This window comes from Cygnus olor, chromosome 3, assembly GCF_009769625.2.
Source record: "Cygnus olor isolate bCygOlo1 chromosome 3, bCygOlo1.pri.v2, whole genome shotgun sequence".
NCBI classification, from domain to species: domain Eukaryota; kingdom Metazoa; phylum Chordata; class Aves; order Anseriformes; family Anatidae; genus Cygnus; species Cygnus olor.
In genome coordinates this window covers 41,929,989-42,002,077 of record NC_049171.1, presented here as the reverse complement: position 1 = coordinate 42,002,077, position 72,089 = coordinate 41,929,989, and the positions used below count along the sequence as shown (strand labels likewise).

General features: G+C 38.4%; 1 protein-coding gene across 2 annotated transcripts; it reads right to left on the bottom strand.

Annotated features, from left to right (window-relative positions):
* Window positions 1-21,316: 21,316 nt before the first annotated feature.
* MANEA (mannosidase endo-alpha) lies at window positions 21,317-36,963 on the bottom strand. Of its 2 annotated transcripts, none has more exons than XM_040552562.1 (5): window positions 36,843-36,963; window positions 29,590-30,182; window positions 25,915-26,024; window positions 23,368-23,444; window positions 21,317-22,677 (listed from the first exon to the last, which is right to left on the bottom strand). In XM_040552562.1, the coding sequence occupies exons 2-5, from the start codon at window positions 30,137-30,139 to the stop codon at window positions 22,041-22,043; spliced, it is 1,374 nt and encodes a 457-aa protein (XP_040408496.1). In that variant the 5' UTR covers window positions 30,140-30,182; window positions 36,843-36,963; the 3' UTR covers window positions 21,317-22,040. The 2 variants fall into 2 exon arrangements, with proteins under 2 accessions (XP_040408496.1, XP_040408497.1); XM_040552563.1 differs by lacking the exon at window positions 36,843-36,963 and adding an exon at window positions 36,704-36,777.
* Between the last annotated feature and the right edge of the window lie 35,126 nt (window positions 36,964-72,089).

Genomic DNA, 72,089 nt, shown 5'->3' with positions numbered 1-72,089 from the left:
TTAAAAGTGGTACAAAACTGCAGCTGCTCTGTGCATGCTCAGCAGACTTATGTAAGATGGAAGGAGCTGTGCCATACAGCTCTCTGCTTTGTCAGAATAGGTGGTGATAAGCCTATTAATGGTTCTGAAATGATAAATTGCAGAGATTTCACTCTTGTTTTATTCCTACCCTAAAATATCATGATTACTAATAATGATAAATAGCAATGAGTTGGCAGTAACAACTTCAACACTTTACTTGCAATATGAACCACAGCTCCAGACTAAGCTTCATCTGGACTCAGTCACAAAACCAACAGAGCTTGTAAAAACATAAGAATTATTTAAACACATCTAAAACATGAAAAAGTAAACTGAAGCACTTGGCTATAACTAGAAGCTGTAAAAGATACACAGGCTGTAAAAGCTGCAAAGAATTAAATGTCTCTCTGTATTATATAAAAAGCATAGGCAAAATAGCATCTGTGCATGCATAAAGTTACATTATACTTATATCTTAAAAAATCATTTGTTTAACAGCTTATTAAGCAAAATTGGTTATAGCTAACATATACAATGAATTGTTGTCTTCTTACAGTATGTAAGAGAGAGTAACATAATAAAGACATTTAAAGAAAAAGTACACTGCAACCAAATAATTCAGTTCATCATAACCTACTCTTAAGAAGGAGGAAATGTACTTGGAAATACCAAAAAATGTTCACTATTTCATAAAAACTGCCCCTGTTCTTGTGTAATAGTTCTGATACTAACAAGCAGTCTACAGTAAAACCATCCACTTAGCAATCTGAGCAAAGAAGGTGCAAAGGAAATGGAAGTAGCCACATGAAACTGTCCTTGCTTTCTGAACTCTGTCAACTGCAAACTTTTAAAGAGGTTTTCCCAGTTTTTCTCATGCTCAGTCTAACCCCCAAATTCAATTCTCTTTTATTTTCAAATACCATCTTGGTTTGTGATTGCTGCTTCTCTCTCCATGACACAAGCCTCAGCTGAACCCAGCTAACTCTGAGCACCTGAGTGTGTGCATTCAATAATTTGCCAGAGCATTGCTATTTTCACGAAGAGAACACTGGCTAGAGTGCAGCAGTACTTCTCACAGTACTTACTGCTCTTTTATTTTTCTGACAGTTCCTGAATCGACCTTATCCCATTCCTTTTAATCTGCTTCCTTAGATCCTCCCCACCCATGCTCTCTCTGACTGAGCTTCTGAATTTCACTGCACAATTGCTTGCCCATAATGTATTTATCTGGTTTGAGATCTTGTGAGCTAGTCTAGTTCATGCATCAAATGCTGTCTGAGGATGTGGGAAGGATATCCGTGTTCAGAATTTTGCTCTGACTGGTAGGCTAATATCTAACCAGGAATTTTCAGAAAGCAAAGAACCGCACTTTGGCTTTAAGCCATTGGCAGTTCAGGGTCATTTTAATCGTGTACTTGAAATTGGATTTGTCATGCCAGCAAAAACTCTTGTGCTGTGGCACAGCCCCTTACTTTATGCACTGCACCCACAGGATTTACTTGGGCAGTTATGGGCTAATTCTTGTGCGTAACTGTCCTGGTTTCAGTTAGGACAGAGTGAATTTTCCTCCTAGTAGCTGGCAGGGTGCTATGTTTTGGATTAGAATGAGAAGAGCGCTGATAACATGCTGATGTTTTAATTGTTGTAGAGCAGTGCTTACACCAAGCCAAGGACTTTTCAGCCTCTCTCTGTCCTGCTAGCGAGCAGGCTAGGGATGCAGCAGAAGCTGGGAGGGGACAGACCCAGGACAGCTGACCCAAACTGGCCAAAGGGGTATTCCATACCATCTGACGTCATGCTGAACAATATATAGGGGTGGCTAGCCAGGGTGGAGGGGTGGCCGGCTGCTCGGGGATAGGCTGGGCATTGGTCAACGGGTGGTGAGCAATTGCATTGTGCATCACTTATTTCATACACATTATTACTATTAATACTATTATTATTATTATTATTGTTGTTATTCTTCTCCCTGTCTTAATAAACTGTCTTTATCTCAACTCACAGGCTTCACTTTCCCGTTTCTCTCCCCCATCCCGGAGAGGGAGGGGGGAGGGTGAGCGAACGGCTGTGTGGTGTTTGACTGCCAGCCGGGCTAAACCACAACAGCCCATTTGGCGCCCAACGTGGGGCTCGAAGGGTTGAGATATCGACAGATTTGACAGAGTGTGTTAAACTAAAATTGGTATAAGTATTCGACCTGCTTAATAGTTGCTAGTCACAATGTTGATTGCCTTAATCTCAAGTCTGCTGTGCCTGTTTCCCAAATTGAGTTTTATAGCAAGTTACTTTCTGTATGTGCTCCCTGTCGTGCTGTTTACCCTTCCGGGCCCTGGTTTAAGATTGTTATGGTACTGTGTGGTGTAACGATGGCTTATGAAATGATGAAGTATCTGGTCATGACTCTAACCTGGTATTTGTACTCAGCACTGTCGTCGACTCTATACTTCGGAAACCATATCTCAGAAACTATTAGCAATTACACCTATTGCCTTTTTTCATCAGGGAGTCAGTCTCTGGAGGGGACAGGGGAAGATATTTTTTCCTACCTGTTCACTCTCCCTTCCTCCTTCACCACCCTCTTATCCCCCGAGCTAGTTACGGTAGCTCTCCAAGATGTTGAATATCCTTGGGATACTCAGACCAGCATGTTCTTGTTGTTATGTCTCCTGAATGCGCTTCAGGTTTTGTTTAAGGTTAAACAACTACTTAGGAATCTCATCCGGAGATCTGTCTTGAGGCGGGATATTTGCGAGTGGCAGGGAGTGTGGGAGGATATGGGCAGGTTTCTAGGGCAGTGGGCACCTCCAGTGTTTTGGACATTCACCCCTGAACAACTGCAAAATCCTAAAAAACTGGTAGAATGCTTGAAAAAAAGGTGTCATGACTCTGGCAGTTCCAAAGTGACACAAATCACTGTGGCGTGCTGGGGTCTGGCTTGTGCCTATCGAGCTGCAATTGATGCTACTATCAACCTAGTGACAGACCCTGCGGCCGTTCCAGTCCCGGCTCCCGCAGCCACTCCGGCTCCAGCTCCCGCAGCCGTTCCGGCTCCAGCTCCCGCAGCTGTCCCGGCTCCAGCTCCCGCAGCCGTACCAGCTCCCGCAGCCGTTCCGGCTCCAGCTCCCGCAGCCGTTCCAGCTCCAGCTCCCGCAGCTGTCCCGGCTCCAGCTCCCGCAGCCATTCCAGCTCCCGCAGCCGTTCCAGCTCCCGCAGCCGTTCCAGCTCCCGCAGCCGTCCCGGCTCCAGCTCCCGCAGCCATTCCCACTCCTGTGGCTGGGTCAGAGAAACGAACTGTAGCAGTGCAAGTTGCCCCTGCAGAGGGTACTCCAACCCCTGTGGCAGACCCTGTGGCTGGGTCAGAGAAACGAACTGTAGCAGTGCAAGTTGCCCCTGCAGAGGGTACTCCAACCCCTGTGGCAGACCCTGTGGCTGGGTCGGAGAAACGAACTGTAGCAGTGCAAGTTGACCCTGCAGAGGGTATTCCAATCCCTGTGCAGACCCTGTGGCTGGGTCGGAGAGGCGAGCTGTAGCAGTGCAAGTTGCCCCTGTAGAAAAGGTGAAAAAATGGTATAGAGACGCAGGTCGTTTAGAACGCAAAAAGTCTTCTGCTAAGTCTGGGTGTGGAGAAGACGAGGCTGGGCCATCAAGTGTGCAGGAGGATGAAGATGAGGATGAGGATGTCAGTAAGTCAACAGTAACTACCCGAACCCTATACCAGCGTGAGCTACGAGATGTGCGAAAAGATTTTGGTCGCTGTATAGGTGAACAGCTTGTCACCTGGCTGCTCCGGTGCTGGGACACTGGAGCCAATGGTGTGAAATTAGAGGGCAGGGAAGCCAAGCGGTTGGGATCCCTTGCTAGAGATGCAAGCATTGACAAAGCAATTGGAGATGGAGCACGATCTCACAGCCTCTGGAGGCGTCTCCTGTTAGCTGTGAAGGGAAGGTATCCCTACAAGGAAGAACTTGTATGTGTACCAGTCAAGTGGACCACCATGGAGAAGGGAATTCAGTACCTGAGGGAATTAGCCGTACGGGAAGTAATTTATAAGGACTTAGACGATGCACAAACATCCACAGATCCAGATGAAGTCCAGTGTACTCGACCCATATGGCGGAAGTTTGTACGGAATGCACCATCAACATGGGCCAGCACATGGCAATAATAACCTGGAAAAACGGTGAAGATCCCACAGTGGGTGACATGGCTAAACAACTCCGGGAGTACGAAGGAAATCTCTCCTCTTCCCTACAGGCCTGCGTCTCGGCTGTGGAGAAACTCTCTGAAGAGTTCCACCAACTTAAGAGGATTTATCTTCCCCCCCACCTGAACAAACCAGTGGCCACCAACTAAAAGAGAATACTTTGGAGAAACTTATTGAAGAGGTCCACCAACTTAAAGAGAATTTATGTTCCCCCCCCCCCCTGAACGAACCAGTGGCCACCAACTAAAAGAGAATACTTTGGAGAAACTTATTGAAGAGGTCCAGCAACTTAAAGAGAGTGTATTTTCTTCCCCACCTGTACAAACCAGCGTCTCGGCTATTAGGGGTAAACGTGCATCCATGCAAAGAAGACAATATGGTGGGTACACACCCCGCACCACCCTGTGGTTTTACCTACGTGACCATGGAGAGGACATGAGAAAATGGGATGGAAAATCTACTGAGACCCTAGAGGCACGGGTACGTGAGTTGCAAAAGAAAACAATTGGGAGAAAGGGGTTCTCTGAAAAGTTTGCTGCTCCAACTTCTAGCAGGCAGTCTTTTAAACACAGAAGTGAAGATTCTGACCAGGACTAGAGGGGCCCTGCCTCCAGCCAGGGGGAGGAAAGGGACAACCGAGTTTATTGGACTGTGTGGATTCGATGGCCTGGCACGTCTGACGCACAGAAGTATAAGGCTCTAGTAGACACCGGTGCACAATGTACTCTAATGCCATCAAGCTGTAAAGGGCCAGAGCCCATCTGTATTTATGGCGTGACAGGGGGATCCCAGCAGTTAACTGTATTGGAAGCTGAAGTGAGTCTAACCGGAAATGAGTGGCAAAAGCACCGTATTGTGACTGGCCCGGATGCTCCGTGCATCCTTGGCATAGACTATCTTAGAAGAGGATATTTCAAGGACCCAAAAGGGTTCCGCTGGGCTTTTGGCATAGCTGCCTTAGAGACAGAGGACATTAAACAGTTGTCTACCTTGCCCAGTCTCTCAGAGGACCCTTCTGTTGTGGGGTTGCTGAGGGTTGAAGAACAGCAAGTGCCAATCGCTACCACAACTGTGCACCGGCGGCAATATCGCACCAACCGAGACTCCCTGATTCCCATCCACGAGCTAATTCGTCAACTGGAGAGCCAAGGAGTGATCAGCAAGACCCATTCACCTTTTAATAGTCCCATATGGCCAGTGCGAAAGTCTAATGGTGAGTGGAGACTAACAGTGGACTATCGTGGCCTGAACGAAGTCACGCCACCACTGAGTGCTGCAGTGCCGGACATGCTAGAACTCCAGTACGAACTGGAATCAAAGGCAGCCAAGTGGTATGCCACAATTGATATTGCTAATGCATTTTTCTCCATCCCTCTAGCAGCAGAGTGCAGGCCACAGTTTGCTTTCACTTGGAGGGGAGTCCAATATACTTGGAATCGGCTGCCCCAGGGGTGGAAACATAGCCCTACCATTTGCCATGGTCTGATCCAGTCTGCGCTGGAGCAGGGGGAGGCTCCTGAACACCTGCAGTACATCGATGACATCATTGTGTGGGGTGACACTGCAGAGGAAGTTTTCGAGAAAGGGAAGAAAATAGTCCAAATCCTTCTGAAGGCCGGTTTTGCCATAAAACAAAATAAAGTTAAAGGACCTGCACGAGAGATCCAGTTTTTAGGAATAAAATGGCAAGATGGACGTCGTCAAATCCCAATGGATGTGATCAACAAAATAACAGCTATGTCTCCACCAACTAGCAAGAAGGAAACACAAACTTTCCTAGGTGTCGTGGGGTTTTGGAGAATGCATATTCCAAATTACAGTCTGATTGTAAACCCGCTCTACCAAGTAACTCGTAAGAAGAATGCTTTTGAATGGGGCCCTGAGCAACGACAAGCCTTTGAACAAATTAAACAGGAAATAGTTCATGCAGTAGCCCTTGGGCCAGTCCGAACAGGACCAGATGTAAAGAATGTGCTCTACACCGCAGCCGGGGAGAATGGCCCCACCTGGAGCCTCTGGCAGAAAGAACCTGGGGAAACTCGAGGTCGACCCCTGGGGTTTTGGAGTTGGGGATACCGAGGATCTGAGGCCCGCTATACTCCAACCGAAAAGGAGATATTGGCAGCATATGAGGGAGTTCGATCTGCTTCGGAAGTGGTCGGTACTGAAGCGCAGCTCCTCCTGGCACCCCGACTGCCGGTACTGGGTTGGATGTTCAGAGGAAGGGTCCCCTCTACACATCATGCAACTGATGCTACATGGAGCAAGTGGGTTGCACTGATTACTCAGCGGGCTCGAATAGGAAACCCCAGTCGCCCAGGAATCCTGGAAGTGATTATGGACTGGCCAGAAGGCAAGTACTTTGGGATATCGTCAGAGGAGGAGGTGGTCCGTGCTGAAGAAGCCCCACTGTACAACAAGCTACCAGAAAATGAGAAGAAATATGCCCTGTTCACTGATGGGTCCTGTCGTGTTGTGGGAAAGCATCGGAGATGGAAAGCTGCTGTATGGAGTCCTACACGACGAGTTGCAGAAGCTGCTGAGGGAGAAGGTGAATCGAGTCAGTTTGCAGAAGTGAAAGCCGTTCAGCTGGCCTTAGATATTGCTGAACGAGAAAAGTGGCCAGTTCTCTATCTCTATACTGATTCATGGATGGTAGCAAATGCCCTGTGGGGGTGGCTACAACAATGGAAGCAGAACAACTGGGAACGCCGGGGCAAACCCATCTGGGCTGCTGCATTGTGGCAAGATATTGCTGCCCGGGTAGAGAACCTGGTTGTAAAGGTACGCCATGTAGATGCTCATGTGCCCAAGAATCGGGCTACTGAAGAACATCAAAACAACCAGCAGGTGGATCAGGCTGCTAAGATTGAAGTGGCTCAGGTGGACCTGGACTGGCAACATAAAGGTGAATTATTTATAGCCCGATGGGCCCATGACACCTCAGGCCATCAAGGTAGAGATGCAACATACAGATGGGCTCGTGACCGAGGGGTGGACCTGACCATGGACACTATAGCACAGGTTATTCATGATTGTGAAACATGTGCTGCAATTAAACAAGCCAAACGGTCAAAGCCTCTCTGGTATGGAGGACGATGGCTGAAATACAAATATGGAGAGGCCTGGCAGATTGATTACATCACACTCCCCCAAACCCGCAACGGCAAGCGCCACGTACTTACAATGGTGGAAGCAACCACCGGATGGCTGGAAACATATCCTGTGCCCCATGCCACCGCCCGGAACACTATCCTGGGCCTTGAAAAGCAAGTCCTATGGCGACATGGCACCCCAGAAAGAATTGAGTCAGACAATGGGACTCATTTCCGAAACAACCTTATAGACACTTGGGCCAAAGAACATGGTATTGAGTGGGTGTATCACATCCCTTATCATGCACCAGCCTCCGGGAAAGTTGAACGATACAATGGACTGTTGAAGACTACACTGAAAGCAATGGGTGCTGGGACATTCAAAAATTGGGAAACACACCTGGCAAAGGCCACCTGGTTAGTCAATACTAGAGGATCTGCCAACCGAGCTGGACCTGCCCAATCAAACCTGTTACGCACTGTAGAAGGGGATAAAGTTCCTGTAGTGCACGTAAGAAACATGCTGGGTAAGACAGTCTGGGCTACTCCCGCCTCAGGAAAAGGCAAGCCCATTCGTGGGATTGCTTTTGCTCGGGGACCTGGATGCACTTGGTGGGTAATGCAAGAGAATGGGGAGGTCCGGTGTGTACCTCAAGGGGACCTAATACTGGGTGAGAATAGCCCATGAGTTGAATTATAATATGTTAATTATCATATAACACTGTATGTCATCGCTACCATGGTTGCTATATATCATAGATGAAAATGGTGATTAATTAGAAGGTATTGGAAAGAGTGTAACCTGAGCATGACATAAATGGTATGGAATAAGGGGTGGATATCTGTCCTGGTTTCAGTTAGGACAGAGTGAATTTTCCTCCTAGTAGCTGGCAGGGTGCTATGTTTTGGATTAGAACGAGAAGAGCGCTGATAACATGCTGATGTTTTAATTGTTGTAGAGCAGTGCTTACACCAAGCCAAGGACTTTTCAGCCTCTCTCTGTCCTGCTAGCGAGCAGGCTAGGGATGCAGCAGAAGCTGGGAGGGGACAGACCCAGGACAGCTGACCCAAACTGGCCAAAGGGGTATTCCATACCATCTGACGTCATGCTGAACAATATATAGGGGTGGCTAGCCGGGGTGGAGGGGTGGCCGGCTGCTCGGGGATAGGCTGGGCATTGGTCAACGGGTGGTGAGCAATTGCATTGTGCATCACTTATTTCATACACATTATTACTATTAATACTATTATTATTATTATTATTGTTGTTATTCTTTTCCCTGTCTTAATAAACTGTCTTTATCTCAACTCACAGGCTTCACTTTCCCATTTCTCTCCCCCATCCCGGAGAGGGAGGGGGGAGGGTGAGCGAACGGCTGTGTGGTGTTTGACTGCCAGCCGGGCTAAACCACGTTACAGTTCCATGCTGAGGTCACCTTTCACACCCACAGGCCACGTCTCAGTTTACATGTTGCCAAATGCTCCTTTTCTGTCTGTGAAAAGGGAAAGCTGTTATTTTGAGTTTATCTCGAAGACCGACCCTTCCACCCCAGCAGTCCCTCCTGCCTCTTCTTAGTAATCTTAGCTACTAGAATACTTAGGAAATGGGGTAACTGCAAAGTGAGAAAGAGATGGAAAGAGCGGGAGGTGATATGGAGCAGCAAGATACAGAAAGAAGATCAGCAGAAAGGTGAGGTGTTGTGAGCCCTCTCCCTGTAGACCTAGGGAACAGGGCATGAAACAGAAAAGCAAAAAACAGGGAAGTTCTTTTGTCACATCCAGTGGCGGCTGCAACTCTGTGAGAAGTGATTTTTTGTTGTAAGACAACCTTTTCCTCGTATGATCAGTGAGTGCAATTTGAAGTATTTCCCAAGGCTCTCTGTGCCCCTCATTTCTCTCTGGGCTAAGAAAACTGCACTGTTTACTTCTTACCTACCTCAGGAGCTTGTTCTGCTGGAGATTTTTGGCTTATGAAGATGCCTTATGTTTTAGCAGTATCTAGATAAGCATGTGACAGTGACAGGGTACCCATTCTGCTCTGTAGAAAAATCATCACAAGCAACAGTCTTTGCCTGAAAAAATGCTTTTGACAACTGAATAAATCAGATGGCCAAATCATAATCGATAAGGACTATTACTTCAGTTTTACACATGCGGGACTTAGGCAATTGCCTAAGGCCAGCAACTTTCTGTGACATAGCTGGGGACTAAATCTTTTATCTGGAATCCTATTGCAATATCCAAATAAAAAAAAATAAATCACCCTTCCTCTAAGAATCTCACCAAGAGACATTACATAATTATTTTTCTACATCTGTGGTACTATAAAATATGTAAATATAAAAATGGAGAGAGAGCTGGGTGGTCTTATGGGAAACATTTATGAATAGCATACTATCTCTATAATTTCATGAATTCAGATTAATAATGAGAAAACAAACAAAAACAAAACAAACAAAAAACAGCATTTCAGAATTAAGCTCAGAATTTTACACATATCTCACCCTAAAGCATCTATGGTAGGAGTAGATTCACACTACATATTGATATTAGACTTAATCCTTGTCGATCCTGGAAGAGAGGGCAGAGCCTCCGCTTCTATTTCCCTCTATCAATTGTTTCTGATCCCATCTGCTCTACAGATCAATCAACTCAAAATTGGCTGCTCTCCCCTCCTTGCTAACAGAGTTTTCCCAGTTCCCTCTGGAGGAGCATCTCTGCCCCACCTTGGCTGTTTTCCGTATGACAAATTTCACGTGGGCATGTCTTGGCTTTCAGAGTATGCACCCCTAAAAATGTTCGATTTTTCCTCCTGTTTCTTCTGGAAGTGAGCTACAAGTTGATGATTTACCATTATTGTTCCTCACAGGCTACATGCTTCCATCCAATACTCTACAGCTTCCTCAGGAAATTAGATATAGGAGAAAGGGCCTGCTTTGGTTTTTGTAGTCTTAACGCTTGCGGTATGATGATGATGTTTGCATTGTGTTCTGTTGTTTTATAAATTTGATTTGAAAATACTGTATTTACTATATGCTGTGTCTAATGTGGATGTCATTTCCTATTGATGCTGGTGTTATAGTGATGCTGGCTAAGGTAAGGCAGATATATTGTTGCTCTGTCATGTGGATCTGTGGGCTGAACATCTTTGAACCTGTTATTTTTGCTAGGTCTGTCTTCATTTATACTTTCTCAGGGCCTTGCATAATACCGTGTCATCAGCAAGCAGTAAATGGATAAAAGCTGAGCATGCTAACATTACACAGAAGTGGGGCTTATAAATTGAGATTTCAGGATTTCAGACTTTACTGCAGTTTAAAAACACATGAACATTGCATCTAGTCACCTCTAGCTTATTCTCACTAGAAAGTAATGGCATTAAAAATATGGTTTAAGGAAGCAAAATAAGCATTTATTTATTTTCTCTTTATCTATTCTGATTTAAAATGCTTTTGGGCTGTTGCTGCCATGCTTTTATGTACATAGCATGTTAAGTATTAAACAGGTCAGCTTTCCTGCTTTTTTAGTAAAATTTAGAAAACCTGTTTAGGACCTAAAGCAAAGCACAGAATCACAATTAGATCCTAGTATTCTAATGCACTGTATAAGCTACAAGTTAACATTTTATAATATCTCAACTAAAGGAGTGATTGTGGGCTGTAAGCTTAAGCATACAAGCTCTTTATCATATGTCAGCCTTATTTTGTACATTTCAAGCACTGGCAGAAAAACAAGGGCACAAAAATACCTGCATTCTGCATTCACTGCTCATTTCCTTTCTTGTCAGAGCTTTCTTAACTAAAGGTTGAATACCAGTGGAGAAAAAAGCTTTTGTAATCATACTAAGTACAAACATTTTGCAAGCTAGTTCTGAGTGTTTTTATGTATTTCAATTAGTCTCACCATTTAAAGTTCTTATCTATTTTTGAATCAATATGAACTTGGTAGATAAAAGTATTTATATTTGAATTACAAAACAGAGATCTAAGTACCTGTGGACATGTATTTTATCACTTGGCAAAGAATGCAGAGGACAATATGAAAATCATTGGAAAAGCACATTTCATCAGTATCACAGGTTTTTACATGTTTACTGAATAGATTTGGTTGTACCATATTTAGCAGCATATTGTTGCATTGAAAATTTTGCTATGCATCATGTTTTCATGTTTTCAGAAGGAGAAAGGTACAAATTGATTTGTTCAATGATGACCCCAACCCTACATACGCACATAGACTTTATAACACATATTCAAGCTGCATGCATTGGATGTACAATCCCCCTCTCCTTCCTGATGCAAATAAAATGAAACCAATACAGATCGTTATAATGAACAAACAAGTACTTACACTCAGGGGAGTATATTTGGGCTGAGAAGAATGAGCTGTGTACATAAAACTAAGGATATAGATATTTTCTGCATGAATCAGGCTCAAATGAAAAAGGAGAGAGTAAGAACAAAAGCAATAATTAATTCTCTATAGGAAAGCTTTATAGATCAGCTGTAGTAAAAAAAATAACAATACTGCTTTATAAACTCTTAATAAGCACATGGTTCTGTTACAGATTGCTTGTAACAATTTATTTCAGTAATTTCTGAAAATGCCACTCATTACTACCCTCACAATTTCTGAAATTTAGGAAGAGATGTTTGCATAAATAATCTCATTGTTTACTTTGTAACCTGAAATTTTCTTTGTTAAACTTCAACGTTTTCCCTATTAATAATTAGTTTACGTGTTTTACATGCTAATTATGGCACTGTCATTCATATAACTAGCCAACTGTTCATTAATTTCCTATTTTCAGCTTTATAAATATGAAAATTATTTCCAAATCTGAGAATCGATAAGGTTGCAAGCCTAATCATTCGGAAAGCCTCTGAATGAATCAGAAAGGTGTCTGAAAAAAAATCTCACATTTACAAAGAATTTTCTACTTCGCATCATAAAAGTGAAGTCTCACATTGCTCCTGTAAAGTTATGTTCAAAGACCTATCATGTTTCCACCCCCACTGAATTAATTTAATCCAGTTTCTCACCTCAGATGTAGCTGAAGATGGTATAAGCCATATGCTTTATTTTACAGTAAAATATCCTAAAATTGATCTCACACTCCCTTATCAAGCTTTGTCAGAAGTGATAAGTAGCAGTCATCAGTTCAAAGATTCCTGAAGTTAATTATCTGACCATGATAACTAGAGGTTTTTTTTTTTTTTTTTTTTTTTTTTTTTTATCATGGAGTAGTATTAGTCACAGGTAAATTTGCAGAACTGCACAAAATGACTTCATGAGACTTAGCTAGGAAATAAAATTGCAGATGGAATTGAACAGAGAAACATAAACGGATATAGAAGGGCAAAAAAATAACTGTAAAACTTTAAAAAGTCGGCTGTTACTGACCTTTCCTATTGCTAATCAGAAAAGAAATTTGGGGGTTTACAAACTGAATTACATTCTGACCATAAAAAATTACAATTTGTAGGCTGGATCCCCTGAAAGTCTTATGATTAATGCACCACTTGTCCCCTTCTTTACCTTTATAATCTTTACTCAAAAGGCCCCTAACTCCACAGAGTCTCTTTGCGAAGCTCAGAGAAAAAACTTGCTGTGGTCAAATTGGTCATATAGAGCACCAGACCGAAAAGCTAGATTGTGATAGGTTACATTCTCCTGCAACACGTGGGGTCTATGTCCATCCTCTCCGGTCCTTATGCAGTTCTCATAATAGACAAGCTGCAACACCATAATCTTTGAACGTCTTCAAGAATATATGGCTCTGATACAGCACAGAATGCTTGATATCCCTGTGAGGTTTCATAGCTTCAAGATGGCAACAGTGAACCCCACACTTAAAAAGAAAACACAACCAAACAAAACCAAACCAACAATCACATTAATTAGTTGCTACCACTGAATCATTGTTTTTTGCCTCCTTTCTTTTCTACTTCCAGGTTGAATATCACTCAATTTCAGAAAAAGCTTAAGATTTATTTTTTTTCTTTCGATAAAGAAATCAATGCAATGACTGTCACAAAATGCCCATTGCAGTATAGGAACTAGAATTTATATATTGCCTTCCACACATACCTTTGCTTGCCTTCTGTCAGTTAGCTCTTTAAAGACTTTTTTAGCCAGAAGCGTTAAAAAATCAAAACCTGATCAATGCTATGTGAATTTGCACATACTATATTTTTTTTTGTAGCAAAGACTTCAATAATTTAACTGAATTGAACAAAAACTATTTCTTTTTGTTGTTTAAACATGCTATCTGAAAATTTAACTAGATGTCCATCTTTTGTTATAAGAAAATTGTTCTCTATTCGTAGAATGGTTCAAGTTGGAAAGGACCTTAAATAACATCCAGTTCCAACCCCCCTGCCATGGGCAGAGGGACACTTCCCACCAGACCAGGTTGCGCAAAGCCCCATTGAACCTGGCCTTGAACAACTCCAGAGATGGGGCAGCCACAGTTTCTCTTGGTAGCCTGTGCCAGTGCCTCACTACCCTCAAGAGTAAAGAATTTCTTCCTTATATCAAATTTCAGTTTTCATATCCCAGGTAAACAAGTCTCCCACTTCCTTCTAGAGAGGGCCCACGGTTTATGTAGTTTCCATTTTATCTCCTACAAGAAGCCTTTCTTGTTGCCCTCGATGTCCCTGGCCCTGATTTAATTCTATCTTTATCTTTCCTAACCTGATCCCTGTCTGCTCAAGCAATTTCTCTGTGTTCCTCGTTAGGAGACTACCTGTCCTTGCTTCCACTCTCTCTAGGCTTCCTTTTTGTGTTTGAATGTGTCCTGGAGCAAATACCACACTTATCTGATTTCATTCATAAGACTACCACTGACTTAAAAACAAAACAAAACTAGAAAATGATTACACAATATTTTTAACAGATTAACAATTTCATATTTGAGTTTCCTAAGAACACAAAAGTCAGTCTTATTGGGATTTGTTAATTTTGCCTGCTGATTTTAACAATCCATTCAAAAATCACTTGTGAGATGTTTGAGTTTGGGCTATTTTTTCAGATCAGTCACCAATGAGGAACAGATCTATCATGGAAAACTTAAAATCTTCTGCAATAAAGAGATACAAAACACTCAACTTGGACAGAATCTTCTCTGAAATACCTTTTATTTGTTTTCTTTATTCTACTGTTTAACCACCTCAATTTCTAGTCCTCTTAAAAATCTTTGTTGATTGGTGTAGTAATCCGAACACACTAATGCTATATTGCCTGCATTTAACCTCCAGATAGTTTAGCATTTCAACAATGCATTTAACTGTTTTCCTCAGCTTTATGGAGCTTACCTTTTCAGTGTCATGTTACTGCTATGGATTTTTATTTTTATTTTTAATTTTGCTTTGTGTTCGTTTTCAAGTTGTTTCATTAAAAAACAAAAGAAAATGTATAAATCAATGTAAAAACTTCCAAATGCTAGCAGTGGATGAGGAAGCTTGCCAAATGCTGGACTTATGTAGGAGAGCAGATGTATCCTTACTGTCCTGACAGCAGGTCTACTGCTGATTTCCATTTATGCTTTCAAATTGCATTCTTTAAAGTAAACCCTTCACTCATTTATCTGAGATAAAGTTTGTGTAATAACCAAGAAGAGCATGGGAGTCAATATAAAGACTGCTGAGCTTCTCACAGACTAAATTGCTGACTATTTCCTACCGCCCTAAAAATTGCCAGAATAATTCAGCTTGATTTCTGAGGTTATTGAATTGAGACAATGTGTTTCTCTTCTTTTACATGTAAGCATTCAATGTTATCAATTATTTTTATTAGTGGTAGTGACATTATGAGATACTGCATCATTGAAATATATCTAGTTAAAGTTTGATAGGTATGAATTTATGTATTATAATGTATATATCTGGTATTAATGGCTAATGAATCTTAATGACTAATGATGAAAGTATTTTCCATCAAAATATGAGACTTTTCCAAGAAGTTTCTGCTAAAAATCATAGATTGCCCATCTGTTTTTTCACTAGTGTTCTAAAAACAACTGGAGTTCTGGTCTGTTCTTTATTTGTTGAATTGCACTGCAGCTTGAGAAAATCAGTCTTGAGACATCATGCTGTGTTTCCATAGCAATAACTTTATGTTACAAAACCAACTTTGAAGGCCAGGTTCATTTCAATGTATAAAAAAATTAAAAAAAATCCACATCTGTTGAAGTGTTATCTCTATGCAGAACTAGTAAAAATTCTCCTCAAATTTTAAATCACCTATTCAAAATTAAAAAAAAACAACAACAGTAAAAACACACACACACACACAATTTATATGTTCTAAGTAGAGATGAGAATATATTTTTAAAAAATTTCCAGAAGTGGTAGGTCATCTCTGAGTGCAATAGCAGAGATCAACATTTTAAAAACATAGCAGGTTTAGTTTTTCTCTAACATGAATTTTCAGGCAACCATCCTACACTATTGTTACATTAAAGATCTACGTTGAATTCATTTCCATTTAATCATTATTATTAAAACTAATTATGAAAAATTCAGTAAAACTATATGTTTCGATAAAAGATGGTTGGGAACCACCGGCTTCTATTTATCCACATTCCTTAACTGCTAGGGTCAAAAGAGAGACTTTCTGGATCAATCCATGAACACTTGACAGGCAAAGATCTGGGAACAGCTGAAAATTGCACCAGATCTTCTCTACCATACAAGGATAGTTATATTTTTCATGCATAAATGGAAAAGAATCAATTTTGTGTGTGCATAAACTTACCTATGTATATCCTAAGCTCAGAATTCATTTGAAATGTTACCATTTTGAATATGCTTTGAAGAGTAGCAACAGTGGAATAGAGTTCCCACCATTTACACTAAGAAAATCATACTGTACAATAATATAAATGCCTTCTTTCTTGACTCCAGCTTAACAGAATGTATCCTTTCATTTGTAAAATACTAACACAATTATAATTGTCCTGAGATATTTTTCTCCAAATCTATCAGTAATGCGGATCAAGGAATTGATTTTTCAAATTTTATTGTTAAATTTCTGGATATTCTATTATTCTCACAGTATTTTTTACTTAAATGGAATTAAACTGAAGTTTAAGAAATGAAAGCTATAGGTGACTTTTTACTATATCACTGTACTCTACCTAACCCAGCTAAGGAAAGAAAAATACATGAAGATAGTCTTTCTTATCTTTTACACACACACAAAAAATGAACTTGCAATTCTGTATACTGTATAGAAAGTGATCAAATTAGATAAACAAAAAGGCAATAAAATCCATATGTTATTTCTAATTCTTCTTACTACTAAATTCACATGAAGTGATATAAAATACCCTATGAGATATTTTATCTACTTAAAACGCACAAGTACTTCACAGTCCCCTGAGCTACAGTGTCAATTACGGGTCATACGGAAGGTCAAATTTCCAGTATGCTTTATGCCGATTATTTCTTGCATTTCCTGAGACACAAAATTTTCAGGAAATCATTTCTATTGTGGAGTAAAATCATCTATTTTTACTGCAGCCAAGAAACACTTACACTGTGATAGACAAAGGAAACATGAAACTATTCAACACTTTAAAATACTTTTATTCACATATAGAAACATTCAGTACTGAGTGAATATGTGAATTAGCTTTAATTCCTTTATCACCGATGCGGTTAGTTTGCTGGGAATAACAAAACATATTTTTCAAATACTGAGGTTTCCCATTTCTGTTGCTAACAGTCAGATGGCAACCATTACCTTCTTGATCGTATTTACACCCAAACAGTACAATTTACCTTAAGAAAACAACAACTTTTTAGACCCCGTTCTAGTATTCTCTTGTAAGCCATTCTTTTGTGAGATTAATTAGTGTGCCCATCCATCTTAAACTTCTGTTTAAACCACAAACTTTGGTTTTACTTTGTTGAAATATAGTACTACCTCAGGACTCAAAGATACCTGCACATTATCCCCACACAGGTGAATTCACTTGGCCTCCGAAGATGTCATCCAAATAGGCCTAAAAACTTCAGGATGGATGATTGTCTGTTAAAAAACACTGTAATAAGCCTGTTGTTTTCAGCCTCAGTTCTACACCCATATTGTGATAGAAAAGTAAAAATAAAATAATAATAAAAAATCTTTCCAAACTCACACTATTCAAAAAATGCTATCAAACATTCCATTTAAACCACCCTTTTTGGGCATATGTTTATTATTCACAATAGTATTCATACATAAGCAACTTTATTTTTTTGTAAACATCATAGGGAATTAAAAACATTGCTTGCATAAAAGTAGCCAAATCTAATCTATAATTTAATACAATGATATAGTACTTTACAAATAATGACTTCAGTTATATGCATACATATATATGTATGTATGTATAATATATATAGACACACATTTGTTTTTGTTGCATGTAAGCAAATGCATCTCTGCCACAGACAGGTAGTGTATTAAAGGAAACAAATGTATTTTATTTATCCATATTCAATACACAACTGAGACACACCATCCATTCACAAAAAAAATCATAACTATACAATATGAAATACATACCAGGTTCTTCTGCAGTGCTAATGTTTTTGTAGATTCTCTTAATGAATATTACAAAGTCTGAGAAATAGAATCACTTCAGAAGTTTATGCAATATTTAACAAAGTGGTCAAAAGTAACAGATAAAAAAGGAATGAAATATTGACACTATTTTAAGCAAGTAGAAGGATAAGGATTGACACTTGTAAAGTACCTTAAGACAGGCAGAAATTTTCAACTTATGTTAAATGGCAATTATTTTGTAAATAGTTTATATCTCCTCTTCGGTATTTAGGTACATGAGATTTACCACCACCACCACCACCAACAAACATACACCAGCATGGCCCTGTCCATGTACACAGAGATATATTCTACTAGCATCACTGTGCTGAAAACACTCACTTCTGTAAAACGTTTTCCATAGAACCCAAGAGTCCTGTGTGCAATGTTAAATTCCAATTATATACAGCATATATATATAGAAAGTCTCATAATAAAAATAAAGACCCTTCTGTTTCAACAACCTGTTAAGAGACAAATCATTGGCACCTCAAAAGAAAGGCTCTAGACACACATGATGTACCCCAGTACAGAAACTACTTTCACAATAATTTACAGCTTACCACTGAAATAGTAACAGCATATGCACATGCTCTTTCCCTTAAATTAAAATTCTGTTATAGTTTATAGATCTATGCAAGATTTAATATAAATCCTGACTTCAGAGAAGATGTATTGGGCTTCACTTCTGAGACAGCTCATAGAACTGAAACAATTTACTTGATCACAACTGACAGAAACAGAAACGAACCTAGAGAGTTTCCTTTGAATGTAAGCTCTCTCACCACAAAGACTTGCTACTTGTCTCAGAGATCATTTCCCCTCCAGTGATACTCAAGTCAGTAGTATGCAATCAATACAGATATTTCTGTAGGTGCAGATGCATAGCATAGCATGATCTCTATTTAGTATTCCCATAGTATTTCTTCCCTACATTGTATAAACTTAGTATATCACTTCATCTAAGTACTATAACATACTAGAAGATGAATCAAATGAAATTCATCAGTCTAAAAATGCTGAGTAATCATTAGATTTTTTTTTCAATTAGGCAAAAAAATAGGGGTGTAAGACAGAAGTGAGATGGGATTTAGATATTCCTTAAATTTCATTTAAGATCTGAAACTAAGAATAGCCATCTCTCCCTCCCAATTTTGATTGCACATTCAATCATTCAATTTTTTTTTAAATGCAACTGTGAAGCTTGGAGCAATCATCTTCTATATATATTCACCCCAGAAAATGTGCACTTATAACAGAGAATCTTGTTTCTTTGCATTTTGTACTAATCTTTTCCCATAGACATACTTTAACCACTTTGAAAAAAAAAACACAAAAAACTATTATGATTGCAGCAGCAATTCATCCACAGAAGTCTCTTTTTTTCCTCTAATACTTGCATTAATATTTGCTCCAAGTATATAGAAAGTACTGGGAAGGCAGACATGGTAGTCCTAGCAGCTGCTACTCCATCAGATCTCCTCAAATTAAATTCTAATCTATGATTATATTTTTTTCACGTTGCATATTTAGCCTTTAAAACACATTAAGCACAAAAATACAGTAAGTGCTCAGAGGTGATGAGAACTAGGTAACTTTTTTATTTATTTTTCCAGAAATTCTGTACATTCTTCTAAAGATCCCATTGACACACCTGTGTGTCACAGCCCAAATCACTTCACAGCAAGGGCTAAATGATACCTTTACAGCAATTACAGTCTTTCTAAGAATGGAGACCCATTATGTTGTTACCATAAATTATATTTTAAACCAAGATCATCTCAGTTGTACAACACTACACAAAAATTTTAAACTTTTAAACATCAACAACAGAAGCAACTTTTACAGTCACAGAGAAAATATAAACTGCTACCGGGAGAAAGTAAGAAGCTGAAAGCTGAGTGCACAGTTGTCAAGACTAGTAAAGAGTTCAGACAACTACTGCGAGAGAAGAGTGGATGACAAAAGTTTAAGCAGGGAAAGAGATTTGTCCTTTAAATGGTTTGAATCCAGAATAATTTTTAATAATATATTTTAATAATATATGCAATATAGATATGCAAATAAGTTAATCATTCTTTTACATTTAAAATAAATATATGGGCTCTTTGGACTGTAAAAAACATGTACCAAATTATGAAAACAAATTACACATAGCTATTCAAGGGAGTTATAGTAAAAATGTATAAATCATTTTTCCTTAATAAATGGCAAAGTGGTTAATTTTTAAGTGGTAAAAGTCTAACAAGTGCTTCATGTGTCTCAAACACAATTTTGTGACTGTGGTAATACCTATATCTTTCTTCAGTTTATCCCCTTGAGTGCACGTAAAATAAGCTCTAGTGAACATTTCTGTTAGAAGAACTTTCGAGTTTGCAGAGACACAGTATGAACATGAAAAAAATTAACAAATACAAGTAAGACTGCAATAACTCTAGAGGCACACTTTAACATGTCAGATTATACATCTGTAACCCAATTTCTGCATTTTTTCAAGCAGCTGATGGCATTGCGTGACATTTTTTTAATAATTGCAAAGAAGTGACAAGAGAATTAAATTGCAAATAAGTGGAAGATAGATAAGCCTTCTTCATACCAGCAGCAGGACTCTAGAACATATTGTTTTCTTTTTTGGTTTGTCTTCTTTTTTAGCCAGAAGTCCCCACATGCACTTTACAATTTCATGGACAGAGCACTGTGAGTAACTGAGTAAAAAGTGTGAGTAATTACAGTGGGTAGTGCTGAAATTATAGGATTCTAGTGGTCGCAACAGTTCCAGCATACTAACTACAACACAGGATCAGCACCTTGTATAAATTTTTTTTTTTTGAAAAAGTCACTTTGCTACAGATTAAACACTTGCTGCAAATAAACAAAATACTGCAGTGTCTACTATTCCAATGTCTACTGTTTTCATATAAAGTATGAAAATGTCTTGCCTCATCCCCCCCACAAAAAAAGGGATCCTGAGGAGACATGCCCATGTGACTTGAACTTTTCAAGATTCAGTAAGAAAACCAGTTAATAATCACTCACTACATCTGAAAGGTGAGACTCCTAGGTCTAAAAAGTATTTATTTCCAGGCACACCGTATAGTTAAAGGTAATATTGGTGGGGAACTTATTTGAACAATTAGAAGACTTTAGTATCTACTATCCTGGAACTACCCGATGAACTCTATGAAAAATTGATATCACACATTTCAAACAAAAGTAATGTGTGCTTGCTGTCACTGCTACCACACTACACCGCTCCTAAATTACAAATGAAAAAGTGTAACCTAAAATTGTATTTATTGTAGGACTAGTAATATATTAGCTTTAGAATCTTTAAATATTTCTAAAAAGAAACTAAAACTGTGTCTTCAGTCAATCAATTGAAAATGAATTTTTTTTAAAAAAAAAAAATTAGGAGTTTTCCCCCACAAAAAATATTTTCTTTTTTTTTTTTTTAATTCAGACATAGAAAAACAATGTAATTGGTCAGTATCCAGTATCCAAAAGTCTGCACCATGTATTGAACAGAACAAATAGAGTAAACTATAAATCTTTCAGCAGTTCTTTAGAACTCAATCTTTGAAAAAGCTTTTTTCTTAAAAAAAAAAAAAAACACCATTGTTGCATCACACATACATCTTCAGTGTTTTTACCACAAATTAATCTTATAATCAAGAAATAACAATGTGCAAAGCATAAAAACAGTAGATGCAGATTACTCCGCACACTACAGACGTGCATCCTGCAAGGATCTACCAAGATAAAATTCAGCTTAAAGCATCACTTTGATTAGGAATACAACTACATGAATAAGTACGTAAATATAACTGCCAAATTTTTGTTCTACTTCAGTCATGTAGTTATCCCATGCAGACGTTCTTGAAGTTCAGCATGCAAATTACTATTAAAAAAAGCTTTCTTGAACTACACTATCCAATGTTAGAGATGCCAATTGTTGTAATCATTTTTTTACTCTTTGAAATTCACATTCAGTAGTAGTGCATATACATTCATGTGATATAACAATTTGGACATATTTATAATAAAGACATTTTATAACAGATTTTTCAGCTCTCCATTTCTTTCTCATTGCATTCAGTATGTTAAGAAACAATGGCAGCAGCAATAGCTCATATAAGCCACTGCTCTTTTTCTTTTCTGTACTTCTCAGACCACTTCTGAGTCAGCTCCAGGTAAACATTTGGTTTATGGGGCTTATAATCAAGGTAAACTATCTGTCCAGTCCGTTTGGGGACAGCTTTTTCAATCTGTGTACCTTCATGCCATTCATTAAAAGATGTAATGGAAATAATTTCTGGTCGCACCAAAAGGGCTGCATTAAAGGCAGTCTCATAGTATTTTCCATTGACACGATTACGGGTGTTGTGGTTGTTCCATGGTCGAATACTGGTGTCAATATAGCCTGGTCCCACGCTTGGAATAAACATTAAGTTGTTACTATCACAAAAGGCTTTTAAACTTGCCCAGTTATGATGAGATGAGCCATAAGAGAAGCCATTGGTGGCAAAGTATGTATACATTCCATCAAAGCCACTTCTGTGAATATCATGCTTATGTCTTTCTTCTACAAGAAGAGCAATGAATAATGCATCATATGGAGTATTTCGAATAGTCTGTGATCCAGATACAGTTAACAGATTTGCCCATATTTCAGGAATTGTTACATAAGAATCATAAACATAAAACATGGGAAGAAATCTGCCTGTGCTGGTCTTATGCCTGTAAAAGGCTGGATGGGCTCCATATCTATAAAGCAAAGAAGTATCATTAAAACAAGATTTGCCATTTGAAAAACACTGATTTACAACCTGAAGATTTTTATCTCTAAAAATCATTTTAAAGACAGTACAGGTGCTTCAAAACGCAGCAATCCATATCCATTTTCAATCCAGTGCCTGCTGAAGTATTGAATAATGAATCTCCAAAGATCCTTTAAACTATTGCTAATCAATAATTTAGTGTAGAACTGCACTATAGGTATTACGTTTCTCTGAAAGGCAATTCTCTAATTCGGTAAGGAACAAGACAGTGATGGTAGCACTGATGAACAAAACAACCAGTAGCTGTACAAAATTTGACAAGCAGAATTAAAATCATTACAGGTCAATACGTTATAGCTCACCACTCATTTGTCACTATAAAAACATATGTCTGATTTATATATCATATACTTAATACTTTAATTGATTTCATGAATGTTGAAAGCAATGTACATTTGAATAACTACACAAAGTAGTTGTTAAAGTAGTTCATACTTCAGTATTTAGAAAACAGAATGAGTTTCAGTATTACTGGAAATATGAACCAAGTGTCTTAAAATTTTATTAAGTCTCAATACACATTCTTAATATATTCTTTCAAGGTGTAGATAACATACTGAAGTTCTGTAAATCAACATGTAACAAAACTAAAAAGAAACATTCTGAGAGCACTCACTTGTCAATGATGTATTTGACATTGTGGTACATACTGCGGTCATCTCTATCTTTGTAGGGCTCAATATGAAAAGTGACCTGAAAAATGAAAATGCAGTAAAGCAACAGAAACCTAAAATATTATTAAATACTTGGCATTGTCTGTTATATGAAGCAAGTACCAGTCGCATTAAAAATATTTCCTCCTTACAGAGCATCACAGTTTTTGTTAGTAATTTGAGAATAGTCCAAACCTAATTGAACTCTTAAAGATGAGTAGCTTGAGATTCAAGAACATTCAGTAATAAATATTTTTCATTAACACAAAACACTCCTTTTGTTTTTCCTAGGCTACAGTGAGTAGTAAGCATGCTTCAGAAAATTTAAAAACTACAACAGAAACTAAAACTTGAAGTAAAAGATTATTTATTTGAATGTCAAAGACCTGGTTAACCAATTAAATATTTTAATTTTTATTTTCCAAAGAATGCATTGCTATTGATAGTAATTCTCCAAGAAGAGTTTTCACTGTCAGACTAGATTTTAAGATATGGGATATGAAAATTTTTATTTAAAATTGTATGGAGTTATCAACAGCAATAAGCCCCTGTAATTAGATCTAATATGATGTCTTCCTACTGCTCTGAATTCAAGCTTGGGGTTTATGGAATTCACATACACATGAAGTCATGTCAATATAAAAATCTTGTCGTTTTCAACTACACAATTAAAGGGAGGAGTATATTACATCAATCAAAGCGACTAGTTTTTCAGAAGCAAGTTTAGAGTAGAATACATTTAATAAAGTGTTCAACTAGTCTGCAATAGTAGCAAATTTCATTGTAGAGCCAATGTCTCTATTAGGTACAAACTATATAAAAATAGAATGTTACACTAAATCACAAGGACCGATAGGACAGGTTAAAGAGCATTATAATTTCATACTTCATATTTCTATCTCTCAAAAACAGGCAAATCAAAAAGACAATTTTATCAGAGTTGCATTTTTAGCGGATGTTTATTTCTTATTTCAATAAAACAAAGATTTATTTTCCATGCTGTTTTGGGTCTACTGACATTCCCAAAACTTAACTATACTCATTTACTAGAGCAATGATGTTGAGAAAACATTATAATGAAAGTATAGGTTCCCTGGTAGTATCTTTACTTAGTATCTGTATTCCAGTAATTATTCCAAACAATAATAGCAACTCCTTCCACATCCCAATTATTACCATAATATTACAATTTTCTTTGGTAGTTTATTTCAGTTTTGCCTAGCTCTTTTGAGAGACCTGAACGTCAGCTAGCTCTTTTAGGTTTAGAAAACAAGCTCCAACAGATCATCTGAAAATTTTGTGGAAAAATAAAACTTCTTTAATAGTAATATATATATATAAAGGCTGCATCACATCACAGTGAAATTCACATAGCATTTGCGAGTTTGGTAATTTTACTTCTGTATCTGATTTAATCTTCCTACATTCCTCCTGCTTTACAAAGGATCTACAGCTGATACTAATGACAGATTTTTTTTCTGTAAATCTGACTACCTAAAACCAGAACAGATGAACATTTCTTTAGCGCCCCATACAGACAACACACTCCAGAGATGACATGCACACAGCTACTTAGATCATTCAAAAAGTCAACTTATTATTATTTGACAAAAATAAAAGGAAATATGTTTCGTTTCTTCATCCCACCCTTGCCCCTCCCCAACCATTCAAGGTAAAATACAAGCGTCACTCTAATAATAAACAAAATCAAAAACTGATTTTAGATTAGATGTCATCCTTAACTGATTTGGTATTTCAGGAGGCAGGTAATTTAGCCTTTCTATCCTGTCATATACCCTGGAGTATCCTAAAGCCAGAGCAGCATCTTTCTGACCCAACTGTCCAAGGTAAGTTTTACTGATACCTTTCAGAATAAAGACATTCATACAAAACAGAAATTCTGAATTCTACTTTGTTATTGATAATACTTGCACCTGACCTTGAGTACCAGCAAGTTATATGGTAATGTGAAAAATTAGGTTACTCCTTTCTTCTTTCTCGGTTACCTAGTTTATAGATCACTGTATTCTATAATATTTTGAAACATAATACTACCCTCATCTCCAAAGACTCATTAAAAAACAACAACAACAACAACTATTGCATGATTTTAAAAACTATTTCTTAAAAGGAAAGCAAAAATAAATCTTACATTCTTCAAGCGTTAGCTCTAAACCGAAATAGAAAAACAAACAAACAAACAAACAAAAAAAACAGATTATGGTATTATTCTAGTTATAAGGCAATATTGCTTAGGTCTTGCCAAAATTTAGTGTAGTGCAAGGACACTACATACCTACTTCTGGACAACCCCTCCCTCCCTCCCTCCCTCCCCCCCTGCCCCCCCCCCCCCCCCCCCAAAAAAAAAAAGTGCAACATAACAGGAGACACAGAAGATACTATTACATCACAAATCTCCCTGCACTACATCATGGTTCAAATGTAGAAAACTTTTACTTTTTTACTTCTTTCCTATGTACTCCTATTTTATCCGTCTTAAAAGACTTTACCTTTAGATTGTATTTGTGTGCATAATCCAAAATAACAGGCACCAAATCATCAGTTGGTTCTCCATTTTCATCAGCCATACCTGGCGGGTACCATGAAAGTGCTATTACACCTGAAAATACAAAACACCACTTTCAAATTATGTGAAAATGTAATACGTAGATAGCTTGCCATGAGATGTAATTATTGTTCGATGTAAAATCTATATAATATAAATGAGAATTTCAAATTACTTTTTAATCAATTATGAAATCTCAGTATTCTCAGGGTATATTTTAACTTCTCTTTCCCAATTTTAAAAGAAACCAGTCATAAGAGCAACGGTCAAGGGAACAGATTTGTGGTCAGTGTCCCAAGCTTGCCGTCGCCTTCCACTTTTCTGCAGAGCATGAAACATCTCTAGGTGTTGATGAGGGGAGGTGGAGAACACTCTGAAGGCATTATAGCTATGCCTAAGTACAGCTAGAGGATACCATGATACATACGGCTACAGAACACTCCAGAGATGAGACCTATGCCTGTGATCAAAGAGATTCTTATTTTATTAAAATTTATTCCACAATGTATTTCTGCATTATACTTCATGCTCTATTACAAAACAGCCATTTCGTACTAGAAGCGGTGACTGTAATCTCACCACCTTCCTTATAGCCAAAAACAGTCCCTGTGCTGTAATTCACCCTTCCAACTAGGTGAAATTAGTCTTTAAATTTATTACCTAAAACATGCTTGAATAACTCTCAAAAATTTAAGCAAGTTATTATGCCTGACAAAAAAGAAGACAATAAATACAATGCCCATATGCTGTAAGTCTTCTTAATGCTCTCCATGAAAGCAAAGGAAGACATACCTCTTCAGGAGGGGCTAAAACCTTTCCTTCTAAAATAAAATGCTGTCAGAAAAACAAGTGAGACCGCTTAGGTGTGTAGCTGGAAATAATGTAATATATCAGGAAGAACGTTAAGACAGAAAGAAATATATGAGATAGTGATGTAGGAATATCTTCCTAACACTACTATTTTAAATATATGGAACAATAACTCAGTGTGGTTCTTTTTCACTAGATAAAGATGTAAGTAAACAGATCAGGTCACAGAGATAGGGATATGCTCTAAATTCATTCCACTTTACTAATATTATAAGTTTTCTAACTAACAATTTCCAAATAAACCCCAAATTATTCAAAATACATAATTAGAAGGAATACACAATCATCTTCTAATGTCAAAACCCGAAATTTCAGTTCACTATACAAAGCAGAGGTTAGTTCGACTACCCACAATATATTCTCTCAACATTTTTTCAAAAAGGGAATCAAAAATAACAGACTACCCCAAGAGACAGTCTGCTTTAGAACAAGAAAAATGCATCAGTTTACTGCATTTTTATCACCCTATCTTTTATTTAACACAAGAAGAAAGGACAAAATTCAAATGATTATGATGTTAAGGACAAACAGAACAACAAAAACACAACCAGGTTACAGTCTTCAAGGTATCTCAAATACAACATCTGTCAAGACCCCCTTCTACACTGTTAGGAAACAGAAAATTTCAGGTTCTGTGAAAAATTTTGTCTCCTAACTCACACTTACATTGCTCTTTTCTTGAAAAGACGGATTTTTTTTTTCTTTTAATTTTTTCATTTACGTCACAGAAAAGAAAATATAAGAGCAACGGACCACTTCAGGAGACTACAATGGGATTGATTTGCTCACAAAAAGCGCAATGTAACATGTTTTAAACCAGAGTATAGTCATTCAAGACAAACGAAGGACTTCAAAACGGAACTACCAAGAAAACAGGGTGGTGCAAAAAATAAGTTTCACCAAGCATTCTGAGGAATAACAGATGAATACAACAGATTTTGAAACTAGGAAATTAAATAAGGAAAAATTGTGAAATGTAAGAATAACACAAGGCAGCACTGCATGTGGCTCCTGCTGCTCTAATCTCTTATGTGCCTTTGATCATTACACATTATTGGCTGAAAGAACCACTTCTGAGAGGCTTGATAAAGCCTCTCAAAAAAGGCTAAAAGAAAAATTATTTGATATAGCATAAAATGCATTAGATTAGTATTAGAAATCAGCTAAAATACAAAAAGAAGTTATAAACAGTCAACCTCACAATACACAAAAAATAACACAGTATTAATCTCATAAAAAAGATTTGAAGTAATGACCTGAGAAAAGCAGTAAATTATGGTCAAATCTAGACTGAAGAAAATTTCAAATGTACTTCAGAATGACAATAGAAAAAAAATAACTTTTGACAAGTACAAGTAATATATCACAAACAGTATGTTACAGGAAGCATGTACCACTCATTCATATTGCTGAGATTAAACGCAAATATAACTTGAGGTCCTAAAAAAAATTCTTTCTTAGAAAAGCATTTTTCCTCATCTTTTGGATGTTTCCTACTACCAGTTCAGCTTTATCAGGCATTTGCATTAAGAGGATGAGTGATGTCACAGATTCTTCTAAAGCTATGTTTCATCACACTACCATGAATTATTTTCTGATTTAAATAAGACAAGAAAAGTGCTTACTGGCAACTAACACTGAGATTTCTCTGCAGCAGCTTTTCCACTGTCGCTAGTGTTCCTGTTGTTAATAGAGTTATCCTGTTACTTAAAATAGTACGAAAACTCCTACTTTTGTATTAATTCTTGTTCAAAATACAGGTTAGATCTAAAAAAAAAAATAATAATAATAATAATTAAAAATTACAGAAGTAAACACTACTAATTGGAATATAGCAGTTACATCGATCCTTAGATCCTTAGTATCTAGGTGAATGAAAGTGGTTCCTTTGGAAGTGATTTAGTGCTCTGAATGATTCCATAAACTCTGGTCTTGTTGTTCCAACTATATTTATAGAAGCTGTTCAGAATTTAATACTAAATTGTATGACTGCTTATTTTAAAGATGGTAAACATAAGAAGAGCCATAAAACACACTAACGATGAATTAAAACGTATTAAATACTGCAATTTATATATTCCACCTATTTAAGAAAGGGAACGTCAATTTATATTGGAAAAAAAGGTATTTTTGGAATGGAAAAAAAAAAGGTATTTTTTAACCATTATTAGCTATACTGAAACTATCTTACTTGAGTTCTTACTTGAGACACTTCTATAGCTAATGAGAACACCTAGGAATAAACTACATAAAATATAAGTTACATAAAAGCTCTAATCCTACCTGTTTTTGAATGAATTAATATAATTTTTACGCAGCAAATACTTGGAAAAATTGCTCCATTGCCATGTTAACATTATTTACTGTTATTAAAACTTAAGTATTAATTTCCAAAAATAACATACACAGACAATATATTCTAACAATGATTTCTATATTCTCTCTATATACCATATACTATATTCTCTCTCTATATATACCAGTGCTTAACAGTAAGTCATGAAACACACACACCTAAAGGATTACAAATACAGTTCTTAGTTTCTGTGCTGTTACACTCATCAGAAGCAGCTTCAGATCTAGGTTTCAGATTAGAGGTTAAACCTTGGAAATACAAAGACATTTACTAACTTCAGACATTTGCAGAACTACACAGGAAAAAAAAAAAAGAAAAACTGGTCAATCATGTTCTTTCAAATATTTAAGGCTGGATAAATGAATAATGTTCTGAAACATTAACATTCATTACCAATTGAAGCTGAAAGCATTTGTTTCATGTGTGCTTCTACGACAGAAGGGTCTTTGGAACTGTAAGATCCAAGTTCAGGATAAAAGTTAGCACCAATGTCCTCAGGAGGATTATGCCTGCCCTTTGGATAATTGTTTGCAATTTTGGGATCCCAGTGTGGCAACAACGGATGGTTCCAGTGAATATATTTGCCATCAAACTGTGGATTCCCAAACCAACTATAATAGAATATATGAAAGTTATAATTAGGAGAAGAAAGCTCTTCTTCCAACTTGCTTACAGGAGGCACAGACGCTTTCATAGTATTGACTACAACAGCATGCATATTGCTGATTTGTGTTACAGCATCTCCATGAACCCTATTCAGTGAATTTTGTCTATTGTCTAAGAGCTCTGTCCGTTGTTGAAGCTCGGGCAACAAACCAAGTCCAAATGGGTCCCCAAAGCCAGCTCGGTCAGGTCTCAGAGTCTTCAATGCCATCATTATGGAGCAAATAAACAAAATAAAAAGCAACAAAATGATGCATGTTCTTCTGCGAAATCTTGCCATGATGTCATAGTTCAGAATCCAAACAGAAGAATTTTGGCAGCAACTATCAAAAGACAAATATTTTAAAATCAGATTTTTTATTACCTAATTTAATAGCATAAATTTATTTATAAAGTTTCTATATAACAGAATACGGAGACAATTATGTGACATTATACATTGCATAAATGACAGGTCTTCGCAAGGGATTAAAAGGGTGGAAAGGAACAAAAACACTTCTGGGTTTGAGAACACGTCAGTGACTAAAGTTCTACCACTGAGGAATCACAGTTTTTATTAAATGTCTTACTTTTGGACTTTGCTGTTTTCCTAACCCAACTAAATCCCATGAAATTGAAATCTTTGTGATGTTATTTAAGAAGTATTACATTTTGACAAGTCTGACAGAAATAAAATAATTACAAGAAAAAAGCAAAAGCCATGAAAAGAGAGTGATGTCAAAGAATAAGAATAAAGAACAAAATGAGATATTGACAGAAGCACAGTTTATGTTCAGAATATGGGTTTGTTACTACTAACCACTTACTGGACCAACCACCTCTTGTTTAGTTACGAAATTCATTGCCTAAATATTTTTGGCCATTATACTTTGAACTATAATGCTTTTCAACTTTCACATCTGAAATTCACATTTATTTGCTGGTTTACCTAATAAATAAATCAGCATAGCATTAAAGACACACTCAACCAGAAAGCCTACAAGTTATCTGCTGGCAGCCTGTTAGTACAGTACCACAGCTGCATGTGCAATTCCAGGACTAAGTTCAAAGCAATAGCGCACAGTAAAATTTAAGCACTGGAAGGAGGGATAAGAAAAACTGTATAATGAAACCTTGATTACTTTACTCCTTGATTACTTTATTTCCTGTTCAACATTAAACTCAAAGCAAAAGAAAAGAAGAAATGAAAGTTAGGTCACCACAGAATTTCGTGGAACAAGAAAAATGCATAATGCATAAAAAATGCATGAAAATGGAAAAATGCATAAAAATTGAAAATCTTAAAATAAATTTCTGATTCAACAGCTGTTAGACATAGCATAGCTGTGATTTTGTGTTTCTGCCACTGACATCCAAATTTTAGAATCCAACTTTAAATTACGGAGGTATACACAGGTCATTTTTACATACTTATAAAGTATCTCTCACCTTAGTTTCCTACCAATGTTCTTGACTACTGTTAAAGTGCTTTAATTGCTATGTATTGACATATAGCTTTAATTGTCACAATACCATGCTTGTCATTGCTATGACAGTGATAAACTTAGATAAGGAATTCTAGAATATGTTTTTTAACAACATAGTTTGAGTTAAATTAGCACTGTGACACTACCGAAGTGGGAAATTCTGTTTCCACTTGAACCTTATTCCATTCATCCTGTTGCCTGCCTTTTGTAACCCCTGGTATTCATCTGGTATGCATAATACTCGTATACTCAAAGAGCAAAATCCTGTTAACATCTCAAAAATAGACAACAAAACCTCTTACTTGGAGAGCTGACTGAGTTAAGTATAACAGCATTAACGCCAACAAATGAGTTAACAGCACAGATGGAGGAAGGGAAGAAAAGGAAAATGAAGTAGCTCATTTTCAACAACTGGACTGTGAAACCATACCCTTGGTTACTGTCAGGGAAAATGATTTTACAGCATATATTCTTATAGTACTTCACTTTATTTAAGACTCTTCATTTAATGGATTTCACATCACTTTACATCAAATTACAGAGCTCTTTTTATACAGCTCACAGTCCACCCCAAGATCTTAGAATTCTGTCACAGCCCTTATTTGGAATCCTCAACAATTTTCTTCTAGTGAGAAATTAAAAGACATTCAGACTAATTATACTATGTTTTTTTTCTGGCCTTCTCAACCTTCTTTCTAGTTTATCATGCCCAACTCTCAGGAATTTAACTCAAGTTTGGGATCAGACAAAGTCTTCTACAGGATGAGGGTGCATTTTTGTTTTTTTGTTCCTCCCTCCTCCTTCAAAGGGAACAATGTCATTTACCTGGTTAAATATATTAATGCATTCCAATTTTCTTCATTTTAACCACACGCTATTGATGTTCAGAAAACAAAATACAGGTTTGCCAATTATAAATTACTCTTGCAATTATTATTTTATCTCTTCTGTAAAGAGATTTCATGACACTAGGGATTATGGTCTATCATTAGAATGTTTTAAAGTTTTTCATTAGGGCTCTCCTACTATCTGTTGAAGAAACTGTTATTTTTCTGTTCTTTGCTTGTCAGGCAAAGAACAGCTCTCAAATTTTTCCTGAGCATTTTTTCACTCTCATAAAGTATTTTTTTCTGAAATGTCAGGAATTGATCTTAGTGCTCCACATTATTTAAACATTTTTCCAATGAAATATTTATAATTAAAATATATTAAAAAGTGAGCACCATACATACTAATTGTACTTCCATTGGAAGCTTGTGATTACACAGATAAAAATTTTACTAGCATCAGGACAGACTCTGGTCTACCATAGCATATTATGAACCTCTCATGTACTTATACAGAGGCTCAACATTCAAGTGCAATATTTCTAAAACAAGTACATGATACCTATGCTAACAGCTTGTGTTTTGCATGCCAACATAGTCTCGATGACATAGTTCAGCCCTGGCATAGACACCTGTACTGTAGCAGCTGCATTCAAGAGCTACAGGTTGGCAGTGTTTGCACTATGTCATTCTTCAGAGACAGTGATATGCAAATTATGCTCATCCACACTAGTGCCACAGCAGAACAGTAATATCAGGGAAACAGACTGAGCATATATGCCATGTGAAGCAGCTAACTGATGTTGTTTGGCCTCCGAAACGGAGGCTTAGAATACATTTCTGATCAAAAGACATACAAAATCACAGCTATGCTCTGTTATCAACATCCAAATTTTAGAACAGACTTCAATTTACTGATGTAAACACAGGCCATTTTTATATACGTATGAAGTACCTTGCCTTGGACTGTTGGATCCAAAGGCAATTCCTCAGCAGGGAAAAGTATGCCTGAATAACGTCAGCTTTATGCAGGTTAAGATCTCATATGCAGTTGCTATGACTGGTAAGATGCCTTGTTAACTAGTTGGCCTTGTAAACTTTTGGATTCCAACCCAAGTTTGTTGAACTACGTTGGCACAACAGAAAATATATGAAAGTAGTTCAAGCTCTTTCTATTGACTAGGGAATTCATTTTAAAAGAACAGAAAAACCCTGCCTATAACAGATCAGAAGGAAAAGTAAATTAGCTTCTATCACCAGTCTCTGCCTGTGGACAGGTCCAATGCATGGCAATGTTTTATCAAAATATTTAGGCAACTTCAGCTATTTGTGGATCACAGACTTCTTAGACCGAAAGTCATTTCTTTGCCCAGTATGAAAAAACACCTGCAGTCTAGAAACTCACCTGCAAGTTTAATTTGATGTGCCTAGTTCTCAAACTAGGAGAGCAAGCATTTGGTTACATTCATTTTCACTTTCATCTTCTACATCACTGCTAATTTAACTACTTCTATCAAGTTAGCTCAGGTTTCCTTTAGAAAAAATTCTAGTCTTTAAAATGCATTTCTATAACTGGATATATTTAAGCACTCTTTTTTTGTTTGCCTGTTTTTGTTTTTTTCCTCTTCTTCCTATACGGTTTGAGGTCCACGTACATTACATCCTTCCCTTGTAAGGGAACAAATTTTAATATGGTTCAGCACTCAACATGCATCCTGGATAAAACATTTTTTTTTAATTGGCTCTCTATTCCTTTCCCAAAACTTTTGCATTCTATCAACTCAGCTGGCAGCTAATAAACAATCTGACTATAGAATTATTACCACCCCTAAATCTAGTTCCTGTGTTGTAAAAATGAGCTCAGCATTTGTTACTGTAAAATTAGAATTGTTTTCCTCCCTCTATGCATTATAATACATCTTTTCAAAATTAACTTCAAATATATGTATACACATGCACACTAATCATTCATTCACTCTGTACTTTGGAAAGTATGGCGTAAAATCCTTTGGCTAATTTTCCTCTGAAAGGTCTCTGAAAAAGTCAGAATCTTCAGGGAACTTGGGTTGGAATGGATCTTAAAGAACATCTCATTCCAACCCCCCTGCAGGGACACCTCCCACCAGACCAGATTGCCCAAAGCCCCATCCAGCCTGGCCTTGAACACCTCCAGGGATGGCGCATCCACAGCTTCTCTGGGCAACCTGTGCCAGTGCCTCACCACCCTCTGAGGGAAGGATTTCCTCCTAGAATCTAATCTAAATCTCCCCTCTTTTAGTTTAAAACCACTCCCCCTTGTCCCGTCACTGTCTGCCCGAGCTAAAAGTTGCTCTGTATCTTTTTCATAAGCCCCCTTTAGGTACTGAAAAGCTGCAATGAGGTCTCCACAGAGCCTCCTGGCTGAACAGACATAACTCCTTCAGCCTTTCTTCATACATAGGAGAGGTGTTTCAGCCCTCTGATCATCTTCATAGCCCTCCTCTGGACCCGCTCTAACAGGTCCACATTCTTCTTGTGCCCCCTCTGCTCTGCTCTCGTGAGACCCTACCTGGAGCACTGCGTTCAGCTCTGGGGCCCCCAGCACAAGGACAGAGAGGGCCATGAGGATGACCAGAGGGCTGGAGCACCTCTGCTATGAAGAAAGGCTGAGGGAGTTGGGGTTGTTCAGCCTGCAGAAGAGAAGGCTCTGGGGAGACCTTATACCTCCTAGAAAGAATTAATACTTCCATGAAAAAAAATAAAGCATTTTCTAAACTGTTCCCCAAGCTTAACAATGAGCCTGTCACAAGGATAACTTCTTCCATTCAAGCCCACATTTGACAGCAATGTGCTTTCTTCTCCCTCACTCACCACTGCCTTTTTGCCTCCAGCTACTCTGCAAGACAGCTCTAACTATTACTGTTTGTCCCTTGCCCTGTTATGAAGAAAAAGGGTGTAGAGTGACAGATGGTAACTCAGCTTTCCCCCTTACCCTCCATCATTTTTCCCAAAATAAGTATGTTTCCTTACTCATAAAAAAGAAGGGGTTTAATTTCCCTAGATCATTTTGGTCCTTTGATAGCGCAAGTTTATATAACCAGGCCTATATTTATTTGTTTCTCCTGCCAGTTTTATTGATCCCAACAGAGAAACATGCAATGCAAGGGAAGTATTTTCAGATAAAACAGTATCTATTTTAGTAAGAAACAGCAAACACTACAGATTTCTTTGTTCTGATACTCCTTAAACGTAACAAATGAAAGCATAACAATAGAAGGTTTGGAAAATCTGACTTTCTTCATTCAGTGAGAGGAAGGGGTAGGTAAGGTCATCCAAAAGTCTTTGAGGCTGGTGGCCCACAGCAAGTATCAAAAGCTTCTCAACTAAGTTTCCTTAGCTTAGCTTCTGCTAAAATTTCCCAGCTAGAAGAAGAACCTGAACACTCTGAAGTGACAGATCAGCTCCAGACAGAGCTGAAGTTTAGGCCTTCAAAAAGTTCGATGTTCTGCTAACAGGCTGTCCTTGATCCTGTCCTGCATTCTGAGACTACAGTGCAAATATGCACCTGGAAACATTACTAAAGGTCCCAAGTGACTGAGCAGGTGACATTTAGTAAACTAAATCTCAGGGGAGGAGTCTGTCCAAACCACACTCACATAGCACATTTGGGTCTGAAATACAAACACTAAAAGCAAGAGGGGCTGGCCTGTGCAATCTTCCTTTTAAGAGCGTTAGAAGTGTTTCTAGCATTAAAGGGACTGGGAAATTTCTCCAATAGTGTTTGCATAGGACAAGTCTTTAGAAAAAAAGACTTTTTTTTGTTGTTGCTTAAAAAAAAAGCCCTTGAAAACCATTAAAGATGAGAGAAGACATTTTATATGGCATTTTATAACTGAGTTTACATATTAGCATACACAATACATATACACATTTAAGCACTTCCAATAATGCAAGGTTTCTTTTTCATCCACCCAACTTAAAAATAGGGATTTGACATGTGACAATTCTGACCTGGATCATTTTATAGCATTAAAAAAACAGCTATTATCTTTCGCTAATCTGCTTTGAATTCCAAAGAGAAAGCAGAGACAAGGACAAAAACCAACCCTGCAGTATTTTCTTTGTTTTAAACGTGCTAAGGCAGCCTTCAGCATTACTTTATGCTAACAGATTATAGTGCTGGACTTCACACCGCCAGCCTTCTCTTGCTTTGCGGGGAGGCTGAGGTTGCCCTGAGAGGTTGTGGATGCGCCATCCCTGGAGGTGTTCAAGGCCAGGCTGGATGGGGCTTTGGGCAACCTGGTCTGGTGGGAGGTGTCCCTGCCCACGGCAGGGGGCTGGAACTGGCTGGTCTGTAAGGTCCCTTCCGACCCGAGCCACAGACACCTAACTTTGAGCAGCCACGGACCGTGCACAGACAGCGACCTGCAGCCTGGCTCCTCGCTTGCAGCTCCCTGCGGACCGGCTTCACGGGGCGCTCAGAGCCCCGTGACCGCAGCGAGCCCGTTCGTGCAGCTCAGCCCCAACGCCGGGGCCGCTCCCCTCCCTCCCCGAAACAAGCCGCCAGCTTACGGGCGCTCGCGCTTCGCCCTCCGTCTCCGGCCTCGGCCCTCGGTCCTCTGCCCGCTGCCGCCGAGCCCGCCTCGACCCCGCTCCCCCGCCCCGAGCTCCCCGCCCCACCGCCAGGGCCGGCAGCGCGGCCGCTACTCACCCGGCCGCGGCGGGAGGGCCGGCCCGGGGGCGGCCGTAGAGGGAAGCCGAGCGCCGAGCCGCTCCGACACGGCGCGCATGCCCGGGCGGGAGAGCATGCGCGGCCGCTGCGGCAACTTCAGGGCGGGGTGGGCGCGGGGCGGCCCGCGGGGTCGGCGGCAGTGGTGCATAGGTTGTGGAGGGATCCGGAGGGGTGTTGAGGGGCTGGGGTCGTAAATCCCTTTTGCTAGGGCAGGGTTTTGGTTGTGAAACCTGCCGCCACTTTTCTGTCGGCAGCTAGCTGCGCTTGGTGATGTAGGGAAGGGAAGGGAACTGCTTATTAGACCTCCTCAAGTTTTAAAGTACCTTTTTTTTTTTTTTCCTCCTTCATTTTTAACTCAGAAGTCTAAATATATGATTTAAGGTGCTTTCCAGGGTCGACCATCGGTTTTCATCCGGGGGAGAACCAAAGGACAGTGCATGTTGCTGTGTGGTGACTTCAGATCATGGTGCTTCCAGAAAGCCAATGCGTTGGGGTGGTGCCCCTTCATACCACGTCAGGAGCAACAAGCGTGTGGGTAGAAGCTTGGTCTGTTACACAGCCCTTTTGTGTTCACATGCAGTCACAGTAATGTAAAATTGGATTTTTGTATGTTTCATGCACTAATGGTCAGTGTGTGATTTACTCTCTTTTTTTTTTTTAAGTGAAAATAGGGTATGAATAGTTGTCATAATGAGATTAGCAAACAAATCAATTAAAAAATACATGCTCGTTTTCCCCTGTTACATTAGAAGCCTGTCAAGAAGCTTGCTTGTTGATGAGTACTTGAGATTGACTCGACACAAATTGTTCCCCTCGATGAACGACATGGTTTCCCCAAAGAATAAAAACATTTTTCCCCTTTGCCTCATGAAAAGTGACTGTAATGAGTTGGATCCCCATGGTGCAGTTTGACTGATTTTTTTTTTAAGAACCTCTCTAAGCCCCGAGAGAGACAGAGTAGAAACAGCAACCAGAATTGTGGTTGCACTGAAATCAATGCAAAACTCTCATTGATTTCACCTTGGATGTGGGTGAAAGGTGAGTGTCTCACAGTGTCGATATAAACAAGATAAACAAGTAAATTCAAGACCTCCTGTGGTTCTCCTTGAAGTCTGAAAAAATGAGCAGGCAGAATTGTTGCATGATGTTTCCTTTATGCTGAGTGCTCAGATGGGAATACATTTGCAGTAATGCACATTTCTAATATTCTTTCCTGCAAGTGTCTGAATAATAATTTCATTAACAGGGAATATATTGTGAATGGTTCAAGAATGTCATGCTTTCATAATAAATGAGTTTGCGTATGAATAGACTGGAGACTGAAACTTGAACACTTGATATCCATATCATTGAGTCACTGGCTCACAACATTTTTTTAGGTTGCAATTTGTTTCTTGCTTGCTTTCTTTACCCTTTATTTCTTCCCTTAAGAAAAGATTTTTTTTTCCTTCTCTCTTTCAAAAGAAAAGATGCTATAGATACCGTTAGAATGCTTTTCATTTGTATTTTGTAGAGGACATAACTTTAATTTTTACTTGCTCTTTATCATGTGGACGAACTACTACTAGAAATAAGAAAGTTTATTTGAAAATTAAATAGCTTAAGAATAGAGAAGTAAATCTGAAATTTCATTTGGTCATTTATTTGGCAGGAAGAACAAATATATTCATTTAATCAGAGAAAAAAAATCAGATCTGTTATGTTTGACCATTGTTGCTGAACAGACCAAATCTGCTGGCTAAGATGTAAAAAAAAAAAAATTCAAAGTATATAATTAGTCATCATTGTATTATCTGCATAGTAATGAAATAAGATAATTATGTCAGTTGAAACTTAGGTGAGACAAGGGAGGTTAATATGCCTGTGGTAATATTGTTAACTGGTTACACGTAGCAACGCTGTTTGATTACCAATATTACCACAATTATTTTGAATTTTTAATGTCTTACATTTATTTTTCCTTCTTTGTCTTATACTTGTTTATTTTTCTATGTTAGATTAAGGTGTACCTTTCACCAGCCTGTCTGCAGTGTATGTTCTTACCTTTCTTGCAGCTTTCATAATTTTCTCTTCCATTATATCCTCTGTTTTCTCACTTATTCTTTATTTATGGACATAATGGCTGTAATAGCATGTTCTGGCTTCAGAGCAAATACAAAAGAAGGAGTACCCTGTGCTTGTAGCCTTTTCTTTTATTCCAAGGAGTCCTATCTGTGTCAAAATCATGAGTCTCTCTTTCTCGCTTACAATTCTGCACTCATTCATATCCTTAGTATATTCACCTTTTGTCCTAGAATATTTGGAAGACACTGAATTGTCAGTGTATGTATGAAAAACAGATGCCCTTGGGAGCAGCAATCAGGTGAGAAGCCAGCTGCTGGAAACCTTTTTGTTCCCTCAAAGTTCATTTAGTGACAACACAATGAGGTATTTAATTTCTAAAATTCTGTGAAACCTAATCTAATATTGAAATTTAATGCTGAGTTATATTTTCAGATAGCAAAGCACTCCTACAGAGCAGGAATACAGAGAATACTACCTTGACCACGGAATGTACATCTCTCCTTCTCATACTTTTAATACTTTCAATTCTTTTCTTCTTGATACTGGCCATGTGAATTCAATACTCTAATCCTGATGCTTTGTAGCATGCTTCGCAGCATGGGTAACAAACAAGAGGAGCTGGAAGCCATCGTGGAGCAGGCAGGCTATGACTTGGTTGCCATCACGGAAACGTGGTGGGACCACTCTCATGACTGGAGTGCTGCAATGTCTGGCTATAGGCTCTTCAGAAGGGACAGGCAGCACACAAGGGGTGGTGGTGTGGCTCTTTACATTAGAGAGTGTTTTGATGTTGTGAAACTTGAGGCTGGAAATGATGAGGTTGAGTCCCTGTGGGTTAGGATCAGCGGGAAGGCCAACAAGGCAGGCATCCTGGTCGGGGTCTGTTATAGACCACGGAACCAGGATGAGGAGACGGATGAGGAGTTCTACAGGCAGCTGGCAGAAGTTGTGAAATTGTCAGCGCTTGTTCTCGTGGGGGACTTCAACTTCCCAGACATATCCTGGAAGCACAACACAGCCCAGAGGAAACAGTCTAGGAGGTTTCTGGAGAGCGTGGAAGATAGCTTCCTGACGCAGCTGGTTAGAGAGCCTACCAGGGGAGGTGCCCCGCTAGACCTTCTGTTCACAAACAGTGACGGACTGGTGGGAGGTGTGGTGGTCGGGAGCTGTCTTGGGCAGAGTGACCACGAAATGGTAGAGTTCTCTATTCTTGGCAAAGTCAGGAAGGGGACCAGTAAAACCGCTGTCTTGGACTTCCGGAGGGCTGACTTTGAGCTGTTCAGGACACTGGTTGGCAGAGTCCCTTGGGAAGTGGTTCTGAAGGGCAGAGGAGTCCAGGAAGGCTGGGCACTCTTGAAGAAGGAAATCTTAACGGCTCAGGAGCGGTCTGTCCCCACGTGCCCAAAGACGAGCCGGTGCGGAACTAGACCGGCCTGGCTGAACAGAGAGTTGTGGCTTGAGCTTAGGAGAAAAAAGCGGGTTTATAATCTTTGGAAAAGAGGGCGGGCTACTCAAGAGGACTATAAGGATGTTGTGAGGCTGTACAGGGGCAAAATAAGAAAGGCCAAAGCTCATCTGGAGCTCAATCTGGCTACTGCCGTTGAAGATAACAAAAAAAGTTTTTACAAATACATCAACACAAAAAGGAGGACTAAGGAGAATCTCCATCCTTTACTGGATGTGGGGGGAAACTTAGTTACAAAAGACGAGGAAAAGGCTGAGGTGCTTAATGCCTTCTTTGCTTCAGTCTTTAGCAGCAAAACCAGTCGTTCTCTGGATACCCAGTACCCTGAGCTGGTGGAAGGGGATGGGGAGCAGAATGTGGCCCTCATAATCCACGAGGAAATGGTTGGTGACCTGCTACAGCACTTGGATGTACACAAGTCGATGGGGCCGGATGGGATCCACTCAAGGGTACTGAGAGAACTGGTGGAGGAGCTGGCCAAGCTGTTTTCCATCATTTATCGGCAGTCCTGGCTGTCAGGGGAGGTCCCAGTCGACTGGCGGCTCACAAATGTGACGCCCATCTACAAGAAGGGCCGGAGGGTAGACCCGGGAAACTATAGGCCTGTTAGTTTGACCTCAGTGCCAGGGAAGCTCATGGAGCAGATTACCTTGAGTGTCATCACATGGCACTTGCAGGGCAACCAGGCAATCAGGCCCAGTCAGCATGGGTTTATGAAAGGCAGGTCCTGCTTGACGAACCTGATCTCCTTCTATGACAAAGTGACGCGCTTAGTGGATGAGGGGAAGGCTGTGGATGTGGTCTACCTTGACTTCAGTAAGGCTTTTGATACCGTTTCCCACAACATTCTCCTCAAGAAACTGGCTGCTCGTGGCTTGGACTGGCGTACGCTTTGTTGGGTTAAAAACTGGCTGGATAGCCGGGCCCAAATAATTGTGGTGAATGGAGTCAAATCCAGTTGGAGGCCGGTCACTAGTGGAGTCCCCCAGGGCTCAGTACTGGGGCCAGTTCTCTTTAATATCTTTATTGATGATCTGGATGAGGGGATCAAGTGCACCCTCAGTAAGTTTGCAGATGACACCAAGTTAGGTGCATGTGTCGATCTGCTTGAGGGTAGGAAGGCTCTGCAGGAGGATCTGGATAGGCTGGACCGATGGGCTGAGGCCAACTGTATGAAGTTCAACAAGGCCAAGTGCCGGGTCCTGCACCTGGGGCACAACAACCCCAAAGCAGAGCTACAGGCTGGGAGATGAGTGGTTGGAAAGCTGCCTGGCCGAGAAGGATCTGGGAGAACTGGTTGATAGTCGGCTGAATATGAGCCAGCAGTGTGCTCAGGTGGCCAAGAAGGCCAACAGCATCCTGGCTTGTATAAGAAGCAGCGTGGCCAGCAGGTCTAGGGAAGTGATTGTCGCCCTGTACTCGGCTCTGGTGAGGCCGCACCTCGAGTACTGTGTTCAGTTTTGGGCCCCTCACTACAAGAAGGACATGGAGGTGCTCGAGAGAGTCCAGAGAAGGGCAACGAAGCTGGTGAAGGATCTGGAGAACAAGTCTTATGAGGAGCGGCTGAGGGAGCTGGGATTGTTCAGCCTGGAGAAGAGGAGGCTCAGGGACAACATTATCGATCTCTATAGGTACCTTAGAGGAGGCTGTAGCGAGGTGGGGATTGGTCTATTCTCCCATGTGCCTGGTGATAAGATGAGGGGGAATGGGCTAAAGTTGCACCAGGGGAGGTTTAGGTTGGGTATTAGGAAGAACTTCTTTACTGAAAGGGTTGTTAGGCATTGGAATGGGCTGCCCAGGGAAGTGGTTGAGCCATCGTTCCTGGAGGTCTTTAAAAGAGGTTTAGATGTTGAGCTTGGTGATATGGTTTAGTGAAGGACTTGTTAGTGTTAGGTCAGAGGTTGGACTAGGTGATCTTGGAGGTCTCTTTCAGCCTAGACGATTCTGTGATTCTGTTTTTAATGCTGGTCATGCTCAGTAAGCATCTGATAAAATTGGATCCCTCTGGACACAGAGAGACCAAAAACTTTTCTTTCCTTCTTGTCATTGCTCACACTCCAAAGCTCCTTGTTTGGTTTCATCAGTCTCTGGGCAGAAGCAAAAGACAGCTTTGCTTTTGTGCCACAAAGAGTGGCATAGTGTGGGTCCTTTTTTCACTCCATTTTTCAACAGCAGGAGAGATACTATAATGTTTCAGTCAGATTTTGGTTTTGGATAGCCCTACTGTTGCTTGGTACATGTTTGGAAAGGCAATTTTAAAACAACCATGGATGACTGTAAGTCTTTAAGCTGTAGATGTAAGCGAGCCCTAATACAGGTCATATCCTTTCTCTGTCATGAAACTAATCCCTGGATTTACTGAATGGTTCACTACACTGTTTTATTTATTAGAGGTTTCTTCCAGCCTTCTCAGAAATGACCCATTATATATATACAGAAGTTATATTAGATTCAAAAGTATTACTCAAGTGTATAAAATCAGTGTTTTTCCTTGGAAAACTGTGGACTTTGCATATTTTTAAATTTGTGCTGTGAAATTAATAACCTGGATAAGCGAGAAAAAAATAAGAACTTGCAGCCATAGGAAAAGTACTATAGTCACCTTAGAAAGTTCCATTTATATTTTTATGTACGTAGGTAGAAATTTCTTTTACTTACACAGGGAAATAATATTTATGTAGCTAATAATTCTAGGATGTCAAAGTGCTGTATACCTTGTTTACCAAGCTTGGCAAGCTGTGCTGTTGTATATATTGGATATGTATGAAGGTTATTCATAGAGCAAAGAATGCAGACAATATGTTGCATGTAGGTTATGTTAGCATATATTTGGATGAGCTTTTTCTTTCTTTCATTCCTTATTAAGTTCTAAGACCTTTTCTGGAAAGATAAAAAGATATAGTCAGTTAGCAAGCTTAACTCTTTTATATATATATATATATATATATTTCTGGTTAGAAGCAAAGTCGCATATTTTAGGAGAAAAAAACCCATTTTTTTTTCTCTCTGCTGATAAAGAAAAAGATACAGACAGAATTTACATATTGTTTTCAAGATTTTCCATGGAGTAGTTATCAATCTGTGGATGTATTTGATTTGGAGTCTCATCTCCTTCAGAAATTAGAAGCCTCATTTGTGCTTCCTCTTACATTAAATGAACTGTGATGAGACAATGATGTTTTCTTCTTCTGGCAGAAAATGTAATTCAGCCTAGGTAGTCATATGCACTGGTTTATTTATTTATCAGCAGTTACAACAGAAGAAATAGTTCTTCAAAGGAAGATGATACAAAGACTGAGTTGCTTTGGTGATAGGGTGGCATATGCTTTAAACATACCTGAGATAGGTGGGGTTGGCAAGAAAAAGAACCAAAGCAAGGGAGTGTTAAAAAAAAAAAAAAGGCACACAGTCCGCAGCTATGCTTTAAAAACATCAATTTGGATTCAGAGTGTTCCAATACCATCTAAGCATTAATTGATTTAGTATTAATTGAGAAAATAAATAATCTGAATAGTATTTCATCCCATTTCTAAGAGTGATCCAGCATTTCAGTTGCTAGTCATGCATTAATGCATGCAAACTTTCAGAAGAAATAAGAACTGTTCTCATTGCCACACAAGGTAATACACATATAAAATGCAAATGCACATTTCCCTAACTGTACATCCAGAAAGGCTGTAGTCTTACCATTTTAAAAGGCCCCAGTTTAGAGTGCCCATTAACTTTCTCAAGATAAAACCGCTTAGTGATTTTGTTTTGTGGTCAGGATAGCTCTGCAGAATAAAATAATTCCTTTTAATCTTGTAAGGAAACCAGCAAAGATCACATAGCTACTGCAGAGTTAAACTACCACCAGGGTTTAAAAGTGAGGTTCAGAGATCTGTGTGCTTAACTGCTGCCTGTATATGTGAATATTAAAATGAGTAGTACTATGTTTTGTTGTTATTGTTGTTGCTGTGGAACATCAGTGATGAAAATGTACTAGTATCAAACAACGTACTATTTGCAATTCCAACTTTTTACTTTTTTTTTACATTATTATTTTTTTTTTTAGGAATAAATGAAGCACTAATACATTTCACGCTGAGATGTAACTGTCATACAAAGACAACTACATTTTCTTTTTGACCACTGGGTACATGATTAATCTGCAGTTGAATAAACAGTAACAAATGTACTTTTTTTTTTTTTTTTTTGTCTGAAGGATTGTTGGGTGAGATAAATTATTTGTCTCATTTCCCAGTAAAAGTTTATAACAAATTTCAATTTGTACTCATATATTGAACAGAAATACTGGCTCAAAGTAAGTTGAAGGTGTGCAGTATCTTAAAGCACTGAAATGTACTGCATGGCCTTATAGCAGTAGTGCAGCTGGGATGACAAAAGGCTACAGAGAAATGTATATGCTGCCAAATCAGTCTGCAATTTGAAAGGTGCTGGCACCAAAGGAGTCACAAGAGAATGGAGGGAATATGTTGAGTTAGACTATGAAATGAGCACTTCCAATAGTGGAAGCACTATGAAGCACAGATTTTCCTCATAAAAAATAAAATAAAATAAAAAAGATGTATTTGTGTTTAAAGTATTCCTGCCTTCCATCCTGGTTAGTTTGAGCTCATAAACCTAGAATGGGAAGCACACTAGCATTTTTATTACATTGCTGTTCTATAAAACAGCATAGTTTCCTTCTGTATATTAGTGTGGATGTAATTGAGATGCAGAAAATGTTTGGTGCAGTTACCAAAATAGAATCCCCATTGTTCTTTCAGCCACACAAACTGCACTTGAAGAGCTCTTCTACCAACAGCATACTTTTCCCGCATTGAGGGTCTCATCTTGGAATGTTGTTAGAATGGCGAGAAGCAAAACAGGATCATGCAGACCAGGATACATCAAGAAGGTGACCCAGTAGTTCACAAGAATATCTGTTTGCATTATATAGCCAAGCATTAGTGTCTGGAAGGTCGCCAAGTGAGTGCAGTAATTTCCGTAATTATGCAGTTAAAACCATCTGCATCATGAAGGCATCTAATTAATTCAAAGATCTTACTGTTTTACATGATGAGAGAGGGATGAACGGCATGCAGTTATTGTTGCACTTGAGACCGTAGGCAGACTTGGCAGCTGATTTATCACGAAGAGAAAAGGAAACCTCACTGAGCTGGCAAATGGTCAAGCACTGCAGCTTTCATTATTACAGTCACTAACAATTTTTGACATTAGATTGTTGACAGAGCATGACTCTCCATTGGTCAGTGCCTATATAATAATAACAATAATAATTTATTTCGTGTAGCGCCTAATTGGATGAAAACGTTTCACAAAATAGATGAAAAGAGATATTGCTTATCACGAGGGCTTACAAACTTCTCAAGCATGATTCAATATAGAGTTGGAAGGGAGAGGTAGTTGTACACCATTAATGACTGTCTTATCTTACTGTTATTATAGTATTTGTATTACCAGTAGTGGAATCAAAACTAGAATTTAATTGGCTAGATTCTTGTAGGATCTCCTAAATAAATAGGTGTTAAGGTGACCCTTGGTGGCACTGCAGGTCAGCTCAGGAGGATAAAAATATGTAGGATATTGGAAAGTATAGACAATTGCATAGATGAGTGTGGAAGCTGGTAGCAAAATGCCAATTGGGAGCACAGATTTTGTCCACTTTTTTTTTTTTTTACTAAAACAAATGCAAAAGTCAGGTATGATTTTTTGTTTACTCTCATAAAGCAATATTGTCAACAAGTACCCTGACAGTTAGTGCTTATTTAGAAATATGCAGATGACTTGATTTTTCTAGGAATAGAGTGTCCTTCTTTGGGGAAAAGTGCCTTTCTCTGGTGTCTGTTGTACATCATCTACAAATATTGCTTAGTCTTGGCCCCAGACTTAAGAGATACTGTATGACTCACTTTCCTCCCATGTCTTAAAAATCAGCTAATGTGAGCCAGGAGCTTAATCAAAATACAGTTCATAGCAAAGATGATGATTTGAAGATCATTTTATGGTTACTGATTTTCTATTGTAAAGATTGTTAGTCCTGTGTAATGATATAGTATGATGCAGAGGATATGGGGGTTGATTGGCAGCTTTGATGCAGGGCTTTCAGGAAGTCAGTGGGGATAACACAAGCACATCTCGGGGAATAATCACATCCCTTAATTAAAAACCATTCAGTACATTTCATAATTCTTTGCAATTTTCATACAAATAACTAGAAGATAATGAGAAATTATGCTTCCCATTGTGCTAGGGAAGAAACCCTTTTCAAAAGCATTTTACCCACAGGAGTCATCAGAGGGTCAGGTATGCTGTGGAAAGTTAAAAAAAAAAAAAGTAAGTTCAAGTAAGTTTCTCAGCTGTATGCACCTTTCAGCCTCTACTCTTGGTTCAAGGGCATTGCTTTAAATGATCTTGTAGTATAAGACCTGCAGAGGTGATTGAATTCTGGTATATCTTGAAGGTATACTGTAGAGTAGATTACTTGTTAAGCACAGCCAAACAGCACCATGATATGTATGTGGATTAGTCCTTTTTAAGGGGTGTTTTAGTACATGCTTAAAAAAAGAAAATCTTCATTTAACTAGCACAAATTTATAAAACGAAATATAACAACTTATAATCAGTCTTGCAAAATATCATGCAAAATAGAAACAATGGGGCACAAGGAGGGAGATAAAACGAACAGTATAATCAGTATAATCAGTATAATGTTAGCGCTGATACATTTCAGTTGCTACTTTCTAAAAACAAACCTTGAGATTCTGTAGACTTCTTGTGTTGAATTGTGATTAAAAGCAACAGGTGCCTGGAACAATTGTTTGCCTAAGCATCATAGGAAAGATAGGGGAGGAAAAGAGAGACAAATGAGAGATCACCCATATTTGTTTTTCTTTGTGGGGTCTGAAGGGAGCTATTCTTCAGTTGATACTGAAAGAATAAAAAGATGTAAAGAGCTTATATATGAAACGTTATGCATTTTATAGGTATTATTTCTTTGTTTACCTATTGTAATCAGAGCTAAAAGCACTTTCTAAATCTTCTTTATGATTGATTAATAATATGCTTGGAACTAACTTACATAACAGTGCATTAAAAATAACCCAAAGAAAAAGCCCATCCATTTCTTAACTTATAACGCATTATTTGTCAGAGAAGTCTGATGGACTAAAATACTAGGGAGTAAAAATGATCTTTTTGTTTTGCACATGCAAACTAAGTAGAATAAAAAGAGTTTAATCCTCGATTGTAGCCTGTACAGGCTACTGAAATAAAAATAGTGTGTTGTACAATTTTTTTTTCCTCACTAGTGAGGAAATGAATATTAAAAGGAAACACTATTCACTATAATTCTGTCATTCTTAAGGGACAGTTATCAAAAATTTCCTCTAAAAACTTGCACAGCTTTGCTAAACAACCTGTTCTAATGCTTCACTGTCCTCACTTTTAAATAGATTTTTATGATTTTTAACTTAAATCTCCTTTTCTCAAATTTAGTTAGTTCCTCACCTCAATTTCTGTAAAGGTGATGGAGGAATTCCTCCATGGAACTATTTCCAGATACATGAAGGGCAAGAAGGTGTTTGGGAGTACTAAGCATGTATTAACAAAGGAGAAGTCATGCTTTACCAACCTGGCAACCTTCTACAACAATGTGACAAGCTTGGTGGATGAGGGGAGAACAGTGGATGTCATTTACCTCAACTATAGTAAAGCCTTTACTACAAGTGTAGTAAAGCACTCTCTCCCATAACATTGGCAGCTTGGCAAAGAAGGTCTTGCAGGTGTTGGACGGGTGTTGCCAGCAGGTCGAGGCAGGTGATCCTTCCTCTCACTGGTGAGGCCACACTTGGAGTGCTGAGTACAGTTCTGGGCTCCCCAGTACAAGAAAGACATGGACATGCTGAACTGAGTCCAGTGAAGGGTCACGAAGATGATTACGGGACCGGAGCATCCTTTGTATGAGGAGAGGCTGAGAGGGTTGAGGTTGTTTGGCCTGGAGAACAGGACTGAGGGGATCTGATCGGTGTGCATCAGTACCTGATATGAGGGAATGAAAATAAGGGAGTCAGAGTCTTAGTAGTGCCTAGTGACAGGACAGAAGGCAATTGGCACACATTAAAACACATGAAAATCCATCTGAATACAAAAGAACACATTTTTACTGGGAGGGTGATCAAACACTGGGACAGATTGTCAAGAGAGGTGGTGGAGTCTTGCTTCATGGAGATATTCAAAACCCTAGTGGACACAGTCCTGGACAACCTGCTGTAGCTGACCCTGCTTAAGCAGCAGTGTTGGACTAGATCATTTGAAGAGATCCCTTGATTTTGTAATTCGGTGATCTTCTAATAAAGAAATGAAACAGTGAGATGCTTATTTTAGTATTTGTAATAGATACTCACAACAAATCACCAATAGGAAGTAGTCTTTTCCTTTGTCAGATATGCTTATATTTAGATATCAATAGCGTATTGTAACAATACTTTTGTATTTTGTATTTTGTATTGCGAAATTTAGAAATATTGTTTCTTAGACTTTGAAAATACACTGGAATTTTCTTTCTTTATTGGTGAGGTGAACCCTACCCATTATTTCTTTCAAGAAAGAGTGTCTGAAGTGGCCTTCTTCATCAGTAATTGTTACTGCAACTGTAAGAAAAGTTTATTTTTAGTAAGTTATTTGTTTCCATACAAGTTTGCAGACGCTGTGCAGTCTAAACTAGATGGAACATAGTTGTTTGATCTCATCTTCTCATGTGGAGTGAAATGCTGATCTAGTTGAAGTTAGGGATAATAATTTTCTCTGACTTGATTTAGGGTTAAGATTTCAACTTAGGGCTTCTTCATTTGGAAGTGTTATCTAAAAGATGCTTGAGACACTTCAGGTGCTTCTTGCAAGCTCTTGTATTTTCTAAGTATTATCATTATATTTCACTTTTTTTTTTATTCCCCCACGAGTTGTCCTACAAGAACCAGCACTTTCCATTTTGTTTTGCTTTCAAAGAAAAGCAAGCTACTACTCTGCGTAAATGATATTTGAAGGCAGGAGAGATTTTGCTAACGAGGACTTCAGCACCTTCTTTCCTTGTCTTGAAAATCTATGAAAGGTATCAAATAACAAGGGGCAGATAGGTCATTTACTGCTTTCTTTTACATGAAAAGTGCTATAATTCCTTAAGTATGCAACTTGACTTGCTAACTCACATGAATGAGAAATACAAGGAATGTTTTTTCTACAAAGTGCCTCTCCCATATGTTCAATACAGTATATTTTGCCATTCAGTAGCATGCCAGAAGAGAGTTGAGCATATTTTTTTTCAAGGTCCTGTTATTAACCTCTGACATCTAAGCAGTTTCTAGTAAAAGACAGCCATAAAAGACCAGACCTGCATCTCATTTTAAGTCAGAATCTTCCCCAATAAGCTGTGGAAAAAAAGGGAATCATAATGAAAAGAGATGAATTACCACATTGTGATTAGAGGCAGGCCCTTTTTTAACACAGGAGTCCTACTTGAATCATGTTAACAAAGAGAAGCTGAAAAAGAAAAGCCACTGTTAGGCTTAAAAAGAAAAAAAGTTTTCATTATGTGCCACCTATTACTTTGTAGGACAAGTCCTTTCTTTCCAGCGTGATACTGGTAAAGTGACTTTTATCGCTGTGTTGCAACAAACTCTTGGCAGTCTGCTTTTAAACCGTTCGATAAGTCTTTTTTTTTCCTATTGCTTATGTGACTTGGCAATGACTGCTCCCTGCCTCTGCTAATAATTTCACTTTTTTCCACCTACATTGCAGGTTGTCTGTGTTTTGGATATTCTTGGATATTTACGGATATCTCTACTGCCCCTCTTTGGGGAGCACAGATGGTGCTCCCAAATGGACATAATTACATACAGCAAAACAAATTGGATGTCCTCTTTTAAAAATAAATATAATATGTACAGGACACTGCAAATTGCAAGCAAATGAATAAATAATTAGGCATCATTATTTGTTTGGGAACCTTTTACTTTTCTTTTTCCTATCTGGGCACAATTTTGGAAAGTACTTATGTTTCTTACATTGATTGCTAGTTGAGAGACAGCTGCAAAGGGGGTAGATAGTGATTGCAATTTGCAAAACCTGTCTGAAGCAGACTAGGGAAGAGGACATGGAGGACAGGAATTGAGGTATATGAATTCTCAGCTCTGATCCTGATGTTCTGAGGCAGAAAGATGGCAATTAAGCAAGTAAGTGAGCCTCGGGTCTGGGAAAGACTTTCTCTGCTAAGATGTCACCAGACAAATGGGCTTCTTGATAACATGTAACACACTAGGCCAGCTAAAAAGATAGGAGAAAACTTGGAAATAATTATTTTAGGGGGATTAGTAGTTGAGAAGCAACATAAGAATAATAAATATGAAGTGAGATTAAATTGAATGAGAAACTAAATTCATTCAGGGATGATAGCCTATTACTTTTCTGATGCGAGACAATATGGAAGCAGAATAAGAATATTATAACAAGAAAAGAGGAAAATGTGGTCTTAGCTTTTCTCTATTTATTATCTTCAGAGAAACATATCTTTAAATAATAAACAGGTATAACAGTTTTCAAACATTTTTCGCATTACCTCTGTTACAACTGCCCTTGCTAATGAATAGCACTCTAACCCATTACAAACCTATCCAAACATATGTAAATGCAGGATTTGGCATAAAAATGTGTGTATAGTAAAGATAATGATAAATGGATCTTCTAGGCAAGGAATTTGCATGTTTGCCAAGTGTAATATTTAGATTTTTCTAACATGGTATTTTTTCTGACAGCTTGAAAGGTGAAACTAAAGTATTGCACTGTCTATAATTTCCTGCAAGATAAATCTGAACATCTCTGTTGAAATTGTAACCGTTATTTGCTAAGATAAGCATCTTTAAAGTCTACAATTATTTCATAAAGTACTTCATAAGACATAAGTAAGGTCAAATAGTTTAATGAAGTCATGGTACCCTGAGAAGCTTCAATACCCAACAGCAGAAAATCTATTTTATAACAGAGTTTGATAATGATTTTCTTGGCCATTGACTTGAGTAAAGAAAGGCCTTACATTTTCTTTTAGTCTAACATAATGGATTTCGATATAAAGTGGAAACAAATAAGACGCTCTATAACCTGATTACTTTTTTAACTTTTTGAATCACACAATTATTATGGTATGAAATAAAATTTGATTCTGTTTTACGTAGGATACTATACTGTATTTGTCACTCTAACATATGGCCCTCTGTCCTCTGGTATTTCATTGAACTTGTGGACAATGTTTTTAGTATGCTGGTTGTTTTCTTTTCTCTATCTCTTTCTCTCTCTCTCTCTCTTTTTTTTTTTTTTTTTTTTTTTTTTTCTACACAAGGAAAAACCGTGTGGCAGGAGGCATGTTCTACACTGTTGTTGGTACAGCAGCCATACTACTGTTTAGTGCACATGGTGCACTAAATAAAGTCAGGAGAAAGTGCTTGTACTGCTGTATTTATTGCTGCCAAGTTTTGCAGTGTTTTTAGCTACTGGAGAAAATTATTTTCCACGGATCTGAGTTGTGATCTTTGCGAACCACACAGAGGACCTCCATGTGGAAAGTTCTGCTGGGCCAAAGACAGGAAACATCAGTCTTCCCTTCAGAACTTTAGAAAAATTTTAGGAAACATCATCCATCCAAGCCCTAGAAAATTCCAAACAAAAGAAACAACCTTTAAGTAATTTGGTATTTTTATTTTATAGGCATATCTTAAGTGCTGCAGGCTTCTAGCTGAGGTATGCTGTGGCAATCCCGCCTGAGCTATAGGGTGGTGATCACATATATACTCAAACTGTTAGAAAACATTATCACAATAGGTATTAGCAATCTATAAATCTAGTAGCTGAACTAGCTTGTTGGCCTAACTAATTGACTAGCAGTCAAATTAGCAGTCAAAATAACTAGCAGTTGTAGATTAACTGCAGGGCAGCTAAACACCCCACAGCCATTTGCTCACTTTCTTCCCCCACCCCCTACAGTGGGATGAGGGAGAGAACTGAAATGAATAATGCAAGAACTCATGGGCTGACACAGGAACAATTTAATAAGAAAGGAAAAGGAAGGGAAGGGAAGGGACAAAAAATAAATAAACAGTGCAGTTATTTACCACCAGCTGAATGATGCCCGGCCAGTCTCCAAGCAACAGCAGACCCCCACCCCGGTAAATCCCCACAGATTTATCTCTGAGCATGATGCCATATGGTATGGAATATCCCTTTGGCCAGTTTGGGTCAGCACTCCTGGTTGTGTACTTCCAGCTTCCTCACTAGCAGGGCAGTAGGAGAAACCAAAAAGTTCATGATTTAATGTAAGCTCTGCTCAGCAATAACTAAAATATCAGTGTGTTATTAGGATTATTCTCATCTTAAATCCAAAACACAGCACCATACCAGATACTAGGAAGAAAATCGACTCTATCCCAGTTGAAAGCAGGGCACTAGCTAACTAACAACTGATTTGACCAGCTGGAGGTACATATTTTCCTCACAGAAACACCTATTATAAATTGTTTCAAATACTTTCCTGTGCTTTCCAGAAATTGAATCTGAAAGAGATCTGTAATTTTTCATGATACCGCCCTAGCCACTTATTCTTCAGCAATGAACTCAGTCATCTAAGAGCTACTTGTCTGGCTACATCCAGTAAATTATCAATAGTGTTATCTGACTATGCTGGCATTTGTGTTCCTTTATGCCATGGAGTATTTTTGATAGTTTGATTTGAGGGCAGAATGCATCAAATAAAAACAATGTAGACAGGAGCACCAAAAGAAAATAACTATTTTATGAACTGCTTTTTACAGTGGTTTTAGTTGACCCTGAAATCTCTCCTCACTGAGTTTATCTTAATTGCTTTACTACAGAGGAGGCTCCATGCTGACAGTGTAATATATTTGTGCACTAAGTCAATAAGTTTGGGTAATATTAAACTGTAAGAACAGTTGTACTGTGACAAACAAAAAGCATGATCTGGCCTCTTTTTACCAGTGACTAGCAGCATAAGCAATAAGCACATAAACTGGCCAAGCTGAGTGGCATAGAATATCCTTCTTGCTTCCAGCAGTAAGCTGTCCTGTGAACCAGAGACAGTATTTACAGCTTTTCCACCATTCATGCAGTAGTTCAGGTAGCAGTACAGCTCTATACTTTATCTGCATATTGGATGAAAATTTACGTTTTTTTTTTTTTTTTTTTTTTTTCTGAAACAGTTGCCTCATTATTCATAGACTTTTTTTTTTGGTTCTTGCATTATGAAAAATAGTGAGTAGCCATTTCTTTCATATGACTTTCATGATTTCATCATAATTTATCTTATTTCCCACCAGGCATCTCTCTTCTGAGTAGCAGAGTTATCATCAATTCAATTCTTCTTGTAAAGTAGCTATTTCATTTCATTTCTTAGCTATCACCTATGTACTTTATATTTCTGTATACATTTTCTGAGATGGGGAGATCAGGACCCCACAGTATTTTTCATAGGTACTTATCACATGTTTATGCCATGGCATAATACTGGTTTTGTGTTTTGTTCTCTGTCTTCTTTCAAACATTCTATTTGACTTGCTGACCTGTGTTGAACAGTAAACTGCTTTGTAAGACTTTCTCTGCTGCCTCTCTCTGTATTATTACATAGCTACTGTACATACCAGGTATGGTATTGTGGTTTTGGTTTTGTTGTTTTTTATTACATCGTTTTTGAGTTTTCTTTCTTTTTGTTTCATTATACATTTACTGACAGAATTTCATTTGTTATATTACTCCCCAGTCAACTACTATCATGAGATCAGGCAATTTGTTTTGGTCAGTTTTTCTTTTAATAATCTATACCACAATGGAAGCTTTGTGGAACCCACACAATTATTTTCATCCTTTGCTTCTAGTCTTGTAACTGGTTAGAAATCAATGAGAAGCCTGATTGCTAATCCATGCCTTTTTCTCTAAAAGCCACTGATGCTATACTTGAGTAAAACCTTTTAGAAATTCAGTTATAGTATACTATTCTCTCATAACAGGCTTTCTGATGTTTTTTCTCATCTTAAGCATTCTGTAGATATTCAGCTTCTATACATTTGAAAATTGTGTCCCTATAGCAAGTTGTTACTCCAAAGTATTTTTTGACATGTCTATTGTAGCAACCTTCTAACTGGTCAGAGCACATGCTACATCTCTCTTAATCATAATTATATGATTAAAAGTTCTCCTTTCTGAAGGATGGTTTTTGATTTCTAATACACTTTTTTGTTTGTTTGTTTGTTTGTTTAACCAAACCATTGAAATAAAACTGGTGCACATATCTTTTCAAGATTGTATTGATAATTTGATATTCATTTACTGTCACCTTCTAAGTAAGCATTTAAAGAATCTCTATACCACCCACATTTTAATCCTTTTAGGTAATCTTCTAAAATCATTTAAAAAAAAATTATAGTTCCTCTTTTTTAATATTTTTTCAATATTTGAAAATTGGGTTTGATCCCTAAAGCCCTGACTCTTTTCATTTATTGTGTATTTTAAATGAACTATTTTGACAGAGTAACAGAATAGTTTAACAGAATAGTTTAAACCAAGTAAAACTGTCCGTGTATCCAGTTTACGTGGCAAGGGTTTGGTAGCAGGGGGCTGCAGGGATGGCCTCTGTGAACAGAGCCCAGCAGCTGTCCCATGTCAGAGCAGAGCCAGCTCCAACCAGCTCCAAAAGGGACCCACTGCTGGCCAGAGCCGAGCCAGGGAGCCATGCTGGTTGGGCCTCTAGGAGAGCAGATTTGAGGAAGGGAAAAAACAATGCTGCGCAACAGCAGATGGGAGAGAGAGGAGTGAGAAAATGTAAGAGAAACAGCCCTGCAGACCCCCAGGTCAGTGCAGAAGGAAGGCAGGAGGTGCTCCAGGCGCAGAGCAGAAGTTCCCCTGGGGCCTGTAGAGGAGCCACCGGTGGAGCAGGCTGTCCCCCTGCAGCTCCATGGGTCCCACATGGAGCAGATCTCCATGCTGCAGCCCATGGAGGAGTCCCTGGTGGAGCAGGTGGATGTGGCCTGGAGGAGGCTGCGGCCCATGGAGAGCCCCCGCAGGAGCAGGCCCCGGGCCGGAGCTGCAGCCCGTGGAGAGGAGCCCACGCAGGAGCAGGGGGTCTGGGGGGAGCTGCCGCCCGTGGGGGACCTGTGCTGGAGCAGTTTGCTCCTGGGGGATGGATGGACCCCATGGTACGGAGCCATGTGGGAGAAGTTCTTGAAGAGCTGCTGCCTGTAGGCAGCCCCTGCAGGCTCAGTTCGAGAAGGATGGCATCTCGTGGGAGGGACCCCGCATGGAGCAGGGGCAGAGAGTGACTGTGAAGGAGCGGTGGAGATGAAGTGTTAGGGGCTGACCACAGCCCCCATTCCCTTGTACCACTTGGCGGAAGGAGGTGAAAGAGGGTGGATGAAGGGAAGGTGTTTTTAGTTTTCTTTCAGTTTTTTACTATTCTAGTCTGCTAGTGATAGGCAATAAATTATATTAATCTCCCTATGCTGAGTCTGTTTTGCCCATGATGATAATTGGTGAGTGATATCCCTGTCCTTATCTCAACCCTTGAGCCCTTTCCCTTTGAGGAGGCGGACTGGGAGGGAGGTTGTGGTCGAGTCCAGCTGCCCAGCAGGGTAAAACCACCACAGTCAGTCATAATAAAAATTATTTCTATGGCTGGTTAAGCTGGTCTAATAATGCCACATCTAGCAGTTTTATTATATAAAACTTGTATACCAGTTAGTCTCTCAAAAAGACAATCACCCAGGAAATCAAAGGAGCTGAGGCTTTTATTAAGATATTTCTTCAGAGGTTTGTATATTAAGCTTTGTTTGTCCTCTGTGAATCTCTTCTATACGTATGATCTATAACAGTAATATTTAGCCTTTATATAGCCTCACAGATCTTCAGAGCACTCAAAATATACTAAGTACCTGTGAGGTAGATATGTGTATTATTAAGTAGTTTTTAATTACATGATGAGAACATATTCTGATAATGCAGAACAGTATCTGCCAATGGTACAGGCTTGTGTCTTGTGCACTTAGAGAGAGTTTCAGATTTTAATGTTTTAACTACCAGATGACAAAATGACTTATTACTTTGAAAAGCAAAAGGAAAACTATTCAGAGTGATTCCCAAAAAACTTAGTAATATGTTTTACAAAGACAGTGTTTCTCCTGTATCTACCCAAGGGAAAAGGACATCTCATTAAGTCAAGTGGAATTCTAAAAAGAAAAAAAAAAGAAAAAGAAACACAACAACAACAACAACAAAACTCATTAAGATCTCAACTGTTACTGGTATTTGTTGCTAGTATTGTAAAGAGTGTTCATAGAAGTACAGTTATGATCAGTAGAATTAACTGAGAACTGAGTAGTTATCAGAAGCAGAAAAGAACTTTAAAACATCTTGTGCTTTTACCTCATTTTTCCCCAATCAGCAATAGTCAGTTCTTACCAATTGCCAGCCATAAAACTTCTACGATGCTCCATCTATATATTTAAAGCTGGGAGCTAAATATTGGCTAAGTGTTGACCATCAGACCGTAAGTATTGGCTAAGGGTTGATCAGGAAGATCTTCTCTTCCAGATCTTGCAATCCCTGTGAAGAAAAGAAGCTTCTTACATTCTAGGTGTGTTTGTAAATTGGTCTGGATGACTGCACACCATTAACATAAAGAGATTTTTGCATGCTGAAGTCAAAGAAAAAATACTAGCTTTGAAGGTTTTCAAAATGTATGTCTAAGTATCAGCATTACAAAAAATATATAAGCTTTACTTAATCAATGGAATAGTATCTAGCATTATTTGTAAGAACTACATGTGCATGTGTGAATGCACTAAGGCAGGCATGTTAAGGGTCATCAGCAGTCACTGCTTTCTCCAGCAATACGTAAACCTACTTAAGTGCCAAACCCTTCTTACCTTTTTGAAAACCTGAAGCTCTCCTGAAGACTTAGATAAGCTAAGGAACTCATATTACCAGTTTGCATTCAGAACTAAGTAAAGCAGTGCATATAAATAAATAAATAAATAAAAATGCAGTGATACAGAAAAGATTACCATGGTTCCTGCTCAAAGATCATATGCAAATTCAAGAGCAGAGAGGAGACTGTCTTCACAGAATCACAGAATCATTTAGGTTGGAAGAGACCTCCAAGATCACCTAGTCCAACCTCTGACCTAACACTAACAAGTCCCCCACTAAACCATATCACTAAGCTCTACATCTAAACGTCTCTTAAAGACCTCCAGGGATGGTGACTCAACCACTTCCCTGGACAGCCCATTCCAATGCCTAACAACCCTTTCAGTAAAGAAGTTCTTCCTAATATCCAACCTAAACCTCCCCTGGCACAACTTTAGCCCATTCCCCCTCATCCTATCACTGGGCACGTGGGAGAATAGACCAATCCCCACCTCTCTACAGCCTCCTTTAAGGTACCTATAGATAGTGATAAGGTCACCCCTGAGCCTTCTCTTCCCAAGCTTCCTCCAACAACCTCAGCTCCCTCAGCTGCTCCTCGTTAAGACTTGTTCTCCAGACTGCTTACCAAGGGTTCTTCTACAAGAACTGTTCGCCCTATTTACTTGGAAGAACCTGCTGAAAAACAGGTTGGTCAGACAGAAATGGGGATTTTGTAGCTTGATTGGAGAGAGCAAGAATATTGAGTTGAACAAGGAGTGCATACTGCGGAGTTGGAAAGGAGATCTGAAGGCATGGAAGGCACTTGTGTAGACTGGAGGTTCCTAGGAAAGGACTGCCTCTGCAAAATTTAAGGTAGACCCAGAAAGATTTTCTTTCAAATCTCTTATTGGTCTGTCTCAACAAGGGGAGTCATGTTTTCTTCCTCTACAAGGTAGTTTGTTCTAATTTGTATTCTAATAAAATACGGGCTTTAAAAATTCATAGTGCCTTTGCCGTGCTTTACTTTCAGAAAGAGTTGCTGACAACTCAGTCTATACATCTGATCTATACATAAAACAAAATCCTTTAGGGTGGAAGCTACAGCTTCACTGTGTGATGATGATTATTAATCTTCCCTAGCAGTAACACCACACAGAAACATTAGACATCATGAGACATCATTTCTGTTCCTGGCTCAGATAATGGAGTTTCTTGATTGCCTTAATATTTGTAGGTGCAGCACACTGCCAGTAAGCAGAGACACCTCTGAAGTAACTTAACCTGGAATAAAATCAGCAGTTTCATCATCCAGATGAAGTTATTGTAATAACGGTACATTCACTGTGAGAAACCAGATTGGCTGAGAAATCAGTAAGATGGATACTTTTTGTTTCTTGTCCATTAAGTCAGAGCTTTCATACACAAGGCCATTAGTCTGTTCCTGGATTTTGCACTGTTGCTATAGATTTAGTGTAAGTCATATTCATTCACCCATTTAATGTCCAGACTTGCAATATCAGTATAGGTATAGGCATCAGCAAATTCACTTTTAGCATATGCATGCATCTGCAGATTTATATAAATATTGTAAATGTTATTTTGAAATTGCAATGTAGAATCAATTTAGAACCATTCATGACAGATCTTTTTGCCAGAGAGTGCTAATATTTTTTCCGTATATGCATAGAATATTTTATTATTGCTCTGATAATTATTAAGAAATTGATACCTGCAAAATGGCAGCTGTCATTAGAGGGACCTAGGCTTACACAATGCTTTTTTTGTATCAAAATACAAGTTCCTTAAATAGGCTTTTTAAGCACTAAAATTGATTGAGTACATGTATTTCAGCTCAAAGTATAAATCCACATATACTCGGAAAACAATTGACATGTTTTGCAGTAGACATGTACTTATTGGAAATTATGCTTCATTAATAAATGTGGAAGAATACATGTTAATGGCATTCTTTAAAGCTTTTAAAGAGTAATACACTTGCTTTATTTTCTCTTAATGTTTAAAGAGGACAAAAAAGCAGTCTTAATACAGATCACCATTGCAAAAGAGAACAAGGAAGGGAACACAAATGCATTCTAAGGTATTTGATTGAAAAACAAACAACAACAAAACCATAAACAAACAAAACCAACATTTAATTTTGGCAGTTAAACTCTGCTGTGCATGTAATTTTGTACTTAACTGGACTTGTGGTTCCAGTACAGAGAAACCTGAATCAATCCATTTGAGGATACATAAGCATAAATGTTTCAATAGACTTTTAAATTTAGTGGTGATGTTGTAAGCTTAGTGAAAAATGGCAGAAGGCCTCTTAACGTCATTGATATAAATTAAAAGATTAATGCTTTCACTTGATCAAGAGTAAGAATACTACGATTTAATGAGAATAAAGGAAAAAAATGGGAAAAAATGAAACAAAAACAAACAAAAACCCCAAAGACTACTCTTTACCAGTTTAAGATAGAAATAATATGGATGGAATGAAATCTCAATACCTGTGTACGTAGTGCTTGTTTCCTAGACTGGCATTTTGTTGGTTAAATGGCACCTGGCTCTTGGTGGAGATTGACAGTCTCCTTGAGATTGACAGATTCCTGAGAAAAAAAAAAACAAAAAAACAAAAAAACACAACACAGTAGAAGTGGAAAAAGATTTGTTTCTTACTAATTCTGCTCCCTTTTAATCTAAAGGGAAACCTGAACTTTTAACAAACAGGACAGAAAATTTTGGATTTCAAGTCTGATGCAGCAGTTTTTTGAACCGCGAATATAGAAGCTCTTTGTAAAGTGCTGTTGCATTTATTTATTTATTTTCCTGTATGGGAAAGCTGAGTTCTAAGGCATTAAGGTGACTTGAGTATGACTACAGATGAGATTTGCAGTGAAGCTAGAAATAGAATCAAAAATCTCTCCTATTCCTGTGTACTATTCAGTGGACCACAGCCTTGTTTTTCCACATGGGAAATGATTTAGATGCATCAGGACTTTGTTATATTGTGCTCTTCACATTACTCCCTGAACCTCTGTGAGGGTGGAATTTGTTGGCACTTCCCAATGTCTAGTATATTTTGTCTGGTATGACAGTTCAAAAAGTAGATGTGCATTGATTATTTTCTTTCCCTCCACCAAGAAAAGAGGCAGGCTATATACTTTTAACAGAACAGCAACATGAGTCATAGTCAGTTTCACAGCCCCTTCACCTTTTTACCTGCCAGGAAAGTCAATTTATGAAAACTCACTTGCATTAATGGATTTGAATGCTTTAGCCGTAAGTAGAAAGCTTGACTACTGAGGCATATTTAGACTTTCCAAAGGCATTGTCCTAGAAGTAGTCAGGCTTATAAATTGTGACTTGCCTCTCAAGCTTATGACTGAAATATTACGTACAGAAGATAAAACCCTGTTATATTATTTCACCCAAGAAAAAGGAAGTGAGAAATCAGAAGCCAAAAAAGCTGATGAAGAAGGCTAGGACAGGGTTGTTTATAACACCAGGCACCTGTTCATTCTGAAGTTGAACATACTGTATCAAAACCAGGTCTTTAGGGAACATCTGGTAAACTTGATACCAGGAGACTTGAAAGCCATGTGATCATACATGTTTTCTTGATTTACACAGCATTAATCACCATGTTGCCTAATATATCTGCCAATCTTTGGATGAAGAGAACAGGAAAACATCTGGGACCATGAGACTGACAAAGTGTCATACTTTTTTATATGCCACAACCAAAATACTTCCCTGTCTGATGCAAAATATTAAAATTTGAAAGTCACGGTGTGCCAAGAAACAGTTGAAATCAGTGATTCCTCTTTGTTCCTTAACGTGGCTACAAAATCTTTTTAGAAACTGAGTAACAGCTGCATGATGCATTTTGCTTTGGTGCCAGCAGCAGGAGCCTGCCTACTGAGCTAGACTAGGCAGAAGTCTAAGCTGAGAGACAGATGGTATCAGATGTGCTTCCTTCCTCAGACCTGTACTTCCTATGTGAAAAGTATTATTGATTTGGTTTTGTGACTGAGGCAAAAAGACTGGACCCCACAGAGCTAGCCACCTTTGGCAGGCTGTGGAAACCACCCTATTTGCTTTTACTGGAACCTGCTACTTCTCTCAGGAAGAGGCACTACTGTATCTGCATTTGACCTTGGTGGAGAGGTAGAAAATAACAACATTCCTTCTCCAAACCTTGTGCTTGCCTCCTCCTGGGAGGAGGAGAGATGAAAGTCAGCTGTGCAGCTGGGGAAGCAGTATCAGCTGGGAAACAATGCTGTTACCTTTCACCTTAGAAGTGATCCCAGCTGACACAAGTGATTCTCCAGATTGTAGGAAACTGCTGAACAGCTGTGAGGCAGCTTTCTAAACTTGCTTTTAAATGCTGCCCAACTCATGTATCAGCTTACTGTGGTGTGCTGATGTGCTTGAGATGCAAGATGCCAGAAAGTTTACAGGCCTAGACCAGTTAGCATAGTTGAGACTAAGCAAGTTAAGTAAACATCAAGGGTCAAACCAAGTTTGAATATATGGTATAGATGTAACCCACTAGCTAGCCGCTTCCTTGTCATTTAGATATGACTGACTGTCAACATAAGAGCATGGAGCCTTCAGCAGCATGTATACAATGTCAGTTGTGTCACTTGACCCAAAGTGGCTGCTAATGTGTTTCACAAGACAGTATAGGTGCAGCTAAATGGAGACCAGGGAATGAAATTTGATGTGGAGGTAAAGTGGATGAGGAAATAATTCAGATTTGCTTAGATGCATAAAATAGTCCTGAATTCAAAATTTAGAATGCCTCCTTGCCCCAGATACTGTCTTTGTTAATACATAGCAATGGTAACACATAGTGTTTTATAGTATATATGTGTATATGCTGGGGAAGAAGTGCACTACGGGACATTCTTGGTCATAAGACAAAGGGGAAAAAACAGTCCAATGCTCTGTATGCATTAGATGTGTAATATACATACTTTTCTGTAAGTAATTTCTGATATGAAGGCTTTCTTTTTTGATTAGTATGTTCTGCACACATAAAGATTAATTCTAATGTCACCAGCAAAAGTTACTTTCAAGCAACAGGATGCTTTTTTTTTCTTTCTCCTGTATTCCCTGAATTTTTAAGAAAAAAATGTTACTACATTAAAAATCTTGTCTGCAATATTTTAAATGAACTCACAGAGCATGACATCTGACAGCATATATTTTCTTAAGAACCCAGGAAGTGATAGACGCATCCAAAACATGACTGAATTCTTTTGGACTCTTGCTACTTATTCTGTCTGTCTGTATAAGTATTTTGCCTGTCTTTACAGTCTCTCTTCTGTCTGTCCCCTAACCCTTCTGTGTCCCCCTCCAAAAAAAAAAAAGGGGGGGGGGGAGGGAGAGAACAGCAAAAGCTGTGGACAGCATACTGCTTACAACGCTGGGAAGATAAAAAAAAAAAAAAAAAAGCACATAAACAAAAATTAGTCTGAAAGGACGAGGGCAATTTATGAAATGAAAGAAAAAAGCCCATGCATCTTCTTTTGAAGTTTTTTGAGTAGTATAAATATAAAATAAATTAAATCTCAAGAGATGATTTTAAGACTGGGAAAAATAAAAACTTCTTATCTACTGCTTAGGATGGGATGTAATTTGGAATCACTTTTTTTTTTTATTTTCAATGAAATATTACTTAAGTGTTTTAACTCCTTTCATTAAAATTCACAAAGTTTATTAAAAATACTTCATGCCTTTCTCTAAGGGAGTTTCTCAAAGTCTCTAAGGGTCATAAGAATTTTCTTTCTCTTTCCTTCTTGTTCTATTACCACAGTGAATTCCCCGAGGAAATAAGCATGAAGACTTACTTTATAAAGTTAGGTGACAGATAAGGTTATTTTAAAGGGTTGTCTCTCTCTTTTTTTTTTTTTTCTTTTTCCTCTTTAACTGAATGGAGACAGTGAAATGTTGAATATCTTTTATGATTGCTCCCTAATAAGTACTCTAATTCAGTCCATGTAATTTTTTGTCTTTGATATACACCACAGAAATTAAAGACCATCTACAGCTGGGGATATTTTTCCTCTAGAAAACTGCTTGGAAATCTAAAATGCTTAGTTGATTCACTGTAGCAAATATATATTTTTTTCTTTTGCATCGGTGTCATTTTTCTGCAGTTGTGTACACCCTTATTTACCTTTAAAGCTATTTGAAATTTAATGGAATTCTTTACATTACGGGATAAAAAAAATAATTGGATAGAATTAGCAAAAGCAGATTTTATTTTCTATCAAGATAAAAAATAAAGAGCTTCAGTTACAAGAAGCAGGTAGTGACAGTGGAAAAACAGCTGGTTGCTGTTTACATTAATTAACACAGTTGGAACAGCCAAATGATAATTTAAGAATAATTGGTTTTGAAAGTGGTTTAATCACTATTTTGATTACCAATAATTGAATACAGAGATTCCAAGAGAGAAACTAAAAATTATGCCATCACTGGATACCTGACATTTTAGCTCCTAAACAATGAAAAATAATTTATTCAAAGATTATTATTGATGATCATGTTGTCTGTTAAAATGAATTTCTATGACTTTGCAAAGTTTAAATCACTACTCTTAAAACTTTTTCAATTCTTCCAACTTCTTTTATGAAAAAATACTGTTAATCCAGATGAATTTCTAAATAAGTAATTACCTAATACTGACCTTTTCACACTTAAAAATAAATACATAAAAGAATCAAAATCTACTTTTCTACAGGGAAAGAAAGTTTGGTTATAACCTGTAGCCAAACAGGTGGTATAGGTGGCTACAACCTACAGCCAAACGGCACATGTACAGCAGTACACCAAAGATTAGACAGCAAAGCCAAATCCAGTACTAGAAAATTGAATATTTCACTTCAGTTCACCACGAGAAACAAAAATTACTATAAATTTTTACTATAACATTAGACTGTCCTACATTTTTCTTTGAGCTTTTCTGTGTTGTGGACCCCTTCCACTCAAGAACGATTTGTAGAATTGTGCTTCTTGGAGGGGAGAGCTGTAGGGGATTTGGAGCCGAGGTGGAGGAGCATGGTCTTTCAGGTCCCTCAAGACAGAGATGTCCTCAACGTCTAGCAGTCTTCATGATATCCATGTCTCTTGGAGGCAAACTACTTTGCAGATGAAAAAATTTAAAACCTCAGACAGAATGCTCCCCAAAGGGCTGACCATCTACATTGCTCAGCCAGGTGTATGATTTGCTTCAGAGGCCCAGCTGGGTCCTGAATTACACAGCAAGAAGTTTACATTCACAGTGTTTTCTTGTTTATGAGGTTAGCAGCAAGAGTCCAAAGGAGATGCAGAACAATATTAACAATTCTTTATGTTCCTTTTGCTAAATGTAATCAGTTATGTAAGAAGTAAACCATGGGAATGACAGTTTTAAAAAATGTAAAGTTTTATGGATTCCCTTCTTTTCAGCAGAGAAAATCAAAGCTGACTGATCAGCCTCAGGGTTTTCTACCTGCTGTGGTGCCCAAGCTGGTATCTTGAACTTAATCTTATACTTACCCCCTCTTGTGGGGATGGTGGTCATTGACTGTTGCTGAAAACGTTGCATTGACTAACTGAAGTTGTAGTACCTAATCCTGGTAATAATCTTAAATAATATTTTCGTGGGTGACAATAAGAATGTGTGTTACCTGGGCCACCAGTCTTGAAGTTAGCTTCTCGCTATATTTGAACCCATTTGCAAAATAGGAACGCTATTAAATATCTTGAGTCAAAACATAAACTCAAGTTTTCCGTAATTGTGGGTTATTCAATTGTATTTGGTAAGAAAGCAAATCTGCCAGTGGATTCATATTAACCGTGAATTGCTCAGCCGTTCTATTCTACTCTTCTTCATCTTGCTGAAAGACGTGCCCTGTTATTCCAATAAATGTATGTAATATATAAGAGAATAAACCACAACATAAATGTGTAGTTCAGATTTTTATACCAGGATCCTTGCTTTCATTTCTGTTTTTTCTTGTTTTACTGTTTTTTTGTTGCTATATCTTTTTAGCATGTTGCCTTTATTTGCCTTATAATTTGACTTCACTCCTTACACACTACACTTTCACCTTGCAGTTGTGACTGCATCAACTAAACAATCCCCAGTGTCTGTTGCTGAGGTGTAAAAATGAGCTTCCTTTTCCTCCTCTTTCTCCATTCCATGTTTTCTTACCTTCATATTTCATGACTTTAGAGTTCAACTTTTCATATGTACTTCCATCTTCAGAAATTGGGAGGTGTCATTCTGAATAAAATTTGTTTGCATGAACAAAATCTGTAGGGATTTAGTTTTATTTGTTGGTGACAATCTGGATAACCTATTATTTAAGAAGCTGTTCTTTTATGAAAGAATATCTGATACCTAAAATTCCTTATTTTAAATTTCCTATGCTATCTTTCATAGTCCAGACAGCCTTTATAGAAAACCCAGCTCCTGAAATCATTAAACATCTTCATGCTACACTTTGTTGCCCTTTTCATTCTTCTAGCTACATTTCTTTTCTCACTGTGTCCACTCTTTTGCACGTTTGCATGATTTAAACTTTTTTTTTTTGGAAGGGTTAAAGATTGACGTGGTGGACCTCTAAAAACCATTGCCTTTCAAGCAACAAAAATAATAAAAATCCCCATAATTGCTGGACTGACATTACCAGCAAGGAAGCATAGGGATAGATGGGTTAAAATTAATGCATTCAACAGGATTATATTATTATTATTATTAATGTTTATTTAATAAATTATAAAAAGCATAAGGGGAAACAATCCTGCTATCCTGTGATTATTAGGCACTCTAAACATTTTATTAGATAGGAAATTCTAGATTTCCTTGCAGACTGCTGTTTAAAAAAAATTATATACAATACATAACATGTGTGGGCTAGACCCCAGGTACCTAAACTTATGAATATCTCCTGTCATATTCACGCTGTCTTATTAAGATTTATATTACATAAGGGCTATCGTGCCTGGTATATCTATAAAGCTCATGATTAAGTTTCAGTAATGCCACTATTACTCATCAAAGTACCACATTTTATTTATGTGTCCCAAGTGTTCCGTTTGTTTTCAGTATAATATTTTTTGTGAAGTTAATCTTGGAACTTAAGTCTCAGGACGGGATTGTCAGTATGCTTTCTGAAGTATTCAACCAAAAACTGATTTAATGTTTTCCAAAGTTGGTCTCCAGCAGAAAATATAGGAATGGAGTATATAAATAATTCATATTCAAGAAATCTCAGCTGTTCAATGAAGTAATATGTAATTATTTTTGATAGATGTTCTGACTATGTGTTGGATAATGTCACTGGCTGCAAACTAGTGAGTTTTACTCCTGTGGCTGTTACAGACAGTGGGGCTAGCAAGTTTATTAGCTTCAGCCCTCCATTTAGGCAGAGTGGAAAGGCATTTTATCTCTGTGATGCAAAAGTAGAAGCTACCACAGAAGGACCCTAGAAAAGCCTGGGAAGAGACATTTCCAGAAATATATGAATTTAACAGATAGCTAATGCTGAAAATATGGTATTGATTTATGATAGTTGTGTGTTTGCCAGCAAAACAAAACAAGACCATGGAAACAGTTATAAATGTGACAGAACTTAGGAAGGTGAGCATAAACACTTGCATAATGCTTTTAGGTTTGATATATAGCTTGATTATGGACAAGTGTTGAATCACTTGGGTGAACATAATACATTTAAAATTTTAAAGTAATTTTTAAAGTTATTTATGTCCAAAAATTACAATCTCATCTATCTCTGCACAACTGCTGCCTGAAAAAATATAGATGCCTCAATTCTGACTTGAAACTCTAGCATAATTTATATATTTTGTACTTGCCTGGAGTCCTCCAGCCTAAAAAAGGTAAGAACCAATATCCTCATTGGCTTTTGATCTCTGGCATAAATGTAATTAGTGATATAAACTGTGAAACATGGGAATGACAGTTTTATATATAAAACAAATGTTTACTAGCGTACCACAGAGTATAATCAGCCAGTTTACAGAGGGCTGAGCATGTTTGTGGTTTTGCCTAAAATATACTACTGGCAAGATCTAATATTTCTTTCGCAGAACTGTAAATGCTGGGTCAAATCCAAAGAACATTTTCTAGGATAAGATACCTTTCCCTTTGAGTTCTCACATGTCACTGTCATTTAAAAAAAAAAATCTAAATTTCTGTCTTCCATTTCAGTAATGATTATCAGCGAGACAGCCATTGTTCCAGTAAGAAAGTATGATTCAGTACTGATGTTTATTTATGATGCATATGTGTATTTTTTAATCTGGGACTTCTTAAGCATTGGATATAGCTAAATATAAGCATCGCTAAATGATGAATATTTCTTTGGGTTTGGGAGTTAGATTTGTCAATGATAGTGTAGAACTCTACATCTGCTATATTGCAACAATTCCTATCTTTATGCCTCAGTGTGCTGCAAAAGGAAATAATGAGCAAGTCTTGTTGATCACCTGTTAGCTTTCCAGTCGATGAACCAGTTTATGGATGGGAATCAGGGAGGCCTGGTTGGTGTGATATTGCTGCCAGTGCACTGTTGTGGTAGCAATTGGCACCTGCTGTTCTTCAACCCTCAGCAACCCCACAACAGAAAGGTCCTCCAAGAGACTGGGCAGTGCAGACAGCTAATTAATTTCCTACATCTTCAAAGCAGCTATGCCAAAAGCCCACAAGTAGGTACCCTTTTGGGTCCTTGAAGTACCCTCTCCTGAGGTAGTCTATGCCAAGGATGCACGGAGACTTGGGGCCAGCCACAATGGGGTGCTTTTGCTACTCATTCCCAGTCAGGCTCACTTCGGCCTCCCATACTCTTAGCTGTTGGGATCCCCCTGTCACTCCATAAATATAGATGGGTTCCGTCCCCTTCTAGCTTGATGACATTAGGGTACACTGTGAGCCAGTGTCCACTAGAACCTTATTCTACTGTCAGTCTTATGTGCCAGCTTATTGAATCCACATAGTCTAATAAACACACTTGTCCTTTTCCTCCACCTGTCTGGAAACAGGGGCTCTCTAGTCCTGGTTATAGAGTTCTTTGCTCACTTCTTGTAAATGCAAATCAGAAGTCCCTTCATTAAGGTCCCTTCTGCACTGTCTGGGGAACTGTCCATTGGAAACTGGCACAGCAATTTTCCTGGAAAATTTCATCTTTTGTGATTGTTTTCCCTTGCATCTCATGTATCTGTACCTCTAGGGTCAAGGTAGGCTTGTGCCCCTTTTCTAATCACTTTGTCAATGCCCCCCTCACTAGAGAGGGATCCCAGCCGTTTGGCTTCCCTGCCCTCTAATTCCGGGCTACTGGCCCCTTTATCCCAGCATCAGAGCAACCAGGTGACAATGTGCTCACCTGGATGACAGCTGAAATCTTTTTGCATATCTTGCAACTCACCTGAGGATAGGGATTGTGTGGTTACTGCTGTGTTTATGAATTCTGCCTCTTCCTCTTGCTGTTCTCTTGATGGCCCTGTTTCAGAGTAGCCTGCCTCATCCAATTCCTCCTTCCCCTTCTTAGTTGGAGTTTCATCCCTCACTAAATGAGCTGACTTACATCCATCATTTCCTTTCGTGTGTAGGGGTGACTGATACAGGCACAGGCTGGTTCTCTGGTTCAGCTGCAGTGCCTGTTGCAGGGGTTGGAGTGGCCACAGTGCCTGTCATTTTGTCATCAGATCCAGAGACCTTATCTTCCCCCTCTCACCCCGAGGGTGCTGAATAGTGTTGAGCAGGGCTCAGTAGGCATGGGCTAGGCCCTACCTAGCACATTGCAGTGATTCATGTCTCTGGAGTTGCCAGGGTGACAGCATACTTTTTCCAAATATTGCACTAGTTTTTCAGGACTGTGCACTTGCTTAGGGGTAAAGTTCCAAAACACTAGAAGTGCCCACTGTCCTGAATACCTGTCCATACTATCCCACATGCCCTGCCACTTGTATCTACCAAGCCTTGGGGCAGATCACTAGGTGGTATTCTTAAATGGTTGTTTAAGTTTAAACAAGACCTGAAACACATTCAGGAGACACAGAAATAGGAGCATGCTGGTTTGAACATCCCAAGGATATTCACAGCTCTCAAGAGCTATTGTAACTAACCTGGAGGAGAAGGGGAAGGTGAAGGAGAAAAGGAAGGTGAAGGAGCAGGACAAGGTGTTTCCCTTTGTCTCCCTCATAGATTGGCTTGCAGAGGAGAAAAGGTAGAGTGTAATTATCAATAGTTTCCAAGAGATGGTTCCAAAAATATGGAGATGATGGCAATGCTTAGTATAAATACCAGATTGGCCTCAAGACCATTGATTTTATCATATCATAAACCAGAGTAAAACAGTTAAACAGCAAAATGATAAACTTAATCTAGGCCCCAAGGTGATCAACAGCACAACGGGGAACATATACAACAAGTAAGGTGTTATATAACACAACTCAGAAAAAGCACAACTCTGAGAAGAGAGGAAAAAAAAATCAATATTGTGACCAGCAACTACTAAACTAATATAATGAATAATTATAACAAATTTGTTTTAACACTCTCTGATCAGATCTGTCATTAACTTGACCCTTTGAGCCTCAGACTAGGTGCCAAAAGGACAGTTGTGGTTTAACCTGTTAGGCAGCTAAGCACCACATGGCTGTTCACTCACTCAGCCCTAAGTGGGATGGGGGAGAAAATCAGAAAAAAAAGGTAAAAGTCATGGGTTGAGATCAAGACAGTTTAATAAGACAAAAGAAATGGAAAATTATAATAATGTTTAAAGAATATACATAACAATTGAAGCACAAAGCAATTGCTCACCAGCCACTGACGCCCCAAGCAGTGCCCCACTCCCAGCCAACTCTGCCATTTTATTACTCAGCATGATGCTGTATGGTATGGGACATCCCTTTGGCCATTTTGGGTCAGCTGTCCTGGCTGTCTCCCCTCCCAGCTTCTTGTGCACATCCAGCCTCCTCGCTGGCAGGGCAACATGAGAAGATGACAAGTCCTTGACTAAGCATTGCTCACTGGTGTTTTATCACCACTCTTTCCATCAAAACTCCAAAACATAGCACCATACCAGCTACCAGGAAGGAAAAATAACTATCCCAGCTGAAACCATGACACTAGTACAAGGTAATTAGAAATCAAATTTCCAGACTCCATACTCAATTGACTAGATAGGCTAACATATCTTGACATATGCAGTAGATCCCAAAATACCAACCTGTAAGTTTCTTCCAAAGCATGATAGTCTAGAGTTAGATCAGAAATCCCAAGACCTCTCAATGTATCTACCATTTCTTTGTCCTTTGTGTCCCCTTTTTTTTTTTTGATTTATGTGAGTTTAAGAAAATAAACAAAATATTGAAATCAGACTATAATAATTTTAAAAGCAACAAAAAGAAAAATGGAAGTGAAGAATGAAAGGGAGGGGGGAGGGGGCGCAGCAAAGAGAATACACTAGGTATATTTGTTCATTCTACAAGTAACCAAATCTGTCTACCTTTTCCTGAATAATTCAAAACAGTAAAGTAGAACAGCCAAAGTATTGTATTTACTGTTTGAATTAAAGTGGTTGAAAAGAAAATCTCAACATATTCAATGTAAGCAAACTATTAGGCTGAGAAGGGCCTTTCAAAGTCATTGTATTTATTAACAAAGCACTGCTCTCTGTTTTATATCAATTAAGTTTGCTTTATTTGGCATCATTTTTCAAGGAGTCACTTATCTGATATAGCTTAAACTGTGTTATTTATTATAATGAGAAAGAGGTTAGGTTTTCACTTTCTGACATCATTGGGAACCTGGTGATTTTAACTGGAATTATTTTGCTTCAAGCCTTAAGCTGATATTCACATAATTGACCCTTTAAAGAGCTACCTTCTTCTTTTCCTAGATTTGTGCAAACTGACCTTAAAATCATATATAGATTTACTGCAGAAGTACTTAATCCATAATAGCAACACAACACTAAAATTCACATAACCCTATTCCCTTGTAATAGATTACGTCATGTGTTAAATTAAGCATGAAAAACTGTTGTAGGATGCATAATTAGAATACAATTGCTTCAGTGCACACCTGTCTAAAAATGTATCTGCCTTTAGTGATGAGCGTGGACGTATCTAGTCTAATAATCTGCTCTTTTCTCATAATTGGATATCCTGAAGCTTAAAATACAGAGGAGACCATGCATTTTATATTAACATTTTCTAAACTAGAAGGTAATATAGACATACGTGACAGAAGCCCATTTTTACTGGTTAGATAAGGCCCATTGCTTTTGCTGAGCATTGAAAATAACAGTTTACTTTGATATTAAAATTGAAAACTGCATGTGAAACATTGGGTAAGGTCCTTCTCAGGTAGCAGAAAGGTGTAAATTAATTCTGAGTTATATGAGAACACTTCTGCATTAAAAAGCAAATAAATACAACATTTTAAATTGGTGCAGTTCAGAGCATTTTCAAATACCAAATATCAGAAAATGCCTGACAAATCTGGTGTCCTTCTATGACGGGGTTACAGCATTGGTGGATAGGGGAAGTGCAACTGATATCATCTGCCTCCACATGTGCAAAGTATTCGACACTGTCCTTCATTATGTCCTTCATTACTTCTCCTTGTCTCTAAATTGGAGAGATGTGGATTTGATGGACAAACCACTCAATGGGTAAGAAATTGGGAACTGGCTGGATGGCTGCACTCAAAG

Coding starts and splice junctions, on each gene's coding strand:
- MANEA (XM_040552562.1), bottom strand. CDS start 30,139: ATGGCAAGATTTCGCAGAAGAACATGCATCATTTTGTTGCTTTTTATT. Junction 23,445..25,914: donor CACACAAATACAATCTAAAG/GTAAAGTCTTTT, acceptor TTCATTTTTCAG/GTCACTTTTCATATTGAGCC. Junction 22,678..23,367: donor GTCAAATACATCATTGACAA/GTGAGTGCTCTC, acceptor TTTGCTTTATAG/ATATGGAGCCCATCCAGCCT.